We start from the raw sequence: 69,893 nt of genomic DNA, 5'->3' as shown, positions 1-69,893 counted from the left end.
GGTGGAAGTCAAAAAGAAATTTTACAAATACATAGAACTGGGAGCGCCTGGCTGGCTCAGTCGGTAGAACACGTGACTCTTGATCTTGGGGCCATAGGTTGGAACCTCACCTTGGGTGTAGAGATTAGTCAAAGAGAAATTTTTAAAGGGGAGACAAGCTAAGATGACAGAATAGTAGGGGGGCCCTAGACCTGCCTCATTCCGCGAACACAGCTAGATGAATATCAAATCATTCTGAAAACCAAAGAAACCAATCTGAGGACTGACAGAACAAACTGCACAACTAACAGGGAGAGGAGAGGCCACATCATAAAAGGTAGGAGGTGCAGAGACGTAGCTTGGGAGAGAAACAGATCGTGGGTACTGTGGAGGGGAGGGAGACCTGGTGACAGAGAGAGGAGTGAGTGCACAGGGGAATCACACAAGGAAAACAGTTCCCCAAAGCCACTGACTGGGAAAATGAGGGTGGATGATTTTTTGTGAGGTTTTACAACCAGCAGAACCCAAAGACTGGAGTTTTAGAGGTGAACGGAGTGGCGGGTGTGCAGGGCTGAGTGCGGAGAAGGAGGGCAGAAGCCTGGGGGCAGACAGTACAATCTGAGAGTCCCCTGGGAGAGATGGTTCCCCCTTCTTGGAGCGCATCTGGGAGAAGCGGCATTGCCTCTCTGGGGACAAAAGAGTCAGCGGGCACCGTTACCTTCCCCTACCCCTCAACGTAGACACAGAGACACCTGCTGACGGTAGCTAACCTGGGTGCCAGCTCTTTGCTGCTCTTTACTCCTCGACTTCTTACGACTGCTCTTCTGCACAAAACTGCATCACTCCCAGTGCAGCGAGGCCGTCACCCAGAGGACCAGAACAGGTCCCCGCCATGCCGGGTTCCTAAAGCTAGGAGATTTAAAACTCAGCCAGCCTGCCTGGGGTAGAGGCCAAGGTGCACTGCACTGCTGGGTGGGGAGACGGCGGGGACACAGACAGGGACACCTGAGACACATGAGGGGAGATCACTTGCTCTTCTGGGGGGGCTTCCCAGACAGCGGCAGATGCAAAATCCCCTCTCCAAGGATGAAAGACCTGTCTGGATCCATTTCCCTTCCCCACCCCTCAGCATAAACTGACTTCAGTAAGCAGCCCAGCACCGACACTTGTGGCCTAAGCCGTTTGCACCAAGCCCCACCACCTTGCGACCTGCAGGTGCTGCTTTTCTGGGGCAAGTGTGACTGGGAGTCAGTGCACTGGGCCACTGCCCCCAGAAGACTAGCACAATCCCCATCCCACCCACCAGTGCCCCCTCCACATCCACTGACCATGGGATGCCGCAAAGCTTCAGCACCAGCGGAAATGCTATCAGGTCTCTTTTAACAAGCAGACCAGAGCGCACCTAGTTGAAACCATACTCTGGCCAAGGCCCAAACACTCCACACTGCAGGCAAGGAGAAATCCTGCAGAGGACTGACCTGAGGGAAAGAGTAGCCCAAACACAGCAGCAGAGTGCACACACCATACACCAGAAACACTTCCTAAAGCTTCAGGCCCTGGACAGTATATGACCTCTTCTTAATAAAGCCAGTACTCTCGGGAGCAGGAAACATAACAGGCTTTCCTAACACACAGAAGACAGAGACCTAGACAAACGCCAAGACGAAGGAATTCATCCCAGAAGAAAGAACAAGAAAAGGTCACGGCCAGGGATCCAATCGAAACAGACATTAGTTACGTGCCTGATTCAGAATTTAAAGCAGCAATCGTAAGGATACTCAATGGGCTAGAGAAAAGTATAGGAGACGCCAGGGAATCCCTTAAATGAAAAATGCTATAAAGGAGATGTGAAACCAACTGCATGTAATGACCACAAGGATGGAAGAAACAGAGGAATGAATAAGTTATATAGAAGATAAAAGTACAGGAAAAAATGAAACCAAAGAGAAGATGAAAAGGAAAATATGGGATCATGAGCCGAGCCTTAGGGTACTAAAGGATTCATACAGCATAATAACATATGTATCATAGGAGTCCCAGAAGAAAAAGAGAGGGAAAAGGGAGCAGAAGGTTTATTTGAGGAAATTATAACTAAAAAGTTCCATAATATGGGGGAGGAAACAGATATTCAAATCCAGGAGGCACAGAGACTTCCCATGAAAAACAGCAAAAGCAGGCCAACACCAAGACATATTGTAGTTAAATTTGCAAAATACAGAGATAAGAACAAAAAATTCTAAAAGCAGCAAGAAAAAAGAAGTCCCTAACTTACAAGAGAAGACAAATAAGGTTAGCAGCAGAAACTTGGCAGGCCAGAAGAGAATGGCATGATACTTTCAATGTGCTGAATGGGAAAAACTTGCAGCCAAGAATACTCTATCCAGCAAAGCTATCATTCAAAATACAAGGAGAGATGAAGAGCTTCCCAGAAAAACAAAATCTAAAGGACTTCAGGACCACTAAACCATCCCTGCAAGAAATGTTAAAGGGAGTGGGAAAGACTAAACGCAACAAAGACTAAAAAGGAACAAAGAAAATCTCCAGAAAAATATGACAAAACAAGGAATAAAATGGCACTAAATTAATCTATCAATAATTAGCACCTGGCTGTCTCAGTTGATGGAGCACATGACTCTTGATCGCAGGATTGTAAATTTGAGCCCCACATTTGGTATAGAGATTACTTAAAAATAAAATCTTAGGGGCACCTGGGTGGCTCTGTCATTTGAGCATCTGACGTTGGCTCAGATCATGATCTCATGGTTCGTAAGTTCGAGCCCCACATCAGGGCTCTCTTCTGTCAATGCTGAGCCTGCTTCAGATCCTCTGTCCTCCTTTCTCTCTGCCCCTACTCCTGCTCATGCTCCCCCCCCTCAAAAATAAACATTAAAAAATAAAATAAAATCTTTAAAACAATTGCTCTGAATGTAAATGGTCTACAAGCTTCAATCAAAAGACATAGGGTGTCAGAATGGATTAAAAAAAAAACAAGACCTATCAATATGTTTCCTACAAGAAACTCCTGTGACCTAAAGACACCTGTAGAATGAAAGTGAGGGAATGGAGAAATATTTATCATGCAAATGGATGTCAAAAGAAAACAGGACTAACAATACTTCTATCAGACAAATTAGATTTTAAACCAAAGACTGTAATAAGAGATGAAGAAGAGTACTACATCATAACAAAGGGGTCTATCAAACAAGAAGATCTAACAATTATAACTATGCTCCCAACTTAGAAGCACCCAAATATATAAAACAACGAATAACAAGCATAAAGAAACTCATTGATAATAATACAATAATAGTAGGGGACGATAACACTCCACTTATAGCATTGGACAGATCATCTAAGCAGAAAACCAACAAGGAAATAATGGCTTTGAATGACACACTGGACCAGATGGACTTAACATATATTCAGAACATTTCATGCTCAAGCAGCAGAATACACATTGTTTTCAATTGCACGTGGGACATTCTCCAGAATAGATTACATACAAGGTCACAAATCAGGCCTCAACAAGTACAAAAAGTTTGGGATCATACCATGTGTATTTTCTGACCATGATGCTATGAAACTTGAAGTCAATCACAAGAAAAAAATTTAGAAAGATCACAAATGCATGGAGGTTAAAGAACATCCTACTACTAAAGAATGAATGGGTCAACCAGGAAATTAAAGAAGAAATTAAAAAATACATAGAAACAAATGATAATGAAAACACAATGGTCCAAAACCTTTGGGTTGCTGCAAAAATAGTCATAAGAAGGAAGTATACAGCAATACAGCTCTACCTCAAAAAGCAAAAAAAAATCTGAAACACACAGCCTAACCTTACACCTAAAGGAGCTATATAAAGAACAACAAATGAAGCCTAAAACCAGCAGAAGGAAATAAAAATAATAAAAATATTAGAGCACAAATAAATGACAGAAAAACGAACAAACAAAACCCCCCAAAAACCCCAATAGAACAGATCCATAAAACCAGGAGCTGGTTCTTTGAAAAAAATTAATAAAATTGATAAACCCCTAGCCAGACTTATTAAAAAAAAAACAGGAGGGGAAGGACCCAAATAAACAAAATCACGAATGAAAGAGGAGAGATCACAACCAACACCATGGAAATGCAAACAGTAATAAGAGAATATTATGAAAAATTAAATGTCAACAAATTGGGCAATCTGGAAGAAGTGGATAAATTCCTGGAAACATATAAACTACCAAAACTGAAGCAGGAAGAAATAGAAAATTTGAACAGACCCATAACTAGCAAAGAAATTGAATCAAATCAAAAATCAAAAATCTCCTAAAAAACAAAAGTCCAGGACCAGGTGACTTCCCAGGCGAATTCTACCAAACATTTAAAGAAGAGTTAATAACCCATTCTTCTCAAGCTATCTCAACAAATAGAAATGGAAGGAAAACTTTCAAACTCATTCTATGACACCAGCATTGCCTTGATTCCAAAACCAGACAAAGACCTCACTGAAAAAGAGAACTACGGGCCAATGTCCCTGATGAACATGGATGCAAAAATTCTCAACAAAATACTAGCAAATCCAATCCAGCAGTATATTAGAAGAATCACTTACCACAATCAAGTGAGATTTATTCCTGGGTTGCAAAGGTGGTTCAATATTCACAAATCAATCTACGTGGCAGACCACATTAATAAAAGAATGGATAAGAACCACAGGATCCTCTTAATAGATGCAGAAAAAAGCATTTGACAAAGTACAGTATCCATTCTTGATAAAAACCCTCAACAAAGTAGGGATAGTGGGAGCATATCTCAACATATACGAAAGACCCACACCTAATATCATCCTCAATGGGGAAAAACTGAGAACTTTTCCTCTACAGCCAGGAACAAGACAGGGATGTCCGCTCTCACCACTGTTATTTAACATAGTACTGGAAGTCCTAGCCTCAGCAATCAGATAACAAAAAAGAAATAAAAGGCATCCAAATGGGCAAGGAAGGAGTCAAACTTTCACTGTTTGCAGACAACCTGATACTCTATGTAAAAAACCCAAAGGACTCCACCAAATAACCCAGTTAAAAAATGGGCAGAAGATCTGAACTGATACATGAATTCAGTAAAGTTGCAGGATGCAAAATCAATGTATAGAAATCTAGGTATAAGATACCTAGGAATAAATCTAACAAAAGAGGTAAAATTTCTGTACTCTGAAAACTATAGAAAGCTTATGAAAGAAACTGAAGACAACACAAAGAAATGGGAAAACATTCCCTGCTCATGGATTGGAAGAAAAATTAGTTAAAATGTCTATACTACCTGAAGCTATCTACATATTTAATGCAATCCCTCTCAAAATACCACCAGCATTTTTCATAGAGCTAGAACAAACAATCAAAATTTGTATGGAACCACAAAAGACCCTAATAGCCAAAGCAATCTTGAAAAAGAAAACCAAAGTTGGAGGTATTACAATTCCAGACTTCAAATTATATTACAAGGCTGTAGCGATCAAGACAGTATGGTACTGGCACAAAAACAGACACATAGATCAGTGGAACAGAATAGAGATCCTAGAAGTGGACCCACAACTATATGGTCAACTAATTTTCAACAAAGCAAGAAAGAATATACAATGGGAAAAAGACAGTCTCTTCAAGAAATGGACTTGGAAAAACTGGACAGCAACATGCAAAAGAATGAAACTGGACCACTTTCTTCCACCATACACAAAAATAAAATCAAAATGGATGAAAGACCTAAATGTGAGACAGGAAGCCATCAAAATCCTAGAGGAAAACACAGGCAGTAACCTCTTTGACATTGGCAATAGCAACTTCTTACTGGATACATCTCTGGAGGCAAGGGAAACAAAAACAGTAATGAGCTATTGGGACTTCATCAAGATAAAAAGCTTCTGAGCAGTGAAGGTAACAATAACAAAACTAAAAGGCAACCTTCAGAATGGGAGAAGATATTTACAAACGACATATCTGATAAAGGGCTAGTATCCAAAATCTATAAAGAACTTATCAAACTCAACACCCAAAGAACAAATGATCCAGTGAAGAAATGGGCAAAAGACATGAATAGACACTTCTCCAAAGAAGACATCCAGATGGCTAACAGACACATGAAAAGATGCTCAACATCATTCATCATCAGGGAAATGCAAATCAAAACTAAAATGAGTTACCACCTCACACCTGTCAGAATTCCTAAATTTACAACACAGGAAACAACAGATGTTGGCAAGGATGTAGAAAAAAAGGAACGCTCATGCACTGTTGGGGGGAATGTAAACTGTGCAGCCGCTCTGGAAAACAGAATGGAGGTTCCTCAAAAAGTTGAAAATAGAAATACCCTACCACCCAGCATTTGCACTACTAGGTATTTACCCAAAAAATACTAAAATACTAACATGAAGGGATACATGCACCCCAATGTTTATAGCAGCATTGTCCACAATAGCCAAATTATGGAAAGAGCCCACATGTCCATTGACTGATGAATGGATACAGAAGATGTGGGGGCCCCTGGGTGGCTCAGTCGGTTGAGTGTCCAACTTTGGCTCAGGTCATGATCTCACAGCTCGTGAGTTGGAGCCCCGCGTCGGGCTCTGTGCTGACAGCTCAGAGCCTGGAGCCTGCTTTGGATTCTGTATCTTCTGTCTCTGACCCTCCCTCCCCTCTGTCAAAAATAAATAAACATTAAAAGTTTTTTAAAAAGAAGATGTGGTATATATATACATATAATGGAATATTACTCAGCCATAAAAATGAATGAAATCTTACCATTTGCAACAATGTGGATGGAGGTAGAGAGTATTATGCTAAGTGACATAAGTCAGAGAAAGACAAATATGTGATTTCACTCATATGTGGAATTTATGAAACAAAACAGATGAACATAGGGGCGCCTGGGTGGCTCAGTCGGTTGAGCGTCTGACTTTGGCTCAGGTCATGATCTCACAGTTCGTGGGTTCGAGCCCCGCGTCGGGCTCTGTGCTGACAGCTCAGAGCCTGGAGCCTGTTTCAGATTCTGGGTCTCCCTCTTTCTCTGACCCTCCCTTGTTCATGCTTTCTCTCTGTCTCAAAAATAAATAAATGTTAAAAAAAATAAATAAAAATAAAATAAAATAAAACAGATGAACATAGGGGGAGAAAGAGAGAGAGGAAAGCAAACCATAAGACACTCTTAATTACGGAGAACAAACTGCGGGTTGCTGGAGGGGAGGTGGGAGGGGAAGGGCTAAACGGTAGATGGGGATTAAGGAAGGCACTTGTTGGGATGGGCACTGGGTGCTGTATGCAAGTAATGAGTGGCTAAATTCTACACCTGAATATTACACTGTATGTTAACTGGAATTTAACTAAAAATTTGAAACTACAGAAAAACGGTTTTTAATAAAAATATTTTAAAAAGCAAATACATACAAATGAAAGAAAAGAGAGAATAACATAATGTGTGCAATGCACTAGGGCAGTACCTAGAGGGAAATTTGTAGCACTAAATGCTTACATTAAAAAAGACGAGGAGCACAGTGGCTCAGTCGGTTAAGCACCTGACTTTGGCTCAGGTCATGATTTCATGGTTTACAGGTTTGAGCCCTGCATCGGGCTCTGTGCTGACAACTCGGAGCCTGGAGGTTGCTTCAGATTCTGTGTCTCCCTCTCTCCTTGCCCCTACCTTACTCGTACTCTCTCTCTCTCTCTTGAAAATAAAACATTTAAAAAAAATTTTTTTAAAGAAAAGAGGAGAGCTTGGGAGTCCTTGGTGGTCCATCAATTAAGCATCTCACTCTTGATTTTGACTCAGGTCACAATCTCAAATTTTTGAGGATTCAAGCCCATGTTAGGCTCTGTGCTGGTGACACAGAGCCTGCTTGGGATTCTCCCTCTTTCTCTGCCCCTCCCCCACTCATGCTCTCTCTGTCTCTCAAAATAAATAAGTAAAAGAAAAAGAAAAGAGGAAAGTTCTTTTAAATTCATGTAACATTGTGTGCCAACTCTACTCCAATTTAAAAAATAAATAAGAAAAAAGAAAAGAAAGAAAGAAAGTTCTCAAATCAATAATCTGGTTCCTACCCCCAAGAAACTAAGAAAAAATAGAGTGAAATAGACCCAAAGCAAGCAGAAGGAGGGAAACAATAAAAAGCAAAAACCAATAAAATAGAAAATGGAAAAACAATAGGTAAAATCAATGAAGCTAAAGGCTCAATCTTTGAAAAGATCAATGAAACTGAAAACCTCTGGCAAGACAAAGATAAAAAGAGAGAAAATACAAATCACGAACATCAGTAATGAAACATGGGATACCTCTGCAAATCCTGCAGCTATTAAAAAGATAGTAAGGGGGCACCTGGGTGGCTCAGTCGGTTAGGCGTCTGACTTCGGCTCAGGTCATGATCTCAGGGTCTGTGGGTTCCAGCCCCGCGTTGGGCTCTGTGCTGACAGCTCGGAGCCTGGAGCCTGCTTCGGCTCCTGCGTCTGCCTCTCTCTCTGACCTTCCCCCACTTGTGCTGTGCTCTCTCTCCGCCTCTCAAAAATAAATAAATGTTAACAAAAATTTTTTTAGGGGCGCCTGGGTGGCTCAGTCGGTTAAGTGTCCGACTTCAGCTTAGGTCATGATTTCGAGGTTCATGAGTTCAAGCCCGGCATCGGGCTCTGTGCTGGCAGTGTGGAGCCTGCTTGGGATTCTTTCTCTCCCCCTCTCTCTGCTTCTGTCCTGCTGTCTCTCTGTCTCTCTCTCTCTCTCTCAAAATAAATAAATAAAGTTTAAAAAATAGGATAATACTATGAACAACTTTATGCTCATAAACTCAACAACTTAGAAGAAATCAACCAAGTGCTCTAAAAGTACAAACTATCAAACTCATCCAAATAGCCCTGTAACGATTACAGAGATTAGATATGTTATTTTGCCCTCAAAAAAGGAATCTCCAGATGCAGATGTTTTCACTGGAGAATTCTACCAAACATTTATTTATTTATCTATTTTACACTTATTTGTTTTTGAGAAACAGAATGAGACAAAGTGGGAGTGGGGGAGGGCCAGAGAGAGGGAGACAGAATCCGAAGCAGGCTCCAGGCTCCGAGCTGTCAGCACAGAGCCCAACGCCGGGCTCGAACCCACGAGCTGTGAGATCATGACCTGAGCCAAAGTCGGACGCTCAACCGACTGAGCCACCCAGGCACCCCTCTACCAAACATTTAAAGAGAAATTAGCACCAATTTTACAGAATCTCTTCCAGATAAGAAAACATTTCCCACCTCATTTTGTGAGGCCTGTTTTGCTTTGCTACCAAAATCAGGGGAAAAGGCACAAAAAGAAAAAAAGAAAACTGCAGACTGAGAGATCTCATGACCTCAGCCACAGAAAAATTCAACACAATATTGGCAAATCAAATCCAGCAATGTTTGTTTTTTTAAGTTTGTTTATTGAACTTATTTTTGAGAGAGGACGAGCGAGCAGGGGAGGCACTGAGAGATGGAGAGAGCGAGAATCCCAAGCAGGTTCCGCACTGTGAGTGCAGAATCCGATGTAGGGCTCAATCTCACAGACCGAGAGATCATGACCCAAGCCGAAGTCCAGAGTCTGACATGTAACCAACTGAGCCATCCAGGTGCCCCGCCCCCCAGCAATGTTTAAAAAGAATTATACCAGGGGCACCTGGGTGGCGCAGTCGGTTAAGCGTCCGACTTCAGCCAGGTCACGATCTCGCGGTCCATGAGTTCGAGCCCCGCGTCAGGCTCTGGGCTGATGGCTCGGAGCCTGGAGCCTGTTTCCGATTCTGTGTCTCCCTCTCTCTCTGCCCCTCCCCCGTTCATGCTCTGTCTCTCTCTGTCCCAAAAATAAATAAAAAAAAAAAAAAAGCGTTAAAAAAAAAAAAAAAAAAAGAATTATACCATAATACTTAAAAAGAAGTGTACCATAACCAAGTGGGATTTATTCTAAGTATGAAAGACCGGTTTGATATTCAAAACTCAATGTAATCCGCCATTATCAACAGAAGACAAATCATACGATCATATCAATTGATGCAAAAAAAAAAAAACCATAACAACCCAACATTTGACAAACTCCAACAGCCAGACTTCTGGTTCCTGGAGACGATGCAGTGGACACCCCTCTCCCTATTTCTACCACTAATTAGGGAATCCAGGGCAAAGATCAAATAAATAGTATTTCTTATTATAAATCACAATATCAGTATCATAGTAACAGACAGAAAAGCTACTTAATTCTTGGCCATGTGTGATCTTCTGTCTAAATATGTCATCCATAGGATAAAAACATCAGTGAGATTATTTTCATTTGATTAGGAAAACTACAAGAGACATTCAGGATTCAGGCAACTTAGCCATGGGGATATGCATTAGCTTATGCGCCTGTGGCCTATGAGTAACTATAATATTACACTTGGGAATTGTACGTTAGAAATTTTCAAAATGGAAAAGGCAGTTGATTGCCTTTTTTGTTGTTTATTTGGTAATAATGGATATTTGCCTTTGAGAGGGAACTCGGAATATTATCTGTTGTAAGTTATTTTTGTGTTCTCTTAGAATAAGGACCAGAAAACTATGGCCCATGACCAACTGTGGACCACTGTCTATTTTTGTAAGTAAAGTTTTATCGCAACACACACACAAAACCAATAGCATTTCTGCATACTAACAATCAAATGTAAAAACACAATGCCGTATAGGGGCACCTGGGTGGCTCAGTCGGTCAAGTATCCAATTCTTGACTTCGGCTCAGGCCATGATCTCGGTTGTGGGTTCAAGTCCCGCATCAGTATCTGTGCTGACATCTCCAAGCCTGCTTAGGATTCTCTCTCTCTCCCTCTCTCTGCTTCTCCCTACCTTTCTCAAAATAAATAAATAAGCATTAAAAAAACAAAACAAAACAAAATACCATATATGATTGCTCCAAAAGAATAAAATACTTAGATATACAGGGGCACCTGGATGGCTCACTCAGTTGAGTGTCGGACTTGTGATTTCAGCTCAGGTCATGATCCCAGGGTCTTGGGATGGAGCCTCACATTGGGCTCTGTGCTGAGCGTGGAGCCTGCTTAAGATTATCTCTCTCTTGTTCTGCCCCTCTCCCCCACTTGCACTCTTTAAAACATAAAAGAAAAAATGGGACGCATGGGTGGCTCAGTCCGTTAAGCATCCGACTTCAGTTCAGGTCATGATCTCACAGTTCATGAGTTCGAGGCCCTCATCGGGCTCTGTGCTGACAGCTCAGAACCTGAAACCTGCTTCGGATTCTGTGTCTCCCTCTCTCTGTCATCCACTCGCGCTGTCTCTCTCTCTCTCTCTCTCTCTCTGTCTCTCACAAATAAATAAAACAAAAAAAAATTTAAGAAAATTAAAAAGAAAAAGAAAACAGGAGAAAATCTTCAAGACACCAGGCTAGACAAAGAGTTCTTATACATGACACTGAAAGCACAATCTACAGAAGGGGGATGTGGCACATTGGGCATCATCCAAACTAAAAAATTTTGCCTTTAAAGAGATGAAAAGATGAGCTACAGACTGGGAAAAAAGTTTGCAAAACATATATCCAACACAGAACTTGCATCTAAGATATATTGTTTTAATTTTTTAGAGTTTTATTTATTTATTTTGAGAGAGAGAGAGAGAGTGCAGGGGAGGAGAGAGAGGGGGGAGAGAGGATCCCAAGCAGGCTCCATACTGTCAGCACAGAGCCCCACACGGGGCTCGCTCCCACAAACCATGGGATCATGACCTGAGCCTAAACCAAGAGCCGGCCACCCGACCTACTGAGCCACCCCGGCACCCCATATCTAAAATACAATTTTAAACTCTCAGAACTCAACCACACAAGCCAATTAGAAAACCAAACAATCATCATTAGCAAATGGGGCCCGAAGACATGACAAAACATTTCACCCAAAAGATACATAGATGGCAAATAATGACGTCGACATCATTAGCCACCAAGGAAATGTATTTGAAAACCACAATGAGATATCCCTACCCGACTATCAAAATGGCTAAAATAAAAAGTAGTGACAATACTAAATGCTGGAGAGGATGCAGAGAAACTGGACCACCTCTACAGTTGACCCTTGAACAACGCAGAGCTTAGGGGCACTGACCACCCCCCTACACAGTCAAAAATCCATGTATAACTCGTGACTCCCCCAAAACTTAACTACTAATAGCCTACTGTTGACCAAAAGTCTTACTGGTAACCTAAACCGTCGATGAACACATATTTTGTCTATGTATCGTATACTGTACTCTTGCGATCAAGTAAGCGAGAGAAAAGGAAATGTTATTAAGAGAATCATAAAGCAGAGAAAATACTTTCATAGTACCCTACTGTATTTATGGGGGGGGCGGGAATCCACCGGTAAGTGGACCCACGCAGTTCCAACCTGTGTTCTGTGTTGTTCAAGGGTTAACTCTGCGTTGCTAGGGAGATTGCAAAATGATCCAGCTAGTCTGGAAAACAGTTCGGCAGTTCCTTATAAAAGTAAACACGCAACCACCATACGGTCCTGCATTGCCTTCCTGGGCATGTATCCGAGAGAAATGAAAACTCATATTCACACAGAAACCTGTACATGAGTGGTCTTAGCAGCTTTGTTCATAAGGGGCCAACAGTGGAATTAACCCAGACATCCTTCAGTGGGTGACTGGTTAAAACAAACAGCAGGCACATCCATAGGATGGGCTGCGCCCGGGGATGAAATCCAAGACCTTAGTCGGATCTCAAAGGAATCACGCTGAGTGGAAAAAGCCAATCTCAAAAGGTTTCATATTGTACGGTTCCATTTATGTAACATTCTTGAAATAACACAATTATAGAGATGGAGAATGGATTAGTGGTTGCCAAGGGGACGGGGAGGGGGGAGGGGGACTGTAAAGGCATAGTGCAGGGCTCTCTGTGCTGATGGAACAATTGTGTCTTGACTGCAGTGGCTGTTCCATGAATCCACACATGTGACAGAATTGCACAGCACGACACACACACACACACACACACACACACGCGCACACACACAGATGAGTGCACGCAAACTGGCGAAATCTGAACAAAGTTGGTGGATGGTACCAATGTCAATTTCCTCTTTTCGATACTGGACTATAGTCATGCAAAGGCTGCATAAAGGGCCCGGGGAATCTCTTTGTATCCCTTTTGGGGGGCAACTTCGTGTGGAGTTATTATTTCAAAATGAAAAACGAAAACAAAAAACAATGGGCATGGAGAAGGGGACTGTGTTCCGCGGGCAGGGTCTGCGGCCCTGAACTCATGGACAGTAGCCTGGTGGCAAGGCCACTGGCTGATGGAGTGTCGGCCTCTGTGGGGGATTGCACAAGACCCACGGCCCCGTTTGTGACCCATGTGAACTGATGCCGCGGAACAGGACCCTTTCAGGATGGGTCAGGGGACCCTGTCCCTCCCCTGCTTGTGCTCTCTCTCTCTCCATAAATAAATAAATTTTAAAAATAATAAATAAAAAATAAGATGGATTCCTGAAAGAAAAAATTGAAGATAATAGGTCACCAAGGCACTCCTCCTAGGAGGGCACACATTAATTTTTTTTTTAATTTTAAGTAAACTCTACACCACATGTGAGGCTCAACTCATGACCCTGAGATCAAGAGTCGCATGTTCCATGGCCTGAGCCATCCAGGTGCCCCAAAGGAGCACACATTTTAAACAGGCAGTATGGACTCGAGATATGGCAATTCTCCACAGGAGAACCTCCCATTTGAAGAAAATGTTTAACCCCAAAGTTGGGGATAAGAGGCAGCGGCCCAGACTGGCCCTAAGAGATTCTGACCACAGGTCACCTGGTTGGCTCAGTCGGTTTTGAGCATCCAACTTAGACTCAGGTCATGATCTCAGAGTTCGTGAGTTCAAGCCCCACGTCGGGCTCTCTACTGTCAGCATAGAGCCCGCTTCGGATCCTCTGTCCCCCTGCCTCTCTGCCCCTCCCCCACTCGCCATCTCCCTCAAAAATAAGTAAACACTTAAAAAAACCAAGAGACTCTGGTCCTTTTCATGTTACCTCTTCCCCTCCCACACCTACAGCAGGAAGGCAGCCATGCAACTGGACACGTTGAGTGGCTGAGAAGAGATGGGGGGTAGGAGACACTAACCTAGTGTTTCTCTTCCCATCCTGTTGGCCAGCGGGTCAGAGTGGTTATAGACTGATGGCACTGGCAATAGGTATGAGGGGATGATCCCAACTCGGCCCTGGAGGGGTACACATGTCCCTAGGAAGACACAAGCTACACAAAGACATCTCAAGATGAGTCTAGACTCCTCAGTGGGGCAGATACGGGGGGAGATGAGTAGGCGTGGGTGCTTCAGACACCGGGCATACCCATCACGTGGCCACAATAGGACGGTGATATCTTGGGCTGGTGGGGAAGGAACACCTCAGACCCAGGGGTTTGGGTGTAGAGGGGAGCGGGCGGGACCATTAGGCTTTCTTGGCTCTTGCCTGCAGGACCCTTGACTTGTCCTGTCATCTCAGAATGCTGTGGACACCTTGTCCTGGACCCCAGGTCAACAAAATGCCGCTGCTGACATGGTTAGAAACATACCAGCAGAACCAACGGGTGCCTGGGCGGCCCAGTCGGTTAAGCGTCAGACTTCGGCTCAGGTCATGATCTCACACTTTGCGAGTTTGAGCCCCACATCGGGCTGTCTGCTGTCAGCACAGAGCCTGTTTCAGATCCTCTGTCTGCACCCCCCTTCTCTCTCTGCCCTTCCCTTGCTTGTGCTCTCTCTCTGTCTCCGTCTGTCTCTCTCAAAAATAAATAAACATTAAAAAAAAAAAACAAAAACAGTTCCCTGTGAGCAGGCCGTGGGCAGGGGCTGGGCCGGCTGGGGTAGCCTAATTGTTCTCTGTAGAAACACGCCGGCCTGCTTTGCGGGACATGCTGAACTCCACTCAAAGGGTTCGTCTGCATAACAGAGGCAAAGTTGGCGTTTTTCAGTTATAATGAATGTGATAAATGATTCTATCCTGCTACAGTTTCTGCCCCGGTAGGGTACGCCTTCTTTTTTTTTTTTCCATTTATTTTTTTTTATTTTGAGATAGAGCACAAGCCGAGGGACGGGCAGAGAGAGGGAGAGAGAGAATCCCAAGCAGGCTCTGAACTGTCAGCACGGAGCCTGATGCGGGGCTGGAACTCACAAACTGTGAGATCATGACCTGAGCTGAAATGGAGTCAGATGCTTAACCGACTGGCTCACCCGGGCGCCCCAAGGGTACCACTTCTAACACGGACATCAGGCCTCTACTTGCCTGCCACACACAGACCAGTCTAAGCTCGTTGGTCTGACTGGAGATACACGATCCCGTTGCCCTGGACTTCTGGCCGGCCACCGTAAGGCAGAGGGTGTGCCATTGGGAAAACCTCTTGCCGAACCAGGATTAATGACATATTCAGCTGGCTCGGCTCTGGACCAGGAGCCTGGCTGTGGTCTGTCTGGGATCGTCAGACCAGGTCTGATCATTCTACCGGGAGTCAAAGCCATGGTTACCACCATCTGATTTGACTCAAGACAAATAGAAAGGATTTCGTCCAAGCTCCTATCAGTACAATTACTTGGGGCATCCGATCGGGTGGCCTGCGCTTCTAAAAAAGAGTTCTTAGCTGGGGGCGCCTGGGTGGCTCAGTCGGTTAACCGTCCAACTTCGGCTCAGGTGATGGTCTCCGTTCGTGGGTTCGAGCCCCGCATTGGGCTCTCTGCTGTCAGCACAGAACCAGAATCAGGTCTTCTGTCTTCCTCTCTCTCTCTGCCCTTCCCTGCTTCACACACCCTGCTCAAAGTAAACAAATAAACATTAAAAAAAAAAAAAAAAGAATTCTGAGCTGAATACATGAGGCATCGGGCAGTGCAGTTGTAGGGAAACAGCTGTGTCCGTCATGGTGGTGACTTTGCACAGCCTCACATAGGCCACCAGGGGAAGGCTTGACTCAAGTGTGACAGCGGTCTTGGCGGAAGGTCCTGCGATCTTCCCCGGGACGTGGCAAGACAAGCAGCCCGGTGGGGAGCCTGGTGAGGACTTTCCCTCACCCCCCTGGCTCTGGGGCAGATGGGACTCCCCACCATGACCACACGGAGGGTCCGGCTGCAGGCTTCCGTGTAAGTCTACAAAACTGCTTGGCTGCCCTTTTGAGTTGGCTGCTCAATGACAGAGCGACTCACTACCTGTGCCATCTGGCTTCTCTGGTTGACTGTCAGCCTGTGGCACTAGGGACGTGGCAGCTGGCAGCACGCTGGGCTTACTTTTGCCGGCTCTGTAAGAAGCATTTGGGCTTCCTGTCTCTTTCCTGGCTGAATCTGTGGACATGTGACGAGCCAGCCTAGCAACGGCCACCACAGGGCCGCTGAAGAACTGCTTGCCCGAGCGACAGGAATGTGCGGAAATGCGAGGGAGGGTAGGCTCTCTCACACTGTGGCATTTTGATGAAACACCTTCCCGGTGTCACCTTATCTTACAATTGCCCGCGTCAGCTCCCTGAGTCACATTGACCCAGATGCATTGCCACCTGTGAGGAAGGCAGAACTCTGTGGCACGTTAGCCTTTGTGAACCCCCTAGGGGCTTGGGCGTCGCTTAAGCGATTCTAAAAGGCAAGGCAGGAAACCATAACTGCCATTTTTCTAGAAGAAAACCCCAATGGAAAGAAATCAGTTCATCGGTGTAATCTTAGAACACAGATCACAGACATTTTATTTTTAAGTTTATTTATTTATTTTGAGAGGGAGAGAGCACACACACAGGAAGGGCAGAGAGAGAGAGAGAGAGAGAGAGAGAGAGAATCCCAAGCAGGCTCCGCACTGCCAGTGCAGAGCCCGACGTGGGGCTCGAACTCGCAAACCGTGACATCATGACCTGAGCCAAACCCAGGCGCCCCAAGATCACAGACATTTTGCAGCAAAAAGGGTATTCGGAGATTAGTTAGACCAACAACAGCCAAAATCAAACGGGCACAGAGTTTTGAACCTGTCATACAGGTCAGAAATGGAGACACCTCAGGGCGCCTGGGTGTGGCTGGTCGGTTAAGCGTCCAACTCTTGATGTCGGCTCAGGTCATGTTCTCATGGTTCATGGGATCGAACCCCACATCAGATTCTATGCAGACAGCCAGGATGCTGCTTGGGATTCTTTCTCTTTCCCTCTCTCTCTGCCCTTGCCCTGCTCACTTGCTCTCTCACTCAAAATAAATAACAACAACAACAAAAAAAAAACACTAAAAAAAAAAAAAAAGAGGGCATCTGGGTGTCCCAGTCTGTAAGTGTCCAATTTCAATTCAGCTCAGGTCATGATCTCACAGTTCATGGGTTCAAGCCCTGTGTCGGGCTCTGTGCTGACGGCTCGGAGCCTGGAGCCTGCTTCGGATTCAGTGTCTCCCTCTCTCTCTGCCCCTCCCCTGCTCCCACTCTGTCTCTCTCTGTCTCAAAAATAAACATTAAAAAAAATTTTTTTAAGTGAAAGCTGGGGCACCTGGGTGGCTCAATCAGTTAAGTGTCCAACTTCGGCTCAGGTCATGATCTCGCAGTTCATGGGTTCGAGCCCGGCGTCGGGCTCTGTGCTGATGGCTCGGAGCCTGGAGCCTGCCTCAGATTCTGTCTCCTTCTCTCTCTCTCTGCCCCTCCTACCACTCTCAAAAATAAGTAAACTTTAAAAAAAATTTTTTTTAAGTCAAAGCTTAGGGGTGCCGTGGTGGCTCAGTCGGTTAAGTGTCAGATTCTGTGTCTCTTCTCTCTGCCCCTCCTCTGCTTGCGTTCTGTCTCTCTCTCAAAAAAAAAAAATAAACATTAATTTTTGTTTTAAATAAAACATTTAAAAAATGCACAGACACATAGAGGACAATTTTCACTCTTGGGGAAAATGCCCACCCAACAAAGGGTACTACATGACGTGCTCAGGTAACGTCAGCAACGCTAATCCACAGCACCAGCCTTCGGCCTGCACACTGGCGTTCCTGTGTTGCGAACGATTTCTACTTGGCACCTGGCTGCCCTCTTGATCCCAATCTCTGTTCTGAGGCTGTCGCCCCACCCCCGCCTGTTGCCTTGTGACATGTACTTTTGGGCTTGGAGGAGGGTGATTAGCAAGTGAACCAAAAGCTTGTTTGTTTCACTTGCAGCGTTTGGTCAAATGCATGAATCCAACTTATACTTGTGCCGTAGTTATACAGCTGCCCTTTAAACAAAGCAAAGGGGGGCGCCTGGGTGGCTCAGTCGGTTAAGCGTCCGACTTGGGCTCAGGTCATGATCTCGCGGTCCGTGAGTTCGAGCCCCGCTTCGGGCTCTGTGCTGACAGCTCAGAGCCTGGAGCCTGTTTCAGATTCTGTGTCTCCCTCTCTCTCTGACCCTCCCCCGTTCATGCTCTGTCTCTCTCTGTCTCAAAAATAAATAAACGTTAAAAAAAAATTTAAACAAAACAAAGGTTAGAAGTGCTGACCTCCACCCCATACAGTCAAACATCAGCGTGTAACTTCTGACTCCCTAAACGCCTAACTACTCATAGCCTACTGATAATCGATGGATGCATATTTCTTTCATGTTCCATCTACTATATACTGTATTCATACAATCAAGTAAGCTAGAGAAAAAGGAAAAGGTATTCAGAAAGCTATAAGAAAGAGAAGATATGTGTACCGCACTGTGCCACGTTTATAAAAACAAATCTGTGTATATAGTTCATACCTGTGTTGTTCAAGGGTTACCTGTATAACAACTCAAGTTAGTTATATAACAGGGTCTCAGATATTTTAGAAAGAAGCAAAATACTAAAAAGATCTGGCTTCTTTATCTGGCATTTTATTGCTTTTCTGAGTTTCTGTGTGGCTCTTTGAAAAATCCCAACAATAATTGTGAATTGCTTTGATTAAATTAAAGAGGCACCTGGGTGGCTCAGTCTGTTAAGTGTCCGACTTTAACACAGGTCATGATCTCATGGTACGTGGGTTCGAGCCCCAGGTCGGACTCTGTGCCGACAGCTCAGAGCTTGGAGCCTGCTTTGGATTTTGTGTCTCCCTCTGTCTCTGACCCTTCCCCGCTCACACTGTCTCTCTCTCAAAAATAAATAAACATTTAAAAAAGAATACCAATAAAAGAGTAGTGACATGTCAATTCTAACACGTTCGCTTACATCTTCCTAAATAAGATTAACTGTATTTAACAATTTATATTCTTTTTTTTTTAATTTTGTAATGTTTATTTTTATTTTTGAGAGAGAGAAACTGAACATGAGCAGGGGAGGGGCAGGGAGAGAGGGAGACACAGAATCTGAAGCAGGTTCCAGGCTCTGAGCTGTCAGCACAGAATCCGATGTGGGGCTTGAACTCACGAACCACAAGATCATGACCTGAGCTGAAGTCGGACACTCAACCGACTGAGCCACACAGTCGCCCCCCCCCTTTTTATTTAAAAGTAGGACGGGGCGCCTGGGTGGCGCAGTCGGTTGGGCGTCCGACTTCAGCCAGGTCACGATCTCGCGGTCCGTGAGTTCGAGCCCCGCGTCGGGCTCTGGGCTGATGGCTCGGAGCCTGGAGCCTGTTTCCGATTCTGTGTCTCCCTCTCTCTCTGCCCCTCCCCCGTTCATGCTTTGTCTCTCTCTGTCCCAAAAATAAATAAAAAACATTGAAAAAAAAAATAAAAAAAAATAAAAGTAGGCTCCACGAGCCCAATGCAGGGCTCAAACTCATGACCCTGAGATCAAGACCTGAGCTGAGGTCAAGAGTTGGACGCTTAACTAAGCCAGCCAGGTGTCCCAACAATTTATGTTCTTTTAAGAAAATTTTTTTTACATGTATTCATTTTTGAGAGACAGAGACAGAGCATGAGCAGGGAAGGGGCAGAGAGAGGAGACACGGAATCCGAAGCAGGCTCCGAGCTGTCAGCACAGAGCCCGACTCGGGGCTTGAACTCACGAACCGCGAGATCGTGACCTGAGCCAGAGTCGGATGTTCAACCGACTGAGCCACCCAGGCGCCCCCCAACAATTTACGTTCTTAAAGGAGAATGTTAATGTGATCACAAAATTTGTTGTAAGTTATTTGGTTTCTCCCCCTTTATATACTGGGCGTCAGTACAATGAAAACTAGTCTTATTGAATTTTAGCTAAATCCTACTGTTTGTTGAAGGCTTTCAGCCCAAGGGCTGTTCTTCTGTCATCACACGTTCCAGACCGAGACACAGAAGCTGAAGGAGCCCGGGAAAGGCGCTGTCTCTTTCACCTGTGATTCGCTGATATTTAACTCTGTGTCCATACTTACCACCAGTGATAAATGCACCCTGCACTTAGGACTGAACATCGTTTCATTTAACCTTCAAAATGTGCATCAGTTTAGGGGCACCTGGCTGGCTCAGTCAGTAGAGTGTGTGACTCTTGATCTCGGGGTTGTGAGTTCAAGCCCCACGTTGGGCACAGAGCTAACCTAAAGAAAAATAATAATAAAGCATTTTCAAAATGTGCGTTAGTTAAGGGAAACATAGGAAGTAAATACTGCTCATTTGGTAGTGAAGGTTGTACATGAATTACTGAAGTCGGTACTGCACCATTTTATTGTTTTTTAAATGTATTTATTTTTGAGAGACAGCATGAGCAGGGGAGGAGCAGAGAGAGAGGGAAAGAGAGAGAGAGAGAAAGAGAGAGAATCCCGAGCAGCTCCACACTGTCAGCATAGAGCCCGATGCAGGGCTCAATCCCATGAACTGTGAGATCATGACCTGAGCTGGAATCAAGAGTTGGGAGTTGGACGTTCAATCGACTGAGCCACCCAGGAGCCCCTCAAATATCTAGTTTATATATATATATATATATATATATATTTCTTCCTTTTTTTTTTTTTTTAATGTTTATTTACTTTTGAGAGAGAGAGGCAGAGTGCAAGCCGGGGAGGGGCAGAGAGAGAGGGAGACACAGGATCCAAAGCAGGCTCCAGGCTCAGAGCTGTCAGCACAGAGCCCGATGCAGGGCTCGAACTCATGAGCCATGAGATCATGACCTGAGCCAAAGTCAGACACTTAACCGACTGAGCCACCCAGGCGCCCCTATATACACCCTACATGTTAAAACTCTGGAAATTATGAAGAAAGTATCAGTCTCTGGATTTCTTTTTTTCTTCCAAAGATTCCAGTTACAGCTAGAATCTTTATGACAGAGTGAACTGAGAAGTCAAGAAGAAGAATATTAGGCTATAAATGAACATATACACCAACTTCAGAGAATGGACTTCTTTGACCCTTTGCCATGGTGATTTGAGCACCACTTGATTAGTAAGCTGGACCTCAAACCAGTTCTCCTGACTCCAATGCGCGACTGGTTTCTACTATGCTATGTGTGTAGCAACTGGAAAAATCATAAACAATAAGAAAAGCACATGGTAATGGCAGTGGAAATTGACACATCCCACAGTGTTCACGCAATATAAACGTGTCAAAGGAAGGACTTATTCTGAACACAGTTCCATTATTACATACTGGTACACGGTTACAGGAGAATTTTTAATTTTTAAAAAATTTAAAAATATATATTTATTTATTTTGAGTGAGAGAAGGCGCGCGTGAGCAGGGGAGGGGCAGAGAGAGGAGGGGAGAGAGAGAATCCCAAGCAGGCTCCACACTCAGCGAGGAGCCAATACACATGTCCGTCTCACAGCCATGAGATCATGATCTGAGCCCAGATCAAGAGTCAGACGCTTAACTGAGCCACCCTGGCGCCCATGGGTGAGTTTTTAATAAAGAGGCGGGCATTATGGGACATTTCGATTCAAAATATTCAAAATATTGCCTTGTAGTGTCAAAAATTGGGTGGGGGGGGGTGGCTATTTCCTCTACAGAGTTTAAAAGAGATCAATCCTGTAATTGTAATGTATCCTCTGAAATCCAAATGTTCTCAAAGGCCAACCTTAAAATTTATAAGAATGTTGCAACTATACTTTAACACCCATTCCATAAATAATATTCACTCTTTGCTCAAAGCCTAGCAAATGAGGGCTGTAACCCAATTCTGCCTCCTTTCTCTGGCCACCTCTCAAGCATCTGAATCACTCAATCTAGAAGGCAAAATAGTACTCAGAGAGAGAGAGGCTGTTTTGGCCTCGCAGCATTCTACAGAAAGCTCTTATATTTAGTAAACAGGAGAATGTTGGGATCCGGCAGTCCACTAATCTGATTAGCGAAACGCTACCCTCCATACCACACCCGGATTATTACTTTTCCAAGGAATTGGAATGCAAACCCTTTGCCACTAAATCTGAATATAAGTTACACTTCACCCATTGAGCTGCAGGGGCCCGTGTTTTATCACTCGGCTAAGAAACAAAGATACACTTTCTGTGGCACGGACTGTCCCCTGGCCATTCCACAATCTTCCTTGGAAGCATTAGGACTTTGGGGGGGATAAAATGAGAGGGTTTTTTTGTTTGCTTTTTAATCACTGTGGTCTTTACAAAAGTAGCAACTTGAAGGTACCGTGCTTCCAAAAAAAAAAAAAAAAAAAGTCGCTGGGAATAACCATATAGCAGAACAAAAGCTGAAGATTATTTTCAAGGACTAAGGAAAGGAATGCGTGGTACATGCAACATGTTATCGGTTCAAATCACCAACCGTGGTGAAATATCTTTGAGAAGAAAACTAGACAGTTTTACCAATGCAGAAGAAAATGTTACTTGTCTGGGTCTAAGTAGAATAACAAAGACAAGGAGAGAAATGTCCAAACAAGCAGGAAAATCGGGTTCTATGTCTTGAGAATTGAAGCCCTTTAGGATTCTCACCAAGAGAATCACCGTAAACAAGGGGCGCCTGGGTGACTCAGTCCGTTAAGTGTCCAACGTTGGCTCATGTCATGGCCTCCCAGTTCATGGGTTTGAGCCCCATGTCGGGCTCTGTGCTGACAGCTCAGAGCCTGGAGCCTGCTTCGGATTCTGTGTTTCCCTCTCTCTCTGCCCCTCCCCCACTTGTGTTCTGTCCCTCTCTCACTCAAAAATAAACGTGAAAAAAATTTTTTTAAAAAAGAGAGAATCACGGTAAACAAGAAGCTGGCTTTGACAGCAGCCAGAAAACCAGACAGGGGATGAGAAAGACAGGAAGCAAATTCAAATAGGCACAGGAGCGGCTTTGACCGTGGGCATGGATGGGGTCGGAATTTCAGGAGGGACAGGAAAAGCAGGCAGGCAGAGATTTGCTGGAAGCTTCAAGCCATAAGCAAGAGTTCTGAATGTAATTGCTTTTGAAAAAAATTTTTTTAACGTTTATTTATTTTTGAGACAGAGAGAGACAGAGCATGAATGGGGGAGGGTCACAGAGAGAGGGAGACACAGAATCTGAAACAGGCTCCAGGCTCTGAGCTGTCAGCACAGAGCCCGACGCGGGGCTCAAACTCACGGACCGCGAGATCATGACCTGAGCCGAAGTCAGACGCTTAACCGACCGAGCCACCCAGGCGCCCCTGAATGTAATTGCTTTTGAATGTGTTAGCAGCCATAACCCTGTGTGAGAAAAAGCTCTGCTAACTTTTGAGACTGATGAAGACTGGCTGGGAAATACAGGAGGTTTAAAAATGGAAAAGCCTAGGGTTTCTTGATGGGAAGAAATCCGTGGTGGGACATTCAAATCCCAAGCCTCAGGGTCACAATGTTACACTTTGTTCAGCCATCCGGTTTAACGAGGGTGAGGAAGCACTTCCGTTTATTTATTTATTTTTTTAATGTTTATTTATTTACTTTGAGAGGGAGAGAGATAGAGCACGGGCGGGGGAGGGACAGAGACTCCCAAGCAGGCTCCACACTGTCCGTACAGAGCCCGACACGGGGCTCGAACCCATGAACCGCGGTGATCATGACCTGAGCCGAAACCAAGAGTCGGACGCTTAACCGGCTGAGCCACCCAGGCTCCCCTGCTCTGGAGCACTTCTTAAATTCTCACGGGGAGACTTTACCAAATGAGGACCTCAGAGGATTGTCCCCACCAGGCATAAGACAACTTAAATGCAAAGTGTTCTCAAGTCTAGGCAGCACTTGAAAAGAAGCCCCAGCCTGACCGCCACAGCTGAAGGACAAAGTCAATGCAGAAAGACGTTACATCACTGGGAAAGGTTTCCGGGGGTGGATGGTGGCAGGAAATAGATAAAGTCATTTTTTTCTCCCCTGAAGTAATTACCTGTTTGTTTCAGAAAAGGTTAAAATGAATCATCTCTCTCCCTGTGTCTCTTCTACCCACCTCCTCCACAGCTTTTATGATTCCGGAGCAGAAATAATCACTGCACTCACAAGTAAATGATGATCACAAATGCGTGATTATGAGCAAAAAAAAATCATTTCTATTTTAAAATGCGAATTACCGCAATGAGTCAAATATGCATACGCACAGTTAATGGAGGTTACCATAGAGACAGTCAGCTATATTATTCCCAATTTTGTTGTTTATCGTTGCTCGCGAATGCATCCACCATAACTATATTCTTCCTAGAGCATCATCCAACCTATTACATTTACAGATGTAGAGAATGAGGTCAAGGCCAGGGATGGGAGCTAGGAGCAGGCTTCTGACCAGACCTAGAGTAAGAAACCCTTGGAAAATGCTAACAAAGGAGGCACCCTTTGGCATTATTGAATGAGGTCTATCATACCTAAAGCTGTTTTGAGGACATTGCAGAGCTCTGGAAATGTGAATTATTCCTTTATCTCACATTGTATCATCTAAAATGCTTTAAAAGTGCAAATATCAACTTTTTAAAAAATGTTTATTTTTGAGAGAGAGAGAGAGGAGTTCTAGAAGGGGCAGACAGAGACAGAGACAGAGACAGAGGATCTGAAGCGGACTCTGTGCCGACAGCAGAGAGCCTGACGCGGGGCTTGAACTCACGAACTGTGAGATCATGACCTGAGCTGAAGTCGGACACTTCACTCACCGAACCACCCAGGCACCCAGCAACTATCATTTTTTGATGGTATACTTTCAGTGAAATTAATAAGTGACTACTGCAGTTTTAAAAATTGTACTTCCTAGGAGCTCCTGGGTGGCTCAGTCGGTTGAGCGTTCGACTCTCGGTTCCAGCTCAGGTCATGATCCCAGGGTCACGGGATCAAGTGTCGTGTTGGACTTCACACTGGGTGAGGGTTGAGATTGTCTCTCCCTCTTTCCCTGCTTGTGCACGAGTGCGTGCACACACACACACACACTCACTCACTCTCTCAAAATAAAATAAAATAAAATAAAATAAAATAAAATAAAATTGTATTTCCAAAATACAGACATAACTCCTGATTTCTTGGGAATACTATCACATAAAGGACTGGCTCATAAAATTCCAACTTTAAAACAAACACAGGTTTCCCACAAATTCTACTTTAGAAAACTGTTGGAAGAAACGTGGATGAAGGAAGAAGGAGGACACACGGGGAAAAATAAGAAACAAAGAAACATCACAGCGTTCCAATTAAAATTAAAGATGTCTGGGGGCGCCTGGGTGGCTCAGTCGGTTAAGCGGCCGACTTCGGCTCAGGTCATGATCTCACGCTCCGTGAGTTCGAGCCCCGCGTCGGGCTCTGTGCTGACAGCTCAGAGCCTGGAGCCTGTTTCAGATTCTGTGTCTCCCTCTCTCTGACCCTCCCCCGTTCATGCTCTGTCTCTCTCTGTCTCAAAAATAAATAAACGTTAAAAAAAAAAATTAAAGATGTCTTTTCTTCCTCCCAAAAGACCTTGGTATGTGATGTGACGGGAGTTTACTAAATTTATTGTGGTGATCATTTCAGTATACGCATACCATATTATCCTGTCAGACACTGAAAACGAATACAATGTCAATTATATCTCTAGAAACTGGAAAAACAAAAAAAATGTAAAATAACTTTAAAAATAAAGATTTCAGGAGGGGGCACCTGGGTGGCTCAGTTGGTTAAGGGTCCGAGTTCAGCTCAGGTCATGATCTCGCGGTTCGTGGGTTCGAGCCCCGAGTCAGACTCTGTGCTGACAGCTCAGAGCCTGGAGCCTGCTTCGGATTCTGTGTCTCCCTCTCTCTCTGCCCCTTCCTCGCTTGCACTCTGCCCTTCTCTCTGTCTCAAAAATAAATAAATATTTTTTTTAAAAAATTTTAAATAAAGATTTCAGGAGCACACACACCCCTGTAGGATCGACATTCACTTTCCCGCTGGCTCACACCTTTTTGCTAAGAGATTTAGGGCTTCAGATGTAGTCAACAAATACCACAGGCACCTAATATATTTCCTTGTCATCGACTTAATTCAGTAAACCCAATAAAAGTTAGCTGCTTGATGTATCTAACCCTATAGGGTGGTTCCCTGACCTATTGCCAACAAAACAATTTCTGTAAGTTTTCTTTTTTAATGTTTATTTTTGAGAGAGAGACAGAGCGTGAGCAGGGGAGGGGCAGAGAGGGGGAGACACAGAATCCGAAGGAGGTCCCAAGCTCCAAGCTGTCAGCACAGAGCCCAACGCGGGGCTTGAACCCTCGAACCGTGAGATTGTGACCTGAGCCGAAGTCGGATGCTTAACCGACTGAGCCACCCAGGCACCCCTCTGCTGAGTTTTAATATCACAAAGGTTTAAGCTTTTGGCTATGATTATATTATAAACTCTTCGTTTTCCAAAACCACAAAATAATCTTCTTTATTATCTTTAACTTGTTTTCTTGTAAATAAGATTGTCTCAGCTGAGGGGCCCCTGGCTGGCTGGCTCGGTCTGAAGAGCATGTGACTCTTGATCTCAGGGTCATGAGTTCGAGCCCCAAGTTGGGTGTAGAGATTACTTAAATGAATTTTAATAGATGTTTTTAATGTTTATTTATTTTGAGAAAGAGAGAGAGAGCACAAGCAGGGAAGGTGCAGAGAGAGAAGGAGAGAGACAATCTCAAGCAGCCTCCCCGCTGTCAGCACAGAGCCCAATGTGGGGTTCAAACTCACAGACCGCAAGATCATGACCTGAGCTGATATCAAGAGTCGGACACTCAACCGACTGAGCCACCCAGGTGCCCCTTTTATATGTATATATATATTTTAATGTTTAATAATTTTTTTTAAAAAAGATTTTTAAAATTCAACTGAATACAAGGGCACCACCTGAAGCTTCTGGTATTTCTGTGTCTTGCAAAGATAGAGAAGGAACTCTGTGCTCTTCCATTATGGGAGTTCTGAGAACATGGTGAAGATAGGCATGGAACCATGGAGGAATTTCACGGTAGCAGTCAAAGCAGGTGATGTTCTCTCTGGTTGGAAAATAACCACCTCCGCTTTTTTGACCCTGGGGTAAAACAAAGAGCTACACGAATTGCTGAAATTTGGGCGGGGGTGGCGGGGGAGGGCGGGCAAATTCTTAGAGAAGGCCAGCTTTGTTAAACTGCTTCTTTTTTTTTTTAATTTTTTTTAACGTTTATTCATTTTTAAGGGACAGAGACAGAATGCAGGTGGGGGAGGGGCAGAGAGAGAGGGAGACAGGGTCCGAAGCAGGCTCCAGGCTCTGAGCTGTCAGCACAGAGCCCAACACGGGGCTCGAACTCACAAGCCGTGAGATCATGATCTGAGCCGAAGTCGGACGCTTAACCGACTGAGCCACACAGGCACCCCTAAGCTGCTTGTTTTCAAACCTCATGCCAGAACCGCTGAGCGCATAGCCATCCCAGAGACATCCCTCCCTCAACCATCCTGTGATGAAGAGCCTGTCACAGACTAAAATGGCATTAATCCCACCATGGCAGGGTGCAAAGAGAGAAAGCTAGGAAATGAGATGATCTAACATAATGAACTAGGGGCGCCTGGGTGGCTCAGTCGGTTAAGTGTCCGACTTCAGTTCAGGTCATGATCTCACAGTTCGTGAGTTCAAGCCCTGCGTCGGGCTCTGTGCTGACAGCTCGGAGCCTGGGGCCTGCTTTGGATTCTGTGTCTCCCTCCCTTTCTGCGCCTCCTCTGCTTGTGCTCTCTCTCAAAAATACATAAATAAACACTAAAAAAATGTTATAGGACTACATTTCCCTGTTTTTTGAGCTTACGCACGAACAAAATCAGTAGGAGGACTGAAAATGCTTTCTTTCTCTTTAAACAAATAAAATTGCGTTTTAGCACGTTAGAAGGAATAGAGTAGTAGAAAGAGTTGGGGCTTCAAAGAGAAGACCTGGCTAAAAGATACTGCTTATTTGTTACATGACCTTGGGCAAGGGCATCTGTTCATATGGCAACAATAACACCACATTCCATCGCGTTACCACGACGGCAAGTGAGAATGTATTTGGAATTTCTGAATTCCCATCTACGTTATTGTTTTCATGACAGAACAGTACAGTTTTTAATAATTATTAAAGGGTTTTTTTTGTTTCCAGGATAGATCCAAAAGCATATTTTATTTTGAAACACATGCTAACTTCACTAAACTCACAGCCCTATTCATACGTTGCGAAAAGAAAGGGTTGACTGAAAGCCAAGGGCAGGAGCTTGGGAAAAGGCAGCAGTGTTTCCAAATGGATCTAAAACCTGCTGCTTGCAGCATGGTCTCCTTTTGGAAGGCGGATAGATCCTCTCTACCCCTGCCCCACTTCCAACCGGGCACAGAAAAGCCTACTGGCTGAGGGAGGGAGGGAGGGAAGGAGAGAAGTCCCTTAGTGAGTATCTGCTAGAGCAAACCCAAACCAAACTTTTGTTAGCATCTAGAATGGAAGGAATCAGGATTCTAGAGCTGCTCAGAGATTAGGACGTGGATCTTCTATGGAGGAGAGGGGGGAGGATGTTCCCTTAAAACCCTGGTTTCCGGGGCACCTGGGTGGCTCAGTCGATCAAGCACCTGACTCTTGGTTTCAGCTCAGGTCATGATCTCATGGTTTGTGAGATCGAGCCCCGAATCGGGCTCTGCACGGACAGCAGGGAGTCTGCTTGGAATTCTCACTCTCCCTGTCTCTCTCTGCCCCTCTCTCGCTCACGCTCTTTCTCTCTCTCTCAAAATAAATAAACATAGATAGATAGATGATAGATACTCATGTTTATATCCATTTTTGTCCAGTTGTTAAAGAAACTTTTTTTTCTTTATGTTTATTTATTTGTTTTGAGAGAAAGAGGGAGTGTACCAGTGAGGAGGGGGCAGAGAGAGGGAGACAGAATTCCAAGCAGGCTCCACAATGTCAGTGCAAAGCCCAACACAGGGCTCGAACTCATGACCGTGAGATCATGACCTGAGCTGAAATCAAGAGTTGGACCCTTAACCAACTGAGCCACCCAAGCGCCCCAAGGAAACTTTTTTCAATACAAAGACTACGATGTATTATAATCACACAATTATATATATATATATATATATACACACACACACACACACACACACACATATATGTGTGTATATATATGTATATATAAATATATATAATAAATATATATAATATATATAAAATATATATAATATATATATAAGCATTTCATGAATGTATCACTTTTTCTTTCGGATTTAAAGAATTTGAAGAATCCAACAGTGTTAAAAATAATAATTCAGTGTATATGAGGTTTTTACAATCCGTGTTTCCACATCTTTTAGTACCTAAGATTACAAATATATCAAGACACAAAGTTGGAATAATTAATGGGCTAAACCTCATCTCAAGAAGTGAGAAAAAAAAAAAAAAGAGCTAAGTCGATTTAACAAAGTTGAGGAAAAGTACTTCTGCTTCCAGCCATGATGGAGCCACAGGGACAAGACTTACTTTCCTGTCCCAAACGACAATAGAATCAGAAATAGTTTTCAAAATACTGGACCTCAGGAAATGAAGGACAGTGATCCCTAAGAAGCAGGAAACGAATGAGCTGTGCCCTACGAATTTCTCAGCTTACTGCCTGGAGGGATTGTCCTCAGCTTAGGGAGGGGAACCCAGACAGAGCCCAGCAGACCCCTCGACTTGAGGAGCCAGAGCACAGAGTCCGTGGAGACCAGGATGGCTAGAGTCCATAGGCCAGAGTAGCAGAGAGGAGGGTTCTCTTCGAACAGTCAGCGAAGTATCAGTCAGAGCACGTGTGTGTGTGGAAACTGCCCGAGATGGGGGAAGGGGCCATCCAAAAGGGTTATTAGAGGGAACAGTGCCTGGCATTCACCCAGGGTGGGGAACAGTGGCTAATCCAACCAGCAAGGCTGGAAACACTCATAACGCACAGGTCATGGGCTAGAGGACTCAGTGGCGGGGAATGGAACAAACACGTCTAGAACAAACACGTCTTTGGAACTGCATAAGAGGCCATAAAAGCAAGACGTGAGACTAAGAAAATCAGATGCATTCCAGAACAAAGCTGCAGGATATTTAAAGGAAGATGAAAATATCCAGCAACTAGTGAGATAAAATTCACAATGCCTACGATCCAACCAAAGATTACCAGAAATGTCTTTGCAGGGAAAGACCCATTATAAGGACAATCCTCAACTAATCAAAACCGACTTAGAACTGGCCCTGATAAATCAGCAGAGAAAGTCATTAATGGTTATTAGTATGACTGTAGTCATATGTTCAAAAAGTTAAACAGATACACTGAGGATATAAAAAAGACCCAAACTGAGCAGGTACAATGCCCTGGTGGAAAAATCGGGGCGCCTGGGTGGCTCAGTCGGTTAAGCGTCCGACTTTGGCTCAGGTCATGAGCTCACCGGTTGTGAGTTCGAGCCCCGCATCGGGCTCTGTGCTGACAGCTCAGAGCCTGGAGCCTGTTTCAGATTCTGTGTCTCCCTCTCTCTCTGCCCCTTCCCTGCTCATGTTCTCTCTCTCTCTCTCTCTCTCTCTCTCTCTCTCAAAAATAAAATAAACGTTAACAATTAAAAAAAAAGAAAAATACACTAAGATGGGATTAACAGCACATTAGGCATTGCAGAAGAAAATATTAATCACCTCGAAGGCACAGCAATAGAAACCACCGAAAATGAGACACATGGGTGTGCCTGGCTGGCTCAGTGGGTAGAGCACGCAACTCTTGATCTTAGGGTCATGAGTTCAAGCCCCACATCAGGCAGAGAGGTTACATACATACATACATACATACATAAGATTTTCTATATGAAAAAGGGAAAGAAAAAAGCATCCAACTTCGGCTCAGGTCATGATCTCAGGGTTCATGAGTTCGAGCCCTGTGTCGGGCTCAGTGCTGACACCTCAGAGCCTGGAGCCTGCTTCAGATTCTGTGTCTCCCTCCCTCTCTGCCCTTCCCCCACTTATGCTCTGTCTCTCTCTCAAAAATAAACAAACATTAAAAAATTTTTTTAATGAAAATTGCATCAGTGAAGGAGAAGAGAGAGGGGAACTTCAGAAAAAAACATTTGAAGAAATACTGGCCAAAATGTTTCCAGATTTGACAGGCACTAGAAATCCAGAGATCCAAGGATCTCAAAGAAACCCAAACACAAGAAACGTGAAGAAACTACGCCAAGGCCCATCATAATCAAACTGCTCCAAACCAGGGCTAAAGAGAAAATCTTCAAAGCAGCCAGGGAAAAAAAGGACATGCTAGGTACACAGGCACAAGGAAAAGGACGGCAGCAGCCGAGTAACGGCAGACAGCGGAGTAAGGTCTTTAAAGTACTGAAAGAACTAGAAACTGTACCTAGAATTCTATACCCATGAAAACCTGTTTCAAAAAATAAGGTGAGGGGCGCCTGGGTGGCTCAGTCGGTTAGGTGAGCGTCCCACTCTTGATTTCGGCTCAGGTCATGATGTCACGGTTTGTGACATCAAGCCCTGCATCAGGCTCTGTGCTGACAGTGTGGAACCTGCTTGGGATTCTCTCTCTCTCCCTGTCTCTTTCTGCTCCTCCCCTGCTCTCTCTCTCTCTCTCTCTTAAAATAAACGAATAAGCATTAAAAACCAAAAAGAAAATTTAAAGGATGTCCTTCGGGCAGAAGGCAAGTAAGTGACAAGTGACAAGTGACACCAGATGGAAATCAGGACCGTCAGAAAGGAATGAAAAGCACTGGAAATGGTAACTACGGTAAGTATGGCATGGCAAATATATTCAACTCCTTTTCTTACTATTTAAATCTCTTTTTTGTTTTCTTCTTTTTAATTTTTTTTTTCAAGGTTTTTTATTTATTTTTGGGACAGAGAGAGACAGAGCATGAATGGGGGAGGGGCAGAGAGAGAGGGAGACACAGAATCGGAAACAGGCTCCAGGCTCCGAGCCATCAGCCCAGAGCCTGACGCAGGGCTCGAACTCACGGACCGCGAGATCGTGACCTGGCTGAAGTCGGACGCTTAACCGACTGCGCCACCCAGGCGCCCCTTTTTTGTTTTCAATTTTAAGTAGGCTCCATGCCCAACGTGGGACTTGAACTCACAACCCTGAGATTAAGAGTCGCATGCTCTACCGGCTGAGCCAGCCAGGCACCCCTATTTAAATCTCTTGAAGGCAACCGACTGCTTAAAGGAAAAAAAACAAGGCATCTTGGGGTGTATAACATATGCAAAAGTAAAATGCGTGGTAACAACATAAAGGCTGAGCAGGGAGAAATGGACACACTATGGAAAAGTTCTTATATTAAATGCGAAGTGGGATCCATCACTTGAGGGTAGACTTTGCTATGTTAAACATGTATACTATAAACCATATACATCAACACACACACACACACACACATACCCCAAGCAGGATTGACAGAACAAACCATGTCAGAGCTCTGGAAAACAGAGGATTCCAGGGACACTTTAACTTCTATCCGTTATATGTTCTATTTATTTAAGCTCTATGCCCATCGTGGGACTTGAACTCACAACCCCAGCATCAAGAGTCACATGCTCTACCAACTGAGCCAGCCAGGAGCCCCTGTTTTAAACTCTATCCAATTCACCAATTCCCTCCTCGGCTACATGTAATGTGTTGTTCAACTCATCCACTCGTTTCTTAAATTTAGTTATTATCTATTTCAGGCCTATCACTTCTACCTGGTTCTTTTTCAACTCGTTTTCATTTTTAAAATGTTCACATTTCTTGTTCACTTGTAATCATCTTTATTTCCATGACCAGAGTATGCACAACAGTTTTACATTGACCCCTGAGAATTCTTTTTTTTTATAAAAAAAAAATTTTTTTAATGTTTATTATTTTTTTTTTTAATTTTTTTTTCAACGTTTTTTATTTATTTTTGGGACAGAGAGAGACAGAGCATGAACGGGCGAGGGGCAGAGAGAGAGGGAGACACAGAATCATCGGAAACAGGCTCCAGGCTCCGAGCCATCAGCCCAGAGCCTGACGCGGGGCTCGAACTCACGGACCGCGAGATCGTGACCTGGCTGAAGTCGGACGCTTAACCGACTGCGCCACCCAGGCGCCCCTAATGTTTATTTTTGAGACAGAGAGAGACAGAGCATGATCAGGGGAGGGGCAGAGAAAGTGGGAGACATAGAATCGGAAGCAGGCTCCAGGCTCCGAGCTGTTAGCACAGAGCCCGACTCGGGGCTTGAACTCACAGACCATGAGATCATGACCTGAGCTGAAGTCGGACGCTCAACCAACTGAGCCACCCAGGCGCCCCTGACCCCTGAGAATTCTTGATGCGAGGCATCTCTGTGAAACTGTCTGTTGTCTCTCACTTCTCCTGATTCCTTTTCTTTAAAATAATTTTTTAAATTTTACTTATTTTGAGAGAGAGAGAGAGAGAGCATAAGTAGGGGTGGGGCAGACAGAGAGAGACAGAGAATCCCAAGCAGACTCTGCAGGGTCAGCGCAGAGCCCAACATGGGGCTCGAACCCACAAAACCATGAGATAAGAACCGGAGCCAGAATCGACTGTTGGATGCCCAACCGCCTGAGCCACCCAGGCGCCCCTCACTTTTTCCTGATTCTTATGCATGGTGTCATTTCAAGACATTTTTGGTTAAATCTGGGAAATTATTTGAAACGGATTCACTTTAGGAGGGCTTTGTCTGGGACTGATTATGCATAGGTAAGGACGTCTTCCGGTACGGAAAGCCCATTCTGAGCTAGGTCTTTATGCCTGCTTCCTCATCTGCAAAACGGGGTCATAGTGTTCAAATCACATGGTGTCCGTGAGGATTAAATGACAACATTTTTGAGTTCCCGGATCCGGTCGTACCCAGAACTAGTTATTTGTTTTTGCCTAAGTCAGGTCGAGTCGGGTTTCTCACAGCGACTACCTTGATTCTCACCGGTGTCGACAGCGCAACTGGGAGGTCTGCGGGTGGTAATGCCGAGCGACCCTTGCCAGGGCGGGTGTTGAGGCGGTTACTGTGGGAATGGTCCATTGAGCGCCACCGTGCAGGTCCCTCCCTTGGTGTGAAGGGCTTGGGGCTTTTGTTTAAGTCCACATACCACACATCCGTCCACACCGCCCCACCCCACAGCCCAGTCCACAGCTGCTCCTTAGAGGAGCCAGTTCTTAGAGGAGATGGCGGGCGCCTGAGTGGGGGGGTCAGGTGGGGGGCATCCCGTGTTTAAGTGGTGTCTGTCCCCCAGACACGCCATGCTGCTCCCATTCTGGGGCACGGTGTTCCACTTCCCTCTTTGGGTGCAGCCGGAGGGCCCCTGCCTGGTGGGGAAGCTGCAGTCATGGTGGGGTGCGGGGAGCGGGGAGGCTGAGTGGAGGGACAACAGAGACAAGGCACGGTTGTCCTGCTGGGTTAGCTGATCTGGGTCAGGTGTGCCACCTCTGTGGTTCTCGGAAGACACTGCTGGCGGGGGGGGGGGGGTCTGTGGTCTGGTCAGTATCTTTGTGTCCAGAAAGCACACACTGGCCCACACGGATGCCCGTGTGTTCTAGGCGTGCCTTTCCCACATCGGCCGTGGGGCGGGCTGCGTCCAGAGATTTCGGTCTCGCGTCCAGAGAGGTCAAACGCCCCCCTCCAGGGACCAACACCAGCGTGACTAACCACGCGTGCCAATTCCTGACAGCCTGAACGATGACTCAAGCTGTGCCTCAGTTTCCCCATCTGAAACCGGAGACGACAAGCCCCGCCCACCCCGAGACCGGCGTGAGGACTGCGAGTCAGTGTGTGAAACGCCCTGGGAAACACTGGGCGTGTGGCTGGTGCTGGGAATCGTGCGTGGCGTCCAGATGGTGCCGGAAACTCCCCCAAAGTCGTTGCGCGACACGCAGTCAGAGCATCACTCGTCACACCCCCCGCACCCAGCAAGCACGCGTCAGCACACAGACACCCGGCTGGCACTTGGTACGCAGCAAAAAAAGCACATTGTCACGGAACACACTGGCACTTTATATATACACAGCGGAAGGTACAGGGTCTCGATAAGAAAATACACTCTGTGTTCAGGTGCACCCCACCACCACCCCCTCGAAACACCCCAGGTGGAGGACGGAGGGAAGGGGACAACCATAAATAGAGAATAGAAGGGAAGGTTACTGCTCTAAGGGGCAAACACAGGCGGGGGACACACGGCCGGGGCGAGACACCACCTCTTCTTCCCCGGGAGAGAGCAATATAGTGGCACAGGAGAACAGCAGCCACGACTAAAGCCTGCGACACCTGGCACGGGGCACCTAACACGGGGCTGGGGGGCGGGGGCGGGAAGGAAGAGAGCAGAGATGGCTTCCTTCCCTGTGGCGGGGCTGGGGGCCCCTCAGTTTACATCCATGAACTCAGAGTTGGGTGGGGAACCGCAGGCAGGGGACGCTGGGGAGTCACGTAAGCCGGGCTGGGGCTGCTGGCGACGTGCCACATCCTGGCGTTGGTAGAAGAGGACATAGGCTGCCTTGGACTGCGGGGAGAGGACAGGCGTCGGCACGGACCTGGGGCGCGGTGGGGGGGGGGGGGGGGGGGGGGGGCGGGGGGGGGGGGAGGGCACACCTCGATCTGATTCTCGGTTACGGGCGACACGCTGTTGTCGTCGAAGTAGTGCCACTGGCCGCTGTCCTTGTTGCAGGCAAACGTCGTGTCTGTAAGAGAGGGGCGCCGTCCGCACCTGCCTTGCCTCCCCGAAGAGCTTCCCGGGTCCACCGCCCACCCCTGCTCACTTATCTTAGTCGCACGCTGAGGACATCCTGCCCCCCGACCCCGGGCAAGCCCTGCCACAGCCCCGCACATACAGTGTCCGTCACGCAGGCCCCCGTAATGGTTGGAAACCGCGATGAGATCGTATTTGTACAGCTCCGGAGCCGACTCGTTCTGCGGCTTGATGACAAACTCGGAGAAGTCCAGGTCCCTGTGGGGGAGGACAAGGTCACTCCCAGAACGCCTCTTCCCCTCTCCCTGTGCCTCCCCCCTAAGCCTTCCTGCCCAGGCCAAGGCCCCAGCCCAGACCGGATGGGAAACTCCACAAGGGTATCCAGCTTCTCGCGGGAGAACTTGGTGTAAGAGAAACGCTTCAGGTGGATAATGAGAGTCTCAGGCAGCATCCACAGGTCCAGCTTCTTGGTGGCCAGCTGGTGCTGCTTGCAGGTGGGACAGTACCTACAAACACAAGAGCACGAGTAGGCACATGCGTGCGCACACACACACATGCTTAATGAGCACCTACTGCATACTCTTTTTGCACCGCGTGGCCCCCACGGGCCACGTCTGGTCCACAGAGATGTTGCCCAGCCCTTCCTTCCCGCCCGCCCGTCACTCTAGCGTGCCCTCTTCACATCTTACAATCCTGTCATTCGTCAAGTACTGTCGGGCTCTTACGCTAGTGTGCGCTTTTGTTTGGTTTCTGGTCCGTGGGACGTTCGTCTCATTCTAGAGCCTGTGTCCCTCTAACTTCTCCGAGTCACCCATTCGCTCACTCGCCAGGTGTCTGCTGACAGCCTGCTGCTGAGTCCTTTGGCCGCTACTTTGTATTTCTGTTCCCTTCCTGCTCCACGGAGATGCCGCTCTAATGTTTGAGACTGGCTTCATCTTTTTGGTTGTCCCTTTATGTTTTGTTTGCTTATTCTCTAAGGATCTACTGAGTGCCTCCTGCACCCCCCACACCATTATGATCGTGAGAACAGACACACAGCACAAACTTAAGATCAGAAGTCTTCATTCTCGAGGGTCTACTCCAACGGAGAAGACAAATCATGACACAAAAGGGGATCTAGGATATGACGTCAGGTGGTGTTATAGAACCGCAAAGAAAGTGATGCTGGCCTAGGCAGAAACAGAGTGGGGAGGGAGCGGGGTGGGGGGCGGAGGCACGGGCTGGGGGGCCTGGCTCCTAACAGGGTAGTAAGAGATCTCTGATGAACTGACATTTGGTCAGAGACCTGAGCAAAGTGAAGGGGTCAGGTCCCGCAGCTATAACTGGGGGGGAGAGCATTCCCTCCCGGGAGAAGGAACAGCCAGGCAAAGGCTCTGACGTGCGACTAAGCCTGGGTATTGGGGGTCAGAGTGGCAGGAGGGCCTGAGTGAGGGGCGAAGGATGAACATTTACAGGTAGGAGGCATCTGGGCAGGTCACACCCCCCCCACTACGTCCCCAGAGGCCCCGTTCTGGCCGCTCACCAGGGGTTTTCCTTCTCCAGAGTCTCCACGGTGGTGAACAGCTCAATGCACTCCTGTAGCCGCACCGGCGCCTTCTTCAGCACGTACCCCACGCAGTCGTGCTTCACGTAGCCCTGGGCCAGGGGAGCGGGTGACAGGTGAAGGGGACGGGAGGTGGAAGACACGTGCCCGTGGCTAAGGGCATGGACTCTGAGGCCCTGGGAGCTCTGTGGTCACGACTTGGAGGAATTTGGGGGGGGGGGGGGGGGGCGTGGGTGTGAAGGGTTGCGGGGGCACAAGCGGAAAGTGGCCCCTCCCACCCCCGGGATCTCGTTTACCTCAGCCTCCACCTCGTCATAGTAACGCTTCTTCATCTCTGGCTCCCAGTCGATGGCGATGTACGGCTGGGCTGGGGGCGAGGGGAGGTGGTCATGGGCCCTGCTGCCAAGGAAACCCCCTCCCGCATCCCCCACCCTGGCTCACAGCTGAAGGAGACACCATGGGTATCCTCGTTGAAGGTTGAGCGGTCGCTGGTCCCGTTGGAGTTCACCGTCTGCAGGGTGAACAGGTGCTTGCGCCGTGCCCTCTGGGGCCAGTGAGATGGTCCAGGGGAGTTGTCCACAGGGGCGCGGCTCCCGCCTGCCACTCCAGAGCTAGGCCCTGCCTGCTCCGGCCCGGAATCCTGGGAGCTGCCCCCAGCCACACGTCCGGGCTTGGGGATGCTGTCCTTGTCCTCCATATCTGCCAGGACGGGGTAGGGCAGCAGATGGGTCCGTGTGAGCCGGGGTGCCGGAGCAGTAAGGCGCATCCAGACGGAAATACCCCAGACCCCCCAGCCGCTGACCCTCCCTCGTGCCCGGCTTGTACAGACCCTCATCCTTGTCGATGCTCTCTCCTGCCTCTTCCTCACCTTTCTCGTCCCCGTCGTCTTCGTCATCCGAGCTGGGTCTGGTCACATAGCGCCTGCCAAGAGAGCAGAGGAGACTCTGGAGGAAGGGCACGAAGGCAGGCCAGCCAGGGCCCAGGATTCCACTTCGCTTATGATGGGAAACCACCGGCAGGCCCACACACAAGCAGTTGTTCGTGGTGAGCCCAGATGGGCTCAGGAGAGGATACAGAAACGCCCGAAGAGGCGGCTCGACAAGGTGGTTGCCTGCCTAAGGACTCTAGATTTTAGGCACAATGGCAATCCACCAGTGAGGACACAAATCACCACGCCTCTCCAAGGAGAGAGTAATGAAGTACCAAAATTGTGTGTATTTTGTCCATTTTGTTGACCCCCGTTATCTCCAACACCCAGGAAAGACTGTGGCAGAGCCAGAAGTTTAGACGAAGAGGAAAAGAAAAAAAACCTAAGAGTTGCTCTCTGGCCATGTTAAACTTAGCTGTCTCCTGCAAGTGGCAAGGGGTGGCAACTCTGAATAGCTCGACACCCGGTTCTGAGTTCAGACCCACCTTCCCCCTGCCCCCCAAAAGGCAGACTCACGAGAGGCGGTACAGCAGGATGTGATACAGGGCGTCCCAAGAGAGCCGGTCACGGGGCACCGACACCAGGAGCGGGTGCCCGAAGAGCATCAGGCCGTAGTAGGAGTTGTTGTAATCCCGGGCTGGCGTGCGCTCCCGCAGGTAGATGGGGAGCACCACGTCCTCTCTCGAGTTGTCACCAATAGCAGACCTGCCCGACACCTCGTATCTGTGGGGGGGGGTGAACATGAGGCCACACCTGATCAGGACACTCAAGAGGGGCCCGTGGGGGTGCCTGGGTGGCTCAGGTGGTTGAGCGTCTGACTTCAGCCCACGTCATGACCTCACGGTTCATGGGTTCGAGCCCTGCGGTGGGCTCTGGGCTGACAGCTTGGAGCCTGGAGCCTGTTTCAGCTTCTGTGTCTCCCTCTCTCTCTGCCGCTCCTCTGCATTCATGTGTGCTCGCTCTCTCTCAAAAATAAACATTAAAAAAAAAAAAGAGGGGCCTGGGGACTCTGCCCCACGTGCTCCCACCACTCACCCCTAATAGCCTGAAAATATTTTTTTTAAAGAGCCACCCAGTGTTTTGTGCTTTACAAACTGTTAGATGACACAGCACTTTGTTGGTGAGACAGTTCATAAAGCACTCTGGCGTTATGAAAGTGCTGAGGAGACTAACAAAATTTTAGCAACAAAGGGATCTAAAATCGTTTTCTTTTGTTGGCAAACACTCTTTGGTTAAAAAACACCTTTTCTACTCATGACCCCCTTTCTCTTTCAGTGACCCAGAGATTTCAGATTTGTTCTGAGTGCTCTTATGCTCAGAAAGTGTCTTCTTAGGTGCTCCCTGTTTCAAGCATCGCTTGTGGCTTCCGAGGACCGCAATGTGACTGCAGTGTAAGAAACGCAGACCAAGCGTGAGGTACTACTCAGTGACTGCTGAACAGAACACAGAATAAAGAAGAAACAGGAACCTCCATCACATCACAAGGAAGAAAATACCCAAGAACAACCCGGATAAGGACCTGTCGTTCACCCTGCTGACGGCCTAAGCCTCCCGGCCTGCTAAGGCACGTGGCCAAAGCCCTGCACAAGGCAGGTGCCCTGCAAGTCAGGCCAATGGGGGACAGGGAAGTTGGTTAAAGAGGAGATTCCTGGGGAACCCCTAGCTCCCCTGGTGCCCTCACTCACATGAAGATATCATCTCGGTCCAAGATGCTGCTCAGAGACTCCTCCAGCTGGTAGATCTTATAGAAACGGTGACTGAAGACATCGGCCACCATCATCTGGGAATGGAAATGCAGACAGGAGGCCGGGCAGCCGACAAGGTCATCCCAGGCCCTTACCTCCCTGCCCCTAAATCCCACCCTCCCTGCGCCTGCAGAGCCTCACCCTTTCTGGCGACACGCCGGTGTGTTTGGCCAGAGCCACACACAGATCCGAGATCTTGCCTTTCTTGGGGACCACGAGCCGATGCTGAGGGAGAAACGGTACCCACAAAAGAGCAGAAAGGCGTGTGGGGAGTTAGTGAGGGCAGCGTCAAGGTGTGGCGGGGTCATCAAACAAACTGGCTACTCGGCCCGTTATGTCCCCGCATCACCATTACCCCGTACCTGCTCTGGCTTGCGGCGAGGGTCCATGGAGACAAAGAAGACCTCCATGACCCTCTTGTGGCTGACAGGCAGAGGGACACTGAGGTAGCAGAAGGGGTCGAAGGTCACAGACACATTGCCACAATCGGGGCACACCAGCGTAGACTTGAAGAGACCGTGGAAGGTGTCCACAATCACAGAATCGTTCCGCCGTTTGTGGTTCTGCCAGGCCTCCTGAGCCACCTCCTGTTGACAGTGTCATGGAGGGTGGCAAGGTTTGCCCGGGGCAGGGGAAACCATAGTTTGGGGTGGATGTGCATGTGGGTGAGGTCAAGGTTAGCGCCATGGCGAAGTCCAGAGACAGAGTTACAGCTAGAGCTATCTGGAGGCTGTGCCCAGTCAGGCTGCGGCTTATATAGGCTTATTTAACTCTGGGCTGGAGCCAAGGCTGGGAATGGGCTTGGAGAGGAGGTCGGGGGGGGGGGGGGATACCCCAGGGAGGCCAGAGAATCCCTGAAGCAGAGGCCCTGGAGGTTTTAATGGGGCTCTCAGGATGGGGGTCTCTGACGACTGCCTACCTGATCTGGCCGGCCAGCCGCGTCGCACAGCTCCACATATTCCTTCTTCTTGACACGATTGAGGTCCTCATGCAGCCCATCCAGGAGGAATGACAGCAGCTCCTGTGAGTCATGCTGCTGGTAGCCCAGAAACTGGGACGCGAAGTGGCCGACCTTGGTCTGAGAAGATGGGGCAGGGCCGTCAGAGCGAGAGGGAGTCAGGAGTGGGGGGTTGGGGGGGCGGGCAGGGGCAGCCTGGGGCCGAGTCATACCTTGAACACATGGGGCACGATGGACCGGTGGTGGCCGGACCAGGCCTGCTTCACCAGGTCTGCGTAGGCCTCTGCGATCTCCCCCTTCATGCCCAGTGGGTTGCAGAAGTTGAGTTCCTCCAGGTAGCGGTTTTTGAGGAAGTAGTCGGTGAGCTGCGGCACGTTGCTGAGGCACTGTAGGACACAGGGCCCGGGAGAAAGAGGCAGAGAAAAGGAGGGAGGAGTGACCACGGTGGAGACAGAGAGGAGGAAGGAGAGAGAAGGGCCAGGGAGGTGGGGAAGAGAAGGTAGCAGCATTTTAAGAGGGAAGAATATGGCGACAAAGGAGGGAAGATCCAGCAAAGTAGGGGCCAGCGGAGGGAGAGGGTACTAATGCTTGGGGGAGGGCTGTGGGCACATCAAGTCAGACTTGTGGGGCCCCAGCTTGCAACCTGACCCATTGCCCTGCAGCCTCCCCCCTCCCCGGCCAAATCCTGGTCACTTGCAGCCCACCCCTGTGGCTCTGCCAGACACAGGCCTAATCGCCCAACCTGCAGGGCCGAGTTCATGAAGCACGTGTTGCCCAGGTTGGTGAGACCACAGATGCCTGGCTGGCCCTGGAATTCTTCATCCTCCTCCGATGCAGTGCTCCTGGGGTGGGTGAGAATCTCTTATCAGCCAAGGGCCAATGACGTGCAGGTGAAATGGGCTCATGAGCTCAGCCATTCTACCTGCCGTGGGACCCCACCCCGGGCCAGACCCCCCGCTGGGCTTACACAGCCTGTTGCTGGGCACTGGGCCAAGTGCCGTCCTTGTTTCGGGTCTCCATGATGATCAACTGGGTTGAGAAAGAGAAAGAAAAGCAGGACAGGCCTTCACGGAGGGCCTGCGGGCACCGAGCCCTCACTTGCCCCAACCCGAGCACTGCCGGTGAGCAGAAAGGCCCTCCCCACCCTTACCTGCCCAGTCTGAAGGGCAGCCTCGAGCAGTGTGACGCGGGTGTTGCACAACCTCTCAAAAGAGCCCTCCGCGTTCTTGATCCACAGCCTTGTCTCTTCCTGGGGATTCACCAGAAATTGCTCTCGGGCGGTGCGCAAAACTAGGTCTGTGGAGGGTAATGGAGCACGTTCGAGGTCTTCCTGGAACCCCGAATGACCCATCTCAGCATCACACCCTGACTCCTCCTCACAGACCCTGCACACTCGGTCAATACCTTGTGTCCTCGAGGGGTCTCCAAATGACTGATCCACACTCAGGACTTGAGACCCCCAGCCAGTATCATCTGGCGTACCATCTAAGTCACTGGGACGCGGCTCGCATACCCTGAGGACTCCAGGGCACTCGCTCAGGGCCTCTGCCCAACTTGACGGATACCTTCTTGGTCCTCCGAAGTCTGACCAATGCCTTCTCAGTCTGTCACAGCCAAACCCCACACATTCTTAGATCCCTGACCTGTGGGCACGCCCACTCACACCGTAGCCCTCAGACTCACCAACGGAATCTGTATGGCTGAATTGAGCCGTGTAAGGTGTGTCCATATCACTGTGCCGGACAAGCAGCAGTTCTACTGGATACACCTCGATCTTCTGGACGCCGAGCAGCTCCACGACCTGGAAGGTGGAAAGGTGCAGACACAGGTGTCCCCACACAGCACACACACACAGACACAGGCACGGTGACCTCGGAGATGGGAGGAGCGCGCCCAACAGATGAGTGCACGCTTGGGACACACTGAGATACCTGAGGGCAGAGGAGTGCAGACAAGGTGTGTCCACACAGTGCGTGCGCGCGCACACGCGCAGACATACGCACACACACACACACACACACACACGGGTCTAGACCCCTCTTGGGTCTACAAGGACTTTCTCTTACCCTGACCCCCAAGAATCTCCCCTGAGCACCTCCCCATCCACCGTACCTTGCGTTCAATGGGGGGCTGGCCATGCTCTAGACCATACCAGTTGACCAGGCAATGCCAAGCAGCCGCTGGGAGCAGCACATAGTCCTCACTTTCCACTAGTCCCCTCTTGAGGCGCCAGTTTACCTGGTCTGCAGGGGGCGGGGGTGTCAGGGGGAGGCGGCAAAGGAAGAATCAGGGAAGGAAAGTGGTAAGTCACTCTGGCCATCTCACCAGTGACGTTCCTCGGACGGAGAGTTTTCTGATTATTGGCAGGGACAGAGGGGACAAGAAACTTGTTTCCCAGCCCAGGGCTGGGCTGCAGGGGGGAGGGAGGAGGGAGGGGCCTGGTACCTTCAAAGAGGTCAGCATTATTGATGCAGCCAGGGAAGGCGGTGGAGTCCTTGTCTCCTCCCTGCACATACACTTCCCACTGCTTGTACCAGTGCTGCTCCACGAGGAACCTGCACAAGACATGGAACACGAGTGATGCACGTTTACCCGGGCTTAGCGGTACCAGGTCCCATGGATATTAGACCAGAAAGATCAACACATCGGAAGTCAAGATGCCAAGTTTCACGTACACCTACAACTGATACCTCATGTGTTGATTCTATCTCAACAGAAAAAGGAAATTCCTCCCAGAATTCAACATGAAAGATAAAAGTTTCACCATCATATAAAAATAATTAGAAGCAAAATTTATTCAGTGAAACCCAGATTTGGATAGATTACCTACCTGCTTAGGATACTAAAAGATTCCATTAAAAACAGAAAAGGGCAAAAATAAATAAATTAATTAATTAATTAAAAAAAAAAAACCAGAAAAGGGCAAAACCCAAAACAAACCACAAATCCATACTCAGTGCCAGGAAATATGAGGTTTTATTATAGAATAATTAGGCTGAATATTATGTTATTTACAGCTAATTTTATAAGGCTTTAGCCATTCATTAAGTGTGGAGTGTTTGTAAAGGACAGATAAATAGAGGATAAGAAATAATCACTAAATTCTGGAAACCTGCTCAGAAATTAAGAAGAATCTAAAATGCTAAAAGAATCAGGTTTTCCTTCAAAAACTACATATCACCATTTTTCATCATTTTTGTGTTTAGGATTTATTTTGGCTTTATAATAGATTTCTTTGTTTTAACGTTTATTTATGTTTGAGAGAGAGAGCGAGAGCGAGTGCACGAGCAGGGGAGGGGCAGAGAGAGGGGGGGAAGAGAGGATCCAAAGCGGGCGCAGCACTGACAGTAGAGTCCGAAGTGGGGCTTGAACTCACAAACTGCAAGATCATGACCTGAGCCAAAGTCAGGTACTTAACTGACCGAGCCACCCAGGCACCCCTGTAATAGATTTCTAAGCTTACAGTGACTAGCTTGTCCTTTTTTAAAAATTGTGGCAAGTGTACAGCTGGGCCAGCTCTCTTTTTAAAAGAGAAACTGTTATATCACTACACCTATGATAAACATTTAGGACTGCTGAAGCCTGCCTGTGTAAAATGTCATGAGCGATTCTCAAGTCTGGAAAAGACAACCTAGAGTAAATGCTAACTGAATGTTTAGCAGTTAACTGTTCCGACCCCAGGGCTTGGACCTCAAAGCTTACATACACTGACACACAACCCTGGTCCCACGCTCACCCACAAACCCACGCTGCTATGGGATTTTTGACACATTAAAAAGGCTGTCTCAAATAGGTACTTTTTAAAATATTACAAAATTGATGAAAAACATCTAACACTGTATTGATTCGTTTTCCAGCAATTTAACCCTATACACGGGATTCTTTAAAATGGCAACTTTCCTGCGCTTATGAAAGGATGAGGGAGGTGGGAAAATGGAGGGCTACCAAAACCTTGCAATGGTCACAAGTCACCCGAATAGGCACACATTTCTGTGCGATTTCACTGTTTTTGCTACACCGACCCCCACAGACCTGCACATCTCACTCATGCCAGGAACGCGCACCCCCCACCCCCGCCCCAGTGGCTCATGCCACAAACCTCCCACTGCTATTCTGGAATACCCCATCACTGGCCCTACCCCTCCACCACTCATACCTGTAAACCCGCCGCCCCCCAACCCCCGTGGCTTTCACTGCCTCCACAGATGGTCTATGAGGTTAATTTCTTTGGAAAAGATCCATGCAAAGGGAGGCACCCCTTGACTGTTCTTTAAGAGCTCTTTAAGGAGAATTAACATTAAAATCGCTCTGTGCATACACCTGAAACTAACATAACACTGTGTACCAACTATACTTCTATTAAAAAAAATCACTCTGCAGTGGTAAGCAAAACCCCCATACCTGACAACATCCTTGATTTCTAAAGGTTTCACAGAAGACCGAAGCTTTATGCCAATTTTAACAAAATAAGACTATCTCGCTTCTTCAATTCAAGGACACTTTACAAATGTTTAACATCTCTGAAACTGGGATGCCTCATAATCTGTCAGCCCAGATGGCAGTCATGACAGAGTTGCCACTGTCTGATGGGAAGGCACCCACAATGTTATATTCACCCCTAGGTAGTGGATTCAGGAGGATGCTATACGTGTTGGAAATTTCAATTCTCTAATTTCTTGTTGCTAATATCTAGAAATACAACCCATCTTGCTAAAGTCACATGTATTTGTGTTTCCTCACATTTTTTGAAGTGATTATGAAATAGATGCTTATGGGAAAAAATTTAGTTACGAAACAGTATTTTCTGTCCTCTGGTTTTCTCGCGTCTGGAGAAAAGGAAATTAGTCATTTTGGTTAAGATAGCAATTTACCTAACAGGTTAATTACACTAGATACAATAATTACACAGAGAGGGACGCCTGGGTGGCTCCATCGGTTAAGCGTCAGACTCTTGATTTCGGCTCAGGTGGCAATCTCTGGGTTGTGAGATGGAACCCAAAGTCGGGCTTTGCCCTGAGCATGGAGCCTGCTTAAGATTCTCTCTCATAAATAAAACGTTAAAAAAAAAAAAAAATAACAAAGATGAAAAAAAATCTTCTCTTTAACCCCCTCCCTCTCCCCTGCTTGTGCTCGCTCTCAAAAAAATATGGATATAAATTAAGAGAGGATATCCTACCTGTTTATTAAAAGCTTTCTTATGCAGATGGAAAATGTAATACTACGTTGTTCTAAGTTTATTATTTATGTGTCTGTGCAAGCCTAAATAGATGTATATAAAGGCATATAAATTAATCCTTTAACCACACGCTGTTACATGAATGACATACCAAAGGAGAAAAATTAGAATTTGGGCCTTTTCTGTAAAATGACATTTTTTTAAATTAAAACTTTTATTTTATCTATCCTGGGGGGGAGGGGCAGAGACTCCCACGCAGGCTCTGCAATGGCAACGCAGAGTCCGATGCGGGGCTCAAACTCATGAACCGTGAGATCATGACCTGAGCCGAAACCAAGAGTCAGGTGCTTAACTGACTGAGCCACTCAGGTGCCCCTGTAAAATGACATTATTTTATGCCCAGATTAGAAGTTCCTTTTGTATCACCAAATTATTAGCTCTTGGTGTATTCTGACATTCTCTTAACTCATTTAAAAAATACTTTAGCTCATTTTTAGAAGAGATCCCTTACTTAAAAAAACGTTAAGCTTCTAATAATCTTTGTTACTTATCACTGCAGTTTTTACAAAGTTGACTCTAAGTATTTTTTTTGTCCTTACTTCAATTTATATCTTTTCTTTTCTAACAACTATTCTTGATTTGTCTTTGCCAAATTCAGAATAATAATGTTAAAATGTTCTTTTATGGCTAAACTGTCTCTGGGACACAACACAAAGATTTGCTCCTTTGCCCTATGAAAGGAATGACAACAGGTATAATTAGGTTTAATTAAAATTCTCCAAGTTTCAATGACCCTAACATTTTTATAAAAGTTCTTTCATTTTCCAAACTTAGTATTTTTTAAATTTTATTAAGTTTGTTATTTTAATTCTAGTATAGTTAACATACAGCATTATATAAGTTTCAGGTGTACAATACGGTGATTCAACAATTCTATACGACTCAGTGCTCATGATGATAAGTGTACTCTTCAGCAAAGAGTATTTTTAAAAACGACAAATCGAAAAATATATCTTCCTAGCTTATAATTATGTTAATTATAGTTAGGCCCGCTAATATACATATCTTTTGATAACTGCATACTTTTCAAGCTAAAAAGCATCCTCCTGTTCAAGCAACAAAGACTGGTACAGTAACTGTCTACCAAAAGATTCGCTACTCCAGGATTGTAAATGCACAAACCCTTTCCCCCTGGTTCATGAAAAGTCTGAACAAGTACTAGAGGCACGGACTCAATGAAAAGGGAATTACCAGAGGCCTATTGTTTATTTCAGTCTTTCATTAGCTCCAGAAGTCAAGGCACAGCCACATTGTTTAAGAGCTATAGCAGCAATCACCAACCAAACGTGTGAAGAAGCACTGATCTAGTTCGAGGGTCTTCATTAAACTTAATGGCCCCTTGGGCCGTGCAGACTTGTCCATTGACAGAAAACCTTCAACATTTCTAGGCTAAGTCCTTAACCTCTAACAGAACACTATTACTTGCCCTCCACACATCACTATCCATTCCGCAACACTCAACCCAGCCACACTCCTTCCTTTACCTGAACAAAGAGCCCATTCCTTGCCTGCTTAACTGTTAGACTACCCACACCCTGCACAGACCTTCTAGAGACTCTCTCAGCTCTCCCTGATTTAATTATGTTTGCAGATGGTTCGTCCTCAAAAAGAAAGGTTGGAATTTGCCAAGGAAGCTATACTATCATAAATTTGAATTTACTCTTAGAATATAAGTTTCTATGGAGAAATCAAATCGGTTCAGATAGCCAAATTAATTAATTGCCCTTGCCCAGATCGGCCAGCTGACAAAAAGGCACAAAATATTAATAATGGTATTAGATATATGATTTGGGGATTAGTCCATGACTTTGAAATGCTTTACACATAAATTTCCTGACCACTACAGCAAATCTCTGTAAAATGAACGGCACATTAAAGAACTTTGAGATGCTTTGCTCTTACCTAAGTAGATAAACATTTAAAAAATGGAGTTAAGGAAAAATGCTTCATGATATCAGCCACAATAGCAGAGATAAACTGGCTTCAATACTGAACCACCATTTGGTGGGGGGTAATTTTTTTTTATGGACAGGATGTAATTTTTAAAATCCACATAAAATTAACCATTTTCAAGTGATCAGTTCAGTGGCATTTAGTACATACACACTATTGTCCAGCCACACCTCTACCTAGTTCCAAAACATTTTCAACACCCCAAAAGGAAACCCACACATGGGGGGGGGTGGAATTTAAAGGGTACTGTCAGAAGGAGGCTGTAAAGGCAGGATGCAGCAGGAACCAAAGTCCCCACGCCTTTCTGAACACATCCAAATGAACTATAAAAAACATTCCAGTTATTGTTTATTCTCAGGATGAAATGAGGCTTTTCCTTGCTGGAGAGTACAGAGACAAGTTGCGATTCCCCAAATAGAGAAGACGAAATCTTTTTTTTTCTTAACCCTTACGCTATAGCTCTCCAGCAACAGGGATATACATTCACTAGCACTGTGATTAAAGAACTCTGCAAAATGAGCAAACCTCACTTAGAAAAACCCTCAGGTGTGACCATGCTTGCGATGTTTGAGGAATATCCAATATGGCCGGATGGAGAGAGTGAGGGGGTGGGGGGGGGGCAGGAATCAGAAGCGAAATCAGAAAAGCAATCAGAGCTGGGGACCAGCCTCACTGCAAGTCACTGTAAGAATTTCTGCATTTACACTGCAGGAGAGGGGAAGCTACTGAAACGTTTTTGAGGAATAGATGGGCATAAATAGGTTTTTAAAAGAATTACTGTGTACGGAAAGAGAAAAATAGTTCCTTCACAGCGAACAAACAAGGCAGATACCACCTTCACCGAATGATCAAGGCTAACGTCACCAATGACGTCATGTGGATACCATATACCACCTGATATGATGCGAAGGGCACAAGGTACGCATCCAGTACGATTTCATATATATCCTCCTAAAATAAAAGCTTAGACCACAAATGCGATTTAGGAATGCATACAGAAGTGGAAAACGTTGACAAATTTAAAAATTCACGATAACAGTTTCCCGTGGCACAGGAAGGGGGATTTTCATCTGGGAAGGGCACAGGATTTCTTAAGGTAACGGTCTGAATCTTAATCTGAATAGTGAATTCACAAATTTTTGTTTTATTATTCTCTATTTTTTTTTTTACTTTGAAACAGACTTGAGAAAAAAAAATGCAAAAACAGTTTTTATAGAGAATTCCCATATGTCCTTCATCCAGATTCCCCAAATGTAACATTTTCACCATTTGCCCGATCATTGTTTCTTTAAATACATCTTTACATACACTAGTTTTTTCCCAGCCTTTGCGAGTAAACGGCTTACACGATGGTTCATTATCCGTAAATATTTCGATACGTATGCCCTTAAAAAAAAAAAAAAGATACTCCCTTTCATAACCACAATACAATCATCCAAAGCAAGAAATGATCAGTACTAATAGCTAATCTGCAAACCTCAGTCAAATTTCACCAATTTTCCCATTAACATCTTTTACAGTAAAAAAGAGAAAATTAATTTTATGGGGAAAAAATCCCCTGATTTCTGAGTAATTTATTTTTTCTGCTCCGGGATCCAATCCAGGATCACACGTTGCATTTAGTTATCATGACTCTTTAAATCCCATTAATTCCTTCAATCTGGAACAGTTCTTCATCCTTTGTCTTTCACGACCTTGAAATTTTTTAGGACCACAGGCCGTTTACTTTTACAGAATGTCCATCAATCTGGGCTACGTAAACGCTTTCTGCAACCGTTTTAGGTCTTACGTATTTCACAATTTAACATATGAGATGCAACTCGGCGAGCAAGAAATTAAACCCAGAAACAGTACATTACATGCACTGGTTAGCCAAGAAATCAGTAAAACAAACCGATTTATCAAGATACGCATAGACATTTTTCTAAATAGCTATTTCTCCGGATTACAAAAACAAGACAGTACTAAGACAGAAAACAAATGTAACATCGAAGGCCCCTCCCGTGCCAATCACCTGCACTTTCTCCCGTCCTGGGAAGAGGGCCTCGGCCAGAGGCAAAAACCTCGCCGCGTCACAAACTTTGCTCATTCGCAGGCGCCATTTTCTGCTTCACAGGCACCACCTCCCCTCTGCAGTCTTCCCTCGGCCTCAGGACACGCCCCTCGGCCCACGTCACAAGCCTCGTTCCCAGGCGCCAGCTCCCTCACCGCGCAGGCTCCGACTTTCTTCCCCCCGCCCACAGCCCTAAGGTTTGGATTCCGCTCTCCTGCCTGACGTCACCCGCTCTGCCTAGCTCTCAGACGCCGCCAAAAAACCGGAGGCCGCCCCAGCCGCCAGAAGCTACTTTAAGCCACGGAGACCACACCCCCCCCCAGGCCCCCGCCGCCAACACCGCCCCCTTCCCAGGTTCCGAGTTCCACCTCGCAGGCCCGGCTCCACCCCCATGGCCGTTTCCTCTCAGGCCCCTCCCCTGCCTCCCCACAACAAACCCTCTCCTGTTCTCAGGCCTCAGGCGCCACCGTGCAGGCCCCGCCTCTTTCCCAGACAAGGCGATCCACTCTCAGGCACTTCCCCGCCCCCATGGCAATTATTCGCCACGTCCCCCACCGCCGCCAACGCCCCCCACCGTCCCTTCTGCGGAGGCTCCGCTTGCAGCCCTGCCTCACCAGCTTTCCCCGGCCCGCAGTGGACGATCTCGCCCACTCTCCTTATTCTCGATCTGGAGCCACTGGCTCTCCAGGCCCGGCACTGCTTCGTGTTGTGGCTCTTGGTCCTCGGCCGCAGCCGCTACATTCGCTGCGACCGCCGCCATCACCGTTCGCCCTCCTCTCCCAACCACCGCAGCTGGAGATAGGAAGAGGCCCCTCAACTGCCACTTCCGGATTCTGGTCCCGGAAACGGAAACAGAGCCCCCCAAATAGCCGGGGGTCTACTGCCATCTTGGAAAGGGACCCCGCGCTCGGACGCGTGGAGTGGCTAGGCGGGTATCGGGACTGAGTGGGCGGTGACCTCTGCGGCCAATAGGCGGGGTAAAACCTCCAGTTGGGAACTAATAAAGACAAAGGTGTCTTGTAGGATTCTAACGCCATGTTGAGTCGGGGCAAAAGGTTGTGTGGAAAGGTGGAGGCAGTGGTCCCCGATATGAACGAGGACATTTTGGGGAGTACTTAGGGGCGCAAAGGTTCCAGGCTTTCTCGGTCCCGTGCTCTGCTGGGGACCGCGGCCCCTACCCTGAGAGTTTTTTTTTATCCTGACCAGAATGCCCTTCTTTCATTGCACTACTCTTCCCGTCCATCAAAACCTAATGCAAGAAAGGTCACCACCCAGGCCTGCGGGCCACCTAATGCAAAAAAAAAAGGTCACCACCCAGGCCTGAGGGCCGCTTCCCTGCCTGAACTAGATTTATTCTCTAGACAAACGTGTTGAAGGCAAGTCAGCCTCAGGCTCAGTGTATTTGTTGGCATTATGGCAATGATAACTAATGATAGTTGGCCCTGTTTAAGTGCTTTATTGCACGGTAAATAGTAGCGTTAGGCAACAGATAAATATCACTGTCCCCTATGGGCATCAATGGGTCAAGCTAAGGACTGGAAACGTTAATTCATTTTGCCCCAGGTAGTAAACTGCTGAGCTGTAGTTCAAACTCAGCTATGATCTTAAGCACCAGGCCAGAGATTCTCAACCTGTGGTTCTAGGATTCCTGCTGGTTCAGGAGACCTTCTCAGGGGGTTCACAAAGTCAAAACTATTTTCACAATACTTCATTGTTGTTCTCTCTTGCGTGTGCGGTGGAATATCCTGAGAGGCTACATAAGCAAAAGCTCTTTAGAGGTCTTCAGTTTTTAAGGCTATAAAGGAATCGTGACCGCAAAGTTTAGAACCTTTGCACCAGGCCAGGGACTTCTCGATCTAGGCACTATTGACATTTCTCTGTTGTAGGAAGCATTGTACAAGGAAGCATTAGTTGCATCCTTGCCCTCTACCCACTGGATAGCAGTATCATCCCCTAATTTGTCTCATCCCCAAAAGTGTCTCCAGAGATTGCCAGTGTTCCCTGGGGGGTGGAGATGATCTCTGGTTGAGAACCACTGCACTAGGCTCTGGCATCTGCTAGGGCTCCCAGCCCTACCTCTAGATAACTTTAATATTTCACTCTCTGGCTCCCTGCATCTGCCTGCCTATTGGCTGTCTCCACCTGGCCATCCCACAAACTCCCCAAGACAGGCTCATGATTCTGGCTCTGGTTCAGCGACTTCCTTATTATCATTCATTCCCACAACCAAGACCACAGCTCGCCTCCCCCCACCTCTAGCTTGCTGCACATAGCTCACTGGGTCTGGCATGTCCAGAACACCCTTCTCCTGCACAATTGCAACCCCCACCCACCCATACACATCACAATTCACTTCTATTGTCGGTTAACCTCTACAGGGCAGGGATTGTGTCTTTATTACTGTGATTCCAGCCCCTAGCCCAGACCTGGCACAGATGAGGGTTTGCAACTCAGTTGTGCAAACTGAGGGAGAAAAGGGAGCAACCCTTTCACCTGGGGGGTGGGGGGTGTCTCTAAAATGGCATGGAGTTGGGTCCGGCACTTGGCAAGTAGCTGCTCTTCAAGCCTAGCTGAATCTTGTCAGATTCTCTGAACTGCCTCTCCTCTCCTCTTTGCCCCTCTACAGACCACCCCACCCCACCGCATTTACCAGGTAGCCTGCCCTTCCTACAATCCAACAAGAGGCCTCCCTCCCCAGGCCTAGACCGTTTGGTTTCCAAAGGCCAACCACCTCTGCACACACCAATGACCCCACCACTTCCCAGAGCAGTTGGGTGAATTCTAGTCCTTCTAAGTTTGGCTTGGCAATCCTGTCTCCTTTTGCAAGGCCCTCATCTTCCCAGCCTCCCTTGTTGCCAGAGGTGACCATATCATCTTATTCTAGCCACAAAATGGCACAGGAAGCCTGCTGAGGGGCTTGTGGAAGGTTCAGCTCTGTTACAAGGAAACAGGGAGGGTGTCCTGTTTTCCTTGCTTGCTTCCCCATCTCTGGGAACATGGAGAACCCTTACAGTTGTAAGGCTGCAAGCGGAGAGCTCACCAAAGTGCTTACAGGGACACAGTGGAATGATCCGTGGGCCACCACTGCTGAACTTCAGTAACCAGCCTCAGTTAGGCTTATTCTCTGCAGTATTTGCCTGGCCCTGCCCATGCTCCTCTCTTCTGCTTGCAGTCTATCCTTGGCTGTGCCCAGAGGTTGGGACAGAGGCTGGAGCTCCAAGGATGGAGAAAATCAAAGCCGCAACTATCCTCACACTTGAGGCCAAGTCCCACGGTGCCATTTGACCTCTGGTCTCTCACAAGCCATTGCATCCTTCTCGGGTTCTCTCACCCATGCCCATGGTTTGTTACTTCCTGGACACCAACAATCCAAACTTCCAGCTCCATCCATCCACCGATGGCCCCAATCCTGACTTTGACCCATGTATGAAGATCCCCCTACCTACTCAGCAATCCAAAATCTACCCTCCTCTCATATTCCCTCTCCAACTGGCCTGCCTCATGGTGTCCAGGTCTGACGCATGGTGGTCATACTGGGCCTGCCTCACCTCCCCACCTCCTGGTTGTATGGGGCCTTGCAAGTCTTTCAAACAAACAGCCTCTCTACATACACCTGTCTCCCATCTATCTGGCTTCCTCATATTCTTGGGTACATCTCACTCTTCCCTCTGCTTCTTAGTTCATCCTCTATTCAGCCTGCCCTGTTTCAACTTGACGTTCTACTATTGCATGTGCAGCCCCTCCAATGCCTTCCATAGTCGTGACATGTCCCTGGCGAGGTATGAATTCTCCAAAGTCCCAGGACTCACCTTGGACTGAGCCCACCCCCACCCTTGCAGGGACTTGCAATCAGGTTTTTCACTTTAGACTTTTTAATATTTCATACAGCGATTATGGTGCATTCAGGAACCCAACCCTCCAAACCCCACTAGGAGGGCCCCCACCCCAGCCCTCCCACCCCATTTGAGGGCCCCAGGGTTTAGAGTGGAGGACAGGGAGGTAACCACCCATCTGAGACTGACCCCAGAGACTGCCCCTGCCCTGCCTCACCCTCCCCAGGGGTTAGGGGCTAACACTTGGGCACAGACCCCCATGCGCCCCTCTGCCCCTGCTTGTGCACATATATACACTATGGCTCCTTGAAGAGTTGGTCAGTTCCTGGCAGGGCCCCTACTCAACAGCACCGAGTGGGATGGGGGCAGGAGGGTTGGGCTAGGGAGACCCTGAGAAGGAAGGAGGCCCCAGCTATGGGACTGTAGGAGGAAAGAGTGGGGGCCCCCCCACCTCGTCCACCTCCCAGAGAGTCTCCAGTAGTCCCCAGGTCCCCCTGCAGCTGAGGATGGCAGGCGGGGGGTAGGAAGGCGAATGGTCGAGGCATGCTTTCCCTTAGCCGACCCCAGGGTCTGGTGATGGTCAGGGTTCCAAATAGGGGCTGTGTCCCTGCCTTGGAAAGGCTGGGAGCGGGGCTTCATTGCACAAAATACTGTGGGAGGGCCACACGCAGGGGGTGGGGCCCAGCCATTCTGTATACAGAGATATTGCATTTAAAAAATGAAAACCTCATTTAAAATAATTAAAAAACAACAATGAATGAAACAAACAAAAAAAGGCCCACACAACATGAGGCAGGTGGGGCAGGCAGGAAAGCAGGCAGGGGAAGCCTCAGACCCAAGGCATTGTCACGTCTTGTCTGAGTCGAGATCCCCAGCCTGGGCTAGCTCCGGACCCCTGGCTGGCCATGGGGTAGTGGTCCTGGGGGAGGGGATGATGGGAAGGGGGATAGGCCTGGCCTCAGTGTGGGAGGCTGACACGGCCATGCTGTCCGCCGGCAACTACCAAGACAGAGAGAGACAGACATACAGACAGACAGACAAACCAGGCGAAGGAGCGATGAGAGCTTTGTTAGCACCCAGCAGACAGGCCAATGGGTGGGTTGACAGGCCAATGGTCGGGTGTTTGGACAGGCAGCAGGGGACATGTGGGCAGGCGAGCATGAGTCAGGCAGGTAGGCAGGCAGCAAGCAAGGAGGATACAGTTGGGGGCTGCCCTGTGAGGGGGAGTGGCATCCCTCCAGCTGCTGCCTGCTGGGGCCTCGGTCTCTGGCTTAGAACTCGGTGTCCACCACGCGGAAAGCTGGCCTGCCTGCAGGGGAAAGCAGAGCGGATGGCTGTTGGTGGGTAAGCAGGTAGGTGGCCAGGGTGGGGAAGAGGGCAAGGGCCACACCTACCTGAGTCAGGCATTGACGAAGACCGAAGGCCGGCCTCCTTTTGTAGCTGGATCTCCTTTAGTGCAAATATGGAAGTAGCTGTGGGTGGAGGACAGACAGTGGGAAATGACCCATGGGGCCAGCCAAGGACCACCTCCCACATGGCCCCATTGGGGGAATTACAAAAAGCTGTCTTGTCTTTGAGAAGTTTGACTTTCTCATCTGTCATATAATCCTTATACACAAACCAGCTACAACTAGAGAAAATGGAATATGGGCTATTACACGAAGAAGTCAGTAATTCTGTCAAGTGTGATAATGGTATTGCAATTACCATCTGTTGAGTCTAGGTGATGGATGGTGTTTGGGATTTGATTTAGATTAATCCAGTGGGGAGATTCAGGCAGTGGGCCAACATTTTGAAGGTAGGATAATGATAGTTATTAAAAAACCTCTTAAAGATACATGCTGAAATTTATAGGTGAATGATATATCCAGGATTTGATTCAAAATAATCAGAGGGAATACAGATAAAACCAGATTGGCCCAGGTGACTCACTCAGTCGAGCGTCCGACTTTGGTTCAGGTCATGATTGCACGGTTCGTGAGTTCGAGCCCCCCATCAGGCTCGCTGCTGTCAGCACAGAGCCCACTTTGGATCCTCTGTCCCCCTCTCTGTGCCCCTGCCCTGCTTGCACGCTCTCTCTCAAAAATAAAGAAGCATTAAAAAACAAAACAAAACCAGATTGGCCACGAGTTGATGACCTGCTAGAGTGCTTAGGGACTTGTTATTGGATCTAATTTTATTTATTTAATAATTACTCATTATTGACAGCGCGCACGACCAAGTGGAGGAAGGGACAGAGAGAGAAGGAGGGAGACAATCCCTGGGCCACTGAGGTGCCCCTATGTATTTATTTTTTAAAGTAACCTCTACACCCAATGTGGGACTCAAACTCACAACGCCAAGATCAAGAGTCCCATACTCCACCGACTGAGCCAGCCAGGCACCCCTAAACATATATAATTTTAAAGTGTCCATATGAAAAAGTTTTTTAATCAGGTATAAAAGGAGAACACCACGTGTGATTCTGTTTCTGTACAGTACAAGGATGGGGAAGACTTACCTATGCTGTGAGAAGTCAAACTAGTAGTAACCCTTGGCAAGGGGCTGGGAATAACTAAAGGAAATAAGAGGGCACTTCGGGGGAGCTTCTCTCATCCTATTTCTTGACCTGTATGCCAGTTACATGGGTGTGGTTAGTTTCTAAAAATTCACTATGCCGTACACTCATGACCTGTGCATTTCTCGGTATATATTTTACAAGGAAACGTTTGCTTTAAAAAAAAAAAAAAAGAGGAAAATGATGTTACGTCTATTTTCACGTATGTTAGAAAATTCCCGTGAAAGGTAAAAAGGAACTGAAAACTAAATAACTTGTAATACACATAACATGTCATATGTGTGAACAAGGGTGTGCCCCGCACAGCCCACCCAGCATCCTGTTCCCCACAGGTCCCGCCAGCTGCACTCACTGTCAGGAAGTTTGTGGATCCGCTCCCCCAGACTGAGGAAGAATGGATGTTTCATGGCATCCTCTGCGGAGATCCGATTGCGACCTTCAAACTGAGTGGGAGGACAGGCAGGGGTCGGGGGGGTGGGGGGGGGTGTATTGACCCCTTCAACAAGTAGACCTCTCTTTTGCCCCATCCCAGACCGTACCCCGGGAGCTCCCTGTCCCCCTATACCTAGAATCCCCTAGCCTCCAAGGCTGGTCCGGGAGGGTGGTCTCACCTGCAGCAGCTTAGTGAGGAGGTCAGCCCCGTCGCTGTCAAGTCTACCGCAAGGACAAGAGGATCTGCTTTAAGTTGAGTTTGGGCACTCCGGCCCCTAACACCCACCTACCCTCCCACCCACCAGCCTCACCGGGGTGCATGGCTCAAAAGGGCCTCGGCTCGATACTTGGGGTAGTTGTATGTCTTAAATTCTTCGTTGGACAGAATGCCTGGCCACGTCTCCTCAGTTGGGGTTCCTGGCAGGGAAGGAGAATTACCCTAAGCATCCACAGGGCATCCCTAAATGTCCCCACAGTTCCTAGGGCTCGTTCCTCCTCACCTAAGATACGGAAGATGAAATGCAGCTGTTCCTCCACCGTGGAGCCTGGGAAGAGGGGCCGGCCTGTGGCCATCTCATAGAAGATGCAGCCCACACCCCTAGGCAGGGAGGGCACAGTGAATAGAGAGGCAGTTGGCTGGTTGGCCATTGTGACCAAGCCACCCGCTTCACCACATGGCTCCTGCCACACTTCCACCTGTCCTCACCACATGTCAATCTGGGTAGAGTAGTCCGTGGACCCAAGCAGGATGTCGGGGGGCCGGTACCACAGTGTCACCACCTCATTGGAGTAGGTCTTCGTTGGAATTGACTTGGCCCGGGCCAGGCCTGGTAGGTTGAGAGAAGGGGCAGCTGGAATTGAGGAGGTCCCGGGCAGCCTCGGGGAGAGCACAGCTGGGACTGAGGGTGTCCTAAGCAAAGCCTGTAGAAGCTGAAGGGGACTGAGATAAGGCGGTCATGAGGAAGGGGGAGTCTGAGAGGGTAAGGCGGGGCGATCACTGGGAAGAAGGGGGAGGCCAGGGTACCAAAGTCGGCCAGCTTGAGCTCTCCTCTCTCGTTGATGAGCAGGTTTTGGGGCTTGAGGTCTCGGTGTAGCACCTTCTGCCGGTGGCAGTAGGCCAGGCCACGAAGCAGCTGGAACAGGAACAGCTGGGGACCCAGGAAGGGCAGGCAGAGGTCAGAGAGCATCCAGCAGCCTGACCCCCAGCAGACACTGTTGCCCCTCCCAAACACAGACACTGAGCCCAGAGCTTTATCTCACAAAAGAGAACAAGGTCCCAATGCCCTCCAAGGGCTCCCAGCAAAAAAGCCAAACGGGAAAAGTCTGTTTCAGGGAGATTTGTGGGGTGGAGTGGGTGAGTGGGGGCCCCCTTGTGCCCCTGCTTCCTGCCCCACACCCACTTTCACGTTGTGCATGTTGATGACATTCCCACAGTCATCCAGGTACTGCTTCAGGTCCTTGTCCTGAGGACAGAAGAGGAGATGGGAGGAAAGAGGGCCACATCCCGTGGCTCCTGGCCCTCTCCCCACTCCCCACCCCCACTGCCCCCCAACCTTACCAGGTACTCAAAGACAAGGGTGAGGGACTTCTCCGTGTGGATAATGTCATGTAGCGTGACGATGTTGGCATGTTTGAGGTCCTTGAGCAGGGACACTGCAGGGAGCATGGGGAGGAGGGGATGGGGGAAGAGTCAGGGCCCCACCCACCCTCAGGGTAGAGGCGAGGAGGACCAGACAGGTACAAGCCCAGGATTTCCTTCTTTCCCTGTGCAGCCTGAGGTGGTGGCTCATAGCCACTGGCTCTATCCCACCCAATGCCAGGAAGGGGTGGCTCCATGTTCCGGATGTGGACACTAAGGCTCAGAGAAGAGTATGGAGCAAGGACCTGGGATTGCCACCCCAGGCTTACAGGACACTAGATCTTCACAACCTGTTTTTGCTTTCCGGAAAGGGGTTTTGCGTCAACCCTCAGTACAGAGGCCTGCAACTTGGTGCGAAATTCACTTTGCACACATAACTTCTACACAATTCACATTCATCCCGCATGATATTCTGATTAGAAATTGTTGTCAAGTAAACCAGTGAGCACTTTCTCGGGTGCTCTCAGACCCAAAGCGAACACCCTGCTGTCTAATTCTTGGTCTTTTCTCCAAACGGGAACAGATTCCTGGTTACCTTGATTATCATCTAGATATGTGCATGATGGGCACTTTCGCGTGAAGCCCAGAGTGTCAGGAGGGAATGCCCCAACCCCCAGTCCCTGTTCCTACTACAGAGCGTGTGTGTATGTGTCAAGAGGTGAGCCTGGGAAGCCTGGGACAGCCTTCCTGTGTGTCTGTACCTTCCCGGATGGCGGTGCAGGGTGCCCCTTCTTCGTGTTCCAGTCTGATCTCCTTGAGTGCCACAAGGTTGTCCGTGAGCTTGCTTTTGCCTTTGTAGACGGTGGCATAGGTACCCTGGTGTGTGAGGACGAGTGACAGGAGAGGAAGCTGCAGGAAGTTCTCACTGACCCCCATCCCCACCATGTGCCTGACGATGGTCTCTCACCTCTCCCAGCTTGTCTAGCTTGATGTAGGTCTCCAGTTTCCCAAAGCCAATCTCAGACTGTGGGGTAAAGGGGCAGGTTGAAGAAGGCTCATAGGAGGGGACAGAGGCGGGTGGGCAGTGAAAGGAGGAGAGGACAGGCACAGAAGACACTCACCAGGCTGACACGGCGGAGGCGGCGGCTGAGGGGCTTGTCGAAGATGGGGCTATTGAGGGTCAGCTTCTCAAGGTAGCCCTCAGGCAGCCGGATGTCGGCTGGTAGTGATAGGCGCTTGTTGATGTCCTAACAGGCAAGATGGGTGAGAAACGGGACTATGAGCTCCACCTCCCCACATTTAACCCTCTTTTCTAGCCCCACCACCAGCCAGACAGGGAGTTAAGCACCTCAGTGGAGATCTTGCGTGGGGGATGGTTGCGCATGCGCACCCTCACTGGCGACTGCACCTCATCGGAGGACGTGGCTGAAGCCTGGTCACTTTCCCCATCAGACCCCATCTTCAAGTCCTCGTGTACAATTTCTGGTAGTGAGGACAGGGGGAGGGCAGACCAGTTGAGGGCTGAAGCCCCAGGACACCCCCTCCTCAACGTAACACAATCCCCTGATCACACACGTACACACAAACCCCCAGAGCAGCCTAGAGTCCCTCAGGGAGAGGGTGGCAAGGCCCAAGGAGGTTCAGACAGGTCAGGACAGGTTGAACGGGGGATGGGGGGGGCAATAGTCACCCAGTGGAGCACCCTGTTTCAGGGGTGAGCTGAGACTGGGGCTGGCCCAGGACCAGGAGGCCGGCAGCGGCACAGTAGCCAAAGGCCCTGAGAAGGCAGGCCCAGGGTAGGCAGGCACCAGTAGGCCTGAGGGGGGGCCATGGCAGAGCGCAGGAGAAGGGCAAAGGGAAGGTTGGGGGCAGCTGCAGCAGGCAGGGCACTCTTCCTCCCCGAGGCCTGGGCACAAAGCCAAGGAAAGGGGCACAGATAGAGAGAGTGTGTGCGGAGAGGACAGCAGGGAAGGGGGAGAAAACGGGAGAAAGGAAAATGGAAATAACACAAATCTAAGGGGAACTCGGCTGGGAGGTGGCACCGGGGACCAGTCTGGGGGCAGAAGTGGTCAGTGGACCCACCTGGTGCAGAACTGAGAGGGCCCCGTCCAGAGCGAGGTTCCCCAGGAGCGGCACGAGTGGGTACCTCTCCGAGGTCATTGCCGCCACCACCCCCACTCTCATCCAGGCCTATCTGTTCAGGGGCACCATTGGTCTTGTCCACACCTCGGCCCCCTCGGAGTGTCATCGACAGCTGCCGCTTGATCTTCTTCATCCGATCCATGGCGACCTGAGCAGGGGGTATAGATGGCAATGGATCCCACATTAGCACTTGGCCTGACCACCACAGGCCCCCTAAAACCCAAGGTTTACTGAGGTATACTGACATGAACTTGTGTCAGTATCCACCCAACCACTGTGGAGCCCTGGAACCACTCAGGATTCCTGTAAACCTGGCATAGATACGGACCTTTGTCAGTGCTTGCCCACCTACAGCCAGCCCCTGGGTACCCTCTTCCTAAGTAGCACACCTGGGTATTGAGGCCTGGGTGGCTGGCTGAGGGTAAGGGACCAACTGGTGAAGTGCTGGCCCGTATGGGGGCAGCCTCACTGTGGGAGCAGAGGCCTCCACAGCAGGCACTTTCAGGTGCGGCGGCAGAGATGTACCCATCTGTAGATGGGGCTCGGGGCTCGCCCAGGACCGCGGGGCCACTGATACGGCCCCGGGCATGCCCGTAGAATGGCATATTCCGCCGGCACCAGCCCCACATTACCCCCAACTGCCTAGGCAGAATGCTCCCCACAGCCACAAGGACCTTCACGGCGTGCCCAGCAACCATCGTCATGGTGATTGGTGGACCACCCCACTGGTCTCCCCAAGTGAGGGGTGCAGGAGAAGGGAGTCCTACCCAGACCCAACCACTGGCTAGGGTTGTGTGTGGGGGGGGGGGCTCAATGCACACCAGCTGTCCTGAGGACTGCTCGCAAGGTTCGATCAGGTTGGGACCCTATGGGTCCCACCCACATTTTTACAAGCCAGGTCTCATTTCTCCTCTAGTTGAGAGTGCTCATCTCCCTTACCACCCTGAATAAATGTCCCAGTCCTCAAGGGTGGCCCATAAAGTCTTACCCTACTCATCCCTATTATCTCTCTGGCCTCATCTCCCCTTCAATCATTGCTATTTGCTGTTCTGCAACCACACCCAGCAGTCCCACCTCAGGGCCATTGCACAGGCTGTTGTTCCTGGTACCTGGAAAACCCTTCAAAATAGGTCATTCCCTCACCCTCTTCAGACCATTGCTCCAATATCACCTTTTTCATGGATAACCCTCCACAAACAACCCTATTTAAAATCTCAACCATACCGAGCTCCCTCACTTTGTCAAATCATCCCCCCAGCACTATCACCTCCTCAGAAATGACACCATCTACTTATTGGTTTCTTTATTCTTAACTGTCTGTCTCCTCACCGCCATAACTAGAAGATCAGCTCCGCCAGGGTAGATTTCTGTCTGTTTAGGTCACGGCTAGATCCTGAGGACCTGGAACAGTGACTGACACAGAGTAGATGCTCAAAAAGTGCTTATGGCAGATATTAATGAATGGGGGGCTGAGGGCCTAAGACCAATCTCTACCAGGATGGGCAGGGTAAGTCTCTGCTATTTGTGAATAACTCCAGAAAAGGTGGCCCAGGGACGCTGGCATCAGCAAGATGACCTAGATGGGGCTGCTGGAGGGAACAGGGCCACCAAAACGCTTAAGCTGGCCTTCTTCTGCTTCCTCCTGGGCTCTAGGCCAGCAAGGTGGGGGAAAGACCTGGCCTAGGAACCATCTGGACTCGCAGCAGGGCCTAAGATGGCCCTGGGCCCAAGGGAAGTGGAGCTAGATAGGAGGTGGGAGGATGAGGCTGGGGCTGGATTCGAGGAGAGAAGTGGGTCATCTGTTACCTTGAAATCAGGTGCTTACCCCAGTGGTCCCTATACCCTACTTCCACCTGCCTGACCTCACCACCACCCCCAGGAGGGGAAGAGGAACCAGTGTAGCAGAAAGACCCCAGTAAAGAGGATGAGGTCCGTTCAGAGAACCCAAGATAACAACAAAAATCCTGAACCAGTAGGCCAAACACTGGACCTGAAGCTGAAGAAGAAGCATGGCCAGCCCCCAAAGGCAGTCTTGCCTCCATGGTACAAATACCCAGTTGCTTTGCCTGTTGTGGCAGGAAATGGGGGATCTAGGGGCAGGGGTAAGCAGGACTGGACGGAAGATGAAGAGGGAGCCACAAGGAGCCATGGGTCCATGACCTCTAACTGGAAACTCCAAGGGCTGGACATGTTCCAGAGTTCAGTTGTTTTGAGGATTTGAGGAAGACAGGACACAAAGTCTGTGTATCATGCAATATTCCCATCAGGGGTGCCCTGGGCAGACCTTTGTGAACAGAGACACTTGAACGTTAATATACAGTAAAACTTTTAAAGATTATTACTTCCATTTTCTGAGCTTTTTAGATCCCAGAAGAGTGAGGGATGGAGTGAGAAACTAGACACACAAGTCCACTCAAAAAAGGGCATTTTGTCCTTCCTGACCTCCGAGGTCACACACCCATCCTCGGAATACTCTCACACCCAAGGACACTCATCAGCGCACACCACACTGACCACTGAGGACACAATCATTACACTCTACTAACTCCCACAGAAACACACCATCCTCATCTGGTTCAGACCCCCATAAGCACACACTGGACCCTCAAGAAGGCCTCTCAGCATTTTAACTATCAGCACCTGCAATTTCCCCACTCATTTCTAACCCCCATCAGCATACGAAGCCCCAACAGAGCACAAAACTCTTAGCATACGCTCGGACCCCTCTAAGTTAACTCTTACTGCCACATTCTTGGGCACCTCCCAGGTCCAGCTGCCTGTTAGCTTCTCCAAAGCACTCACCCCCATTAACACACTGTTCCCCGTGCATGATTCTGACCCCTATTAACATGCACTTGGGACCCTCTGTGGCTGACCCACATTAGCACTCACTGGACTTTCACACTGCCCTGAATCTCATTAACACAAAGTGAAACTTGCCAATCCCTGACCTGTTTTTGCCCACACTCAGACCCCTCCACAGCTAGAACCATCATTAAACACACATTCTGGTCCTCCCACTACCCTGTGCCCACCACCTCCCATCAGCACAAGCTGGACGTTCACTTCACCCTGACCTCTATTAGCACACACTGAGCCTCACACACTGTGTGTCCCCATTAGCACACCCTAAACCCTCACTCAGCCCCATTCTCCAGGGATACACAAACACACTGCTCTATAATGGCCTGACCCTCATTAGTGCACACAGGTCTTCATTCAGCCTGGAGCCTCATTAGGACACAGCCCTACATGGTTCTAATCCACTTCAGCACACCTAGACCGTCACATATCCCTACTCATTTCTCTTTGCTTGAACTCCCGCACAGCTATAATGCCTGTTGGTTCACACTTGAATCCCTTCACAACCTTCCCTGATCCTCCTCATTGCACCCCACGGACCCTCAACACACCCCAGTCCCCTGTGGACACAAGCACACACTGTCTTCACAAGGTTCTGATGCTCACCAGCATTTTCCGGACCCCGTACTGCCCCGACTCTTCCCCCCAGTGGCACACGTTTAAGCGCCTCCAAGGCTCTAAGCCCATTTTAACGGTCACTAGAATTTCACATATACCTGTCCCTGAGCGCATCCAGTAGTCTCACATCCCCTGTCCTCACGGACATGGACACAAACACACACCCACACACACTGATCTCACACCATCTTGATCCTTAATATACTGGACCTCTTACAGTGCTAAGGCACTTCCCTCACCACCGTGCCCTCCCACCCCACATATATCCACAACTTCTGATACCCAGTAGCACGGACTCGGGTCTTCCACCACTCTGTCCCCATTAGCATATACTGGGCCTCATCCTACCCAGACCTTTATTACTACATGCATGTACCCTCTACAGCTACGATTCCCATTAGCACGTTCTCAACACTGGACTTCTTCCACTACCCTGACCTCCACGAGCGCTCTCTGGACCCTCACACACCGCAGTCCCTCATGGACAAATACACAGAATTACCACCACCCTGACGCTCATTACCACACACAGGACTTCAGAGCCCTGATCCTATGAGCACACCTCCTGCTATCTCTACCACCCTATCCCCCATTAACACACACGGGGTCTCTCCACACCTATAACCCCGTTTGCACACCTCAGCATTCCTCTGGCATGCTCTCCCCTATCACACACCCTTGGGGTCCTACACACACACACACACACACACACACACACACACACCCCATTAGCACACGTTGGGCTTCAAGCCCTACACAGCGGTTAAGACTTATTATCACATGCTCCGACCCCTCCACAGCTCAGGCCACTAGCAAACCTCGAGCCTTTCACCACCCATTTCCACACTCTCTGGTCCCTTGATCACCCTGCTCCCAATTAGCACCCACAGGACTACCCATCCCCAGCTCCCAGACCGGGCCCAGGGCGGGGCCAAGGTCAGGGAGGCCCAGAATGACCCCCCGCCCCGGTGCACTCTGGGAAATTCGCTGGGGGAGGGGGCACATGCCAGCGGTGCAGCCCAGACCCCTAGGCACCGCCCGGGGTCTGAGTTGGTTCTGCAGGAAAAGGGCAGCCCCCACCCCTTGTCTCGGAAACGCGCTCACCGGCGGGGGCGCGCGAGCAACCTCAGCGCCGCGGGGCCGGCGCGGCGGCGCCTGGGGCGGCGGCCCGGGCTGAGGCCGCGCGACCTCCTTCTCCTCCTGTTCGCCGCAGGCGCCCGTCCCAGTAGTCTTCGGCCATGGCTGCTGGGCCCGGGCCGCCGCCGGCTGAGGAGGAGGAGGCGGCGGCGGCGGCGGCGGTGGCTGAGGCGGAGGCGGCGTCCCGCTCAGCCGGCCATGAGCTTGGCCGCTGCGGGCGATGCCCCCGGGCTCGCTGGTGCCGGCTCGAATCCGAGAGCTCACGGCGGCTCGCGGCTCAGAGCCGACCGCTTGCGGAGACGCGGCGGATCCCAGGGCCGAACGCCCAATGGCCCAACCGCCGCGCGCGCCGCGCTCCGCGCATGCGCACGCACGCGCAGCAAAGGCTGAAGTGGGAAGGAGGGGACTCACCTCGGACTGCCTGTACCAAAAGACCCGTCCGCAGCGGGAGGGGGCGCAGCCATTGCGCGCCCACCGGGGAATGTGGCGCCAGCCCTGGAACGGCGCCAGGGGGACGTGCAGAGGTTGTTTAGTACTCAGTTCCGATCTTGCTAGAAGTTTGCTAGCGCCGAAGTGGGCAGCATTCAGTAACCAGCGTGCCGATCACCACTTGGTCCCCCTGCTTGGTCTCATTTGGTACATCCCCATGGTAGCAAACGGGACTTTTGCAAGGAAGAAAAAGACAGATGAGGCAGTCTGAGTCCCTTGAGGTGCCTCAGCAGGCAGGAATTTTAAATGCTCGCGAGAAGATGACTTTTCTAGGAGAGGCGGCCTGGAGAATCATTGGCCTTTTACCACCTTAGATAGGACACAGTCTAGCCCCGCCCAGATGTGCTCCCCCACCTCCCCGCTCCCTCCGCTAGCTCATTCTCAGTGTGAACGTGTGCGGCCCCGCCCTTTGAGGTTGTCGCACAGCCAATCAGATTTGCCCCCTGGGGTGAGGCTGAGCAAGAATGAAGGGCGTGGCCGAGCTGAAGAGGCGTGATTTCACTGTTCTCCTACCACGCCTCTGCCCGGTGTTCATTGGTTCTCACCGCAGGGGGGCGGGCACTTCTTTTTGTTCTGAGTTCCTCTCTCACTATAGGCCGAATATTCCGCAAGGTGATTGGTCAAAGGAATGTTCACTCGCCTTCGTCCCGCCTCTAGCCCCTCCCATCTCCCTCAGCAAGACTCACGGAGGTGGAGCCTAGGCTGAGAAAAGAAAGGCGGACCTTTAGAGGGAAGGGTGCATTACTGCGCATGCTTGGGACTTTGGGTCGAAGAAGATCTCTTTGCCGCCTCACGCGAGCATTTGCGTATGCATCCTGGATTGGGTTTTCTTTCTTGCCACCTCTCAACTACCTCTTGCCTGCCAGAGCCCCTCCCGTGGCTCTCCCCAGGTCTGCGGTTTTCTGTTTTATTTATTGGGCATCTGTTGTGTGTCAAGCACTGCCAACAAAACTAATCCCTCAATTCCTCTATGCCTGAAAAACTCCTACACTATCACCTGGCCCAGCTCAAATGGCGGCAGCTTTTGGCAGGCCTTTCTGGGATATCTTTACACTGCACCCCAGTCCAAAGCCAGCTTCCCCGCCTCTTCTGGGCTTCCTTTTATAGCAGCATTGGTCACATTGGTTAGAGTTTTCAGTAAGTTTCATACTAGCGAGAATTTACAAGAGCATGATGGGAGTGGAAATACTTGACAGAAGCAAAAGTGCACCTCGGGCTATAGGATCAGGTCCCTCACTTCTCTGACCTCATCCTCATCTACCCTTCTTCCTCGCACTCCACTCCAGACGTATTTCTTTCCTTCTGTTTCTGAATAAAACAGGCATAATCCAGCCTCAGGGACTTTGCACTTGTTTCCTTTGCCTGGAATATTCTTCTAGATATCCACGTTTCATCCCTTAATTCCTTCCAAGTCCTTGCTTCAATGTCACCTTCATGAAGCCTTCCCTGACTACCCTATTTACAAATGCCTACCTGCACCCCCATCTTTCTAGATCCCCAGACCTGGCTGTACGGACCTTTTTAATGGCACGGGTCAACCTCTTACAATCTACTTGTTGGTCTATTCTGGGTCTCACCCGAGCAGAACAGAACCCCTCCCCCCACGCACATACCCACACCCCTCAAGACAGGAACTTTTAGTTTCTTAAACTTTATTTAGTTTGACAGAGAGAGCGAGCGAGCAGGGGAGGGGTAGAGAGTTAAGAGAGAAGAATCCCAAGCAGGCTCCGCACTGTCAACACAGAGCCCGATGTAGGGCTCGAACTCACAGACCGTGAGATCATGACCTGAGCCATACCAAGAGTTGGTCGCTTAACTAAGCCACCCAGGTGCCCCAAGACAGGGACGTTTTGATCCATTGCTGTCTCCAATGCCTACAATAGTGCCTGGCACACAGTAAGCACTCAACAAATGTGGCAAATGTTTGATGGCAAAGCTCTAGGCTGAGACAAGAGACAACCATGTATGTACCACTACATGGTGCCTGCTGGGTGCAGGGGACTCGATGAAGTGACCCAAACCCTGCCCACTGAACCCTGGTCTTCTGTCTTGGTGGTATTATAAAGGTAGACAAACATGACAAAAGTAAAATAGCATTTGGGGAAACGAGGATGCAACCAAGACTCATGGGTTCTTGATGAAGTGTTGCAGGGGCGAATTAAGGTAGCAAGGGATCTGGGAGCTGGGGTGGGTGGTGAAGAAAGAGACAGAAGTGTCCAGACTCAGGAGCTATAATGGGGAAGATAGCAAACAAAGAGCTGGGATAGTGGAGAAAGGGGGCAGAGGAAATTTGTGTTTAAGTCTCAGATGTTGTAACATAGCAACAGTGGACAGGAGGTATGGTGTTTGATGTACTCTTGAGCAACAATAATGGAAAAAGTATCCCTGGTGAGAAAACCTCTTTGCTTGACCTAAAACAGGTAGCATCACCATTAAATAGATGCCACAGGTAAAGCACTCAGTCCCTAATGTCCTGGAGGGAGATAAAAAGGAAGCATGGAAGGATGAGGTCATCCAAGAAGAGCAGGCCAAGAGTCACGAGACGGGGTGGACAAGGGCATACACTGTGCCTGGGGTCTGGAGCTGGCCCAGGAGGCAGCAGATGTCAGGACACTCTGTGAGGAGTGTCAGGTCCGGTTCAGGGATAGGTTGTGCTATTCCCAATACCCAGGGTTGAGTGAAGGAATGAGGGGTCTGTTTCTAAGAGGGAGAGAGAAGCTGGCCTTCTGGTTGGGTGACGGAGAGGCAGGAGTGGCATCCTCACACACCAGGTGGCCAGTCTGCCTGTCCGACCAGTGCTTTCAATTGTCTACAGCGCTCAGCCATGAGCCACGGATGAGTGTGGGGAGCTTTGTGGTCCTGTGGTGAGCCTGCTATAACCAACAACCCACAGCTGGCTCTCTTCTGTAAGGTAGGAGGCCTCCTGACAAGCAGACCAGGCCCAAAGGAGAACAGGGTGGAATGGGAAAGGGACTTTTCCTCCACAGATGTTCTAAGCCAACTATTTGCATGAAAACTGCAAAGTCTGCACAGTCACGGGCATTCCTCAGTCCAACAGAGTTGTTTAGGCCCTCGTGCAGCTGGGAAGTTCAACCAGGGCACCACAGGCATTCCTGGCACTGGGAACCATGACGGTAAAGACTTGTCCAGGGTCTTGGGGCTTTGAACCAGGTGGGAAGGGATCAGCCCCAAGGACATTATCCACGTTGACCAAGCCCTGGCCGACCAGTCGCAGTAACTTTCCTCTTCACAGAGGGGGAACAAGGTTAGAGAAGTCACAGGACTTGCTCAAACACTACTCTATACTACCTCTCAAAATCAACATGGCAGGGAGTTAGGAGTTAGGAGTTAGGAGCTGGAGCCGATGAAATCTGAACCCCCGCTCAAATATAGTCACATGGGCCTAGGTACCCACATTCTAATTTCTTCCTAAGCAGGGAGGGCAGGAGGAAGAGGTGGCAATTGCCACGTTTTCTCTGCCCAGGCAACTGGCAGCTGGGGGGGGGGGGGGGGGGGCGCTGAGCCCTTTGGGCTACCACCTGAACCAGACAGCTCCAGGAAGTCTCTTCCTTCCCTGGAACCAGCAGGGCATGCCACATCTGGGTTAATTCTTTATTAGGATTCAGGTTCCAAACAAGGTAGAAAGCAGCGGCAAGAGGGGTGCAGGTAGGGGGATGAAGAGGGAACACCAAGTGTGGCTAACTGGGCCACTGCCAGAGGCCAAATGGGAGCCCTGGGCTGGAGGGGGTGGGGCTGGGGCCAGTCTACGGGCATGGACAGGGTCAGCGGATGGCGTATCGGACGTAGGGGACCTCGACGTCCTCGCCGCTCTCGTCGTTGCAGCACAGCTCAAGCACCAGCGCCCGCACGTGGCGGCCCAGCTTTCGCTTCGACACGCGGCTCACGATCTCAGTCATCCTGGGCGCGGGGGGAGGGGCAGGTCAGAGAGGCAAAAGGCGAGGA

The 69,893-nt window shown here is 48.6% G+C and overlaps 3 protein-coding genes and 2 non-coding genes across 17 annotated transcripts in view; 1 reads left to right on the top strand and 4 right to left on the bottom strand.

The window, feature by feature from the left end:
- The first annotated feature begins 6,884 nt into the window (after positions 1–6,884).
- Positions 6,885–6,969, top strand: TRNAQ-UUG (transfer RNA glutamine (anticodon UUG)). Its single transcript has one exon. It is a non-coding gene; the product is annotated as a tRNA-Gln (tRNA).
- Positions 6,970–32,259: 25,290 nt separating this feature from the next.
- On the bottom strand, positions 32,260–32,332 carry TRNAK-CUU (transfer RNA lysine (anticodon CUU)). Its single transcript has one exon. It is a non-coding gene; the product is annotated as a tRNA-Lys (tRNA).
- A 2,821-nt stretch (positions 32,333–35,153) lies between these two features.
- Positions 35,154–51,447, bottom strand: USP11 (ubiquitin specific peptidase 11). 3 transcript variants are annotated; one of them, XM_049643747.1, is made up of 21 exons: positions 50,896–51,441; positions 43,485–43,594; positions 43,152–43,282; positions 42,723–42,840; positions 42,190–42,335; positions 42,007–42,068; positions 41,782–41,881; positions 41,252–41,425; positions 41,001–41,159; positions 40,444–40,668; positions 40,223–40,306; positions 40,022–40,116; positions 38,853–39,059; positions 38,277–38,329; positions 37,850–38,107; positions 37,705–37,775; positions 37,388–37,500; positions 36,222–36,371; positions 36,008–36,123; positions 35,769–35,857; positions 35,154–35,679 (listed from the first exon to the last, which is right to left on the bottom strand). In XM_049643747.1, exons 1-21 carry the CDS (start codon positions 51,039–51,041, stop codon positions 35,542–35,544), a joined length of 2,745 nt encoding a protein of 914 aa, XP_049499704.1. In that variant the 5' UTR covers positions 51,042–51,441; the 3' UTR covers positions 35,154–35,541. The 3 variants fall into 3 exon arrangements, with proteins under 3 accessions (XP_049499704.1, XP_049499705.1, XP_049499706.1); XM_049643748.1 differs by having other exon boundaries at positions 37,865–38,107; positions 50,896–51,440; XM_049643749.1 differs by lacking the exons at positions 35,154–35,679; positions 35,769–35,857; positions 36,008–36,123; positions 36,222–36,371 and adding an exon at positions 36,378–37,034 and having other exon boundaries at positions 50,896–51,447.
- Positions 51,448–55,162: 3,715 nt separating this feature from the next.
- Positions 55,163–66,314, bottom strand: CDK16 (cyclin dependent kinase 16). Of its 7 annotated transcripts, XM_049643753.1 has the most exons (17): positions 65,853–66,314; positions 62,154–62,237; positions 60,765–60,972; positions 60,031–60,164; positions 59,804–59,929; positions 59,650–59,706; positions 59,444–59,558; positions 58,662–58,756; positions 58,504–58,566; positions 58,128–58,251; positions 57,810–57,930; positions 57,604–57,701; positions 57,415–57,520; positions 57,283–57,346; positions 57,024–57,114; positions 55,509–55,586; positions 55,163–55,423 (listed from the first exon to the last, which is right to left on the bottom strand). In XM_049643753.1, exons 2-17 carry the CDS (start codon positions 62,157–62,159, stop codon positions 55,386–55,388), a joined length of 1,524 nt encoding a protein of 507 aa, XP_049499710.1. In that variant the 5' UTR covers positions 62,160–62,237; positions 65,853–66,314; the 3' UTR covers positions 55,163–55,385. The 7 variants fall into 7 exon arrangements, with proteins under 7 accessions (XP_049499710.1, XP_049499712.1, XP_049499711.1 ...); XM_049643755.1 differs by lacking the exon at positions 62,154–62,237; XM_049643754.1 differs by lacking the exons at positions 62,154–62,237; positions 65,853–66,314 and adding an exon at positions 65,409–65,803.
- Positions 66,315–69,528: 3,214 nt separating this feature from the next.
- Positions 69,529–69,893, bottom strand: part of UBA1 (ubiquitin like modifier activating enzyme 1) — a 23,571-nt gene continuing 23,206 nt past the window's right edge. For all 5 annotated transcript variants that reach the window (XM_049643741.1, XM_049643745.1, XM_049643744.1 and 2 more), the window contains one exon: positions 69,529–69,848. In XM_049643741.1, the coding sequence (XP_049499698.1) occupies positions 69,713–69,848 (136 nt within the window). In that variant the 3' untranslated portion in view covers positions 69,529–69,712. The remainder of the gene's footprint in view (positions 69,849–69,893) is intronic.

Source organism: Panthera uncia, chromosome X, assembly GCF_023721935.1.
Source record: "Panthera uncia isolate 11264 chromosome X, Puncia_PCG_1.0, whole genome shotgun sequence".
Classification (NCBI taxonomy): Eukaryota; Metazoa; Chordata; class Mammalia; order Carnivora; family Felidae; genus Panthera; species Panthera uncia.
Note: the sequence above shows the minus strand (reverse complement) of the source record. Positions and strands in the feature narration are given on the sequence as shown.

Excerpts from the sequence above, each read along its gene's own strand:
- USP11 (XM_049643747.1), bottom strand. The coding sequence starts at position 51,041 with ATGGCGGCGGTCGCAGCGAATGTAGCGGCTGCGGCCGAGGACCAAGAG. Across the intron at positions 42,336-42,722 it reads CAGCCATACAGATTCCGTTG|ACCTAGTTTTGCGCACCGCC; the intron begins GTGAGTCTGAGG and ends TACCCTCCACAG. Across the intron at positions 37,776-37,849 it reads CCATGGTGTCTCCTTCAGCT|CCCAGCCGTACATCGCCATC; the intron begins GTGAGCCAGGGT and ends CCTCGCCCCCAG.
- CDK16 (XM_049643750.1), bottom strand. The coding sequence starts at position 61,453 with ATGTGGGGCTGGTGCCGGCGGAATATGCCATTCTACGGGCATGCCCGG. Across the intron at positions 59,707-59,803 it reads GCCTCCGCCGTGTCAGCCTG|TCTGAGATTGGCTTTGGGAA; the intron begins GTGAGTGTCTTC and ends TTTACCCCACAG. Across the intron at positions 58,757-59,443 it reads CTGCACCGCCATCCGGGAAG|TGTCCCTGCTCAAGGACCTC; the intron begins GTACAGACACAC and ends TGCTCCCTGCAG.